Source organism: Papaver somniferum, chromosome 8 (assembly GCF_003573695.1).
Source record: "Papaver somniferum cultivar HN1 chromosome 8, ASM357369v1, whole genome shotgun sequence".
Classification (NCBI taxonomy): domain Eukaryota; kingdom Viridiplantae; phylum Streptophyta; class Magnoliopsida; order Ranunculales; family Papaveraceae; genus Papaver; species Papaver somniferum.
This window is the reverse complement of record NC_039365.1, coordinates 159,216,096-159,288,184: the sequence shown is the minus strand read 5'-3', so window position 1 is coordinate 159,288,184 and position 72,089 is coordinate 159,216,096. Positions and strand designations below refer to the sequence as shown.

Below are 72,089 nucleotides of genomic sequence, written 5' to 3'. Positions count from 1 at the left end.
TCAATCATCTTCGTACTATTATGATGATGAGGATAGTAGTGATGAAGAATCTGAAATATGTAGGCATAGTAATCAGGAATCTAGTAATCCAATTGAGCTTTATAGTGATTATATTATTTCTACTTCAAATCCAAATAATTTTTATGATTATTCACCTATTCAAAAGGACGAGGATTTGATTAGGGATACCACCGTTTTAGACAATGTAGTTTTTCCTTTTGATTACGAAGCCGATAGTGGTTTAGAGGAACGGGTTCATTTCGAAAATACTGTTTTAGAGTCTAGCGACTTAGAAACAATAGTATTGGAAGAAGAAGATAGACCCGTAGAGATGAGTAAAGATGAACTACCTGATAATAACTTAGAAGAATCTCTTGAATATTTTAAGGACTCTGAAGATACGGAAATTCAAGAAATAATTAGAGGTCTATCTAGAGAAACTGAAAACTCTAAGTTTGGGGGTGATTATCACTTCCCTAGTGCCTTACCTTTAACTCTCAGAAAGTCCCCACACTTAGGACTTGACATCAATGCCTCAACCATTTTACAAGATTACTTTCATACTCGTTTTCCTGAACCTAGTGATGTCCATAAGGAAGTTCAGTTGTTAGAAACCCATCCTCTGGTTGATGAGGTTAGACCAGGCTATGATACTAAGATCGACTTTGTTTTCCCACCAAATATTTTTCAAACAATTGTGGGAACGTATAAATTTCAAATGTGTCAATTATTAAGTTCTGAGACTAAACCTAATTACTTTAGGATATTAGAATCGACACATTTTCTTAAGAATGACCGCTACTCTCACTGTGGTCAATTATGTAAGTCAAACCTGATTGACTTAGAGGATCCTCAATTATTTAGGTTATTATTTTGTGCTTCTAAGTTCTTATTTAAGTATTTACAGACTCTAGGACCTAATAATTCGGATCTCAATTTTGAGGAGTTGCAGCCTAAAGAAATATATTTAGACCCTTTTATGGAACCTGAACCACAATTGGATATAGATATCTTAATCAGGAAACTAGGTAAGGGCATGCTAGTATTGTACATTTTCTTGGTTCACTGCAGTTTCCTTTTGTCAGCTCTTTTTGGTGTTAAAGACCTACAGTTATTCCGGCTACTGTTATACGGTTCGAGTTGACTAATACTTTTCTTAGTCTGGCTGAAGACTTTAAACTTAGCACTTCTTGGGAGGTAACCCAATCTCATGCAACCAGGTAATATCCTTCCGTAACTCTTTCACTTCAAATGGTAACAGTTTCTCCTTTTTCATGCTTTTAATTTCATCTTTAGAACATTGAGGACAATGTTAGGTTTAAGTTTGGGGGTATGGGAGAAACTTTTTAGTTGCAGTATGAATAAATAAACTCCAGAGCCTAGAAATTTATGCTTATTTAGGATGGCACTAACCAATCTAAGTGGATGGAAGCATTTTGATCGTAGGAGTTGAGGAACCAATCTGATTAGATGGAAACATCTAGAAGAGTCTATTCATAAAAGCACAGAGCTCAGGTGTTAGAAATAACATGATAGTTTCACCATATCTCGTTGAGTTCTTTTCACTTCTATTTTTATTTTATTTTGTTTTTAAATTATGTTTCTCTAAGTGATTAGGTGGGGCTCACGATTCAAGTTGTTACCAATGCTTGGGTGAATTAGAGTGATTGAGATACAAAAAAAAAAAAAAGTGAGAAAATATTGAGACCAGACCATTTGACCAAAAGGAATAAATTCAATAAAGTCGACCACTGGTACCCTTGTATATGCCAGTTGTGTTGACCTAGAGTTAGGTTATTGACCACTGGTTCCCTTGTATATGCCAGTGTGTTGATATTAGTCAGACTAATATCCCAATCCATTAGGATAGGTTCATTTTGGCGGAGGCCTTCAGACAGATATGGGAAACGCCGTTCACTTAGTAAACATTAAAACCATATATGTTTTTCTATATCCATCTCTTAATCTTTCCATGTGATTAGTTTGACTCCGAATATGATGTCCATAGTGCAACTATCTGAGTAGAGCTCTGTCACTTTATATGAATTTTAGTATGCTTGAGTGCAAACTCGTGTACAGCAATTGGAATTTCGCATCAGGGTACTTCTTCCTGTAGTCAATAAGTATGCCAACCAAGGAGATTCTTTAGTGCCTTCCAAGTTTCGTTGTAGATAGCTAGGGTCTGGAGTATAAAGGTTTTGTGGGTATATCTCTAATAATCCCTCCCGAGACTATAACTCGGCCACTAGGGCCACCTAGGGGTTTAAAGGCTTATTGCATACGCTAAATGCAATCGACGATGCCTGCGACAGTGAGTTAGGATTTTATTTTGTAGTTTTGATTTGCTCGAGGACTAGCAAATAATAAGTTTGGGGGTATTTAATAGACGCATTTATGTGTCTAATATATCTCAATTGTATATAGTGTTAGTGCTCGATTCTATACTTATTTGGTTATTTTATTTATTTGTAGGTGTTTTTAGAAGAATAAGGATTTGCGGTGAAATTGGATGAAAATGCGGCGTTTGGACCTCCGTTGATAGAGTGCCGGAAGCGCTCCAGAAGTGTACCGGAAGTACCCCAGAAATACCCCGGAGGAACCCCGAAAAAAGTGCGGAAAATGCCCCAGAGGACACTTGCTATACGGACCCTTGATTTTGGATAAGGGGTAACCTAATTACTAAGGGGCACCCCATTTCAAGGCACATGCTAAAGGGACTCCCAGTCTGGTTAAGGGGACACCACATTCAAAGTTCAAATAATGGAATTTGGCGGGAAAACTAAAGTTCACGTCTGATAACTTGCTGTTGGATTTCTGGGCAGTTTTGAGGGAGATTAAATCCCTGAAATCAATTGGGCTAGGCCTGTTAAGACTAAACAGACCGTATGCAAGTGATTTTATCGATCAACTTGGGCTGGAATGGCTGGGAGAAGCGATCAAAGTCCAAACAGGATACGTATTGTTCTGTCCAGTTTCAAGGATTTGTATGAAAGATTTTGTGAGAGTTTTACGCTGGATAGTTACGTACTAGGTCCTTTTCAAGTCTTGATAAGAGTTTGGTGGAAAGTTTATAGCTAACAGACGCGTACGAATAGCTTTGAGCAGTATTTTCCGAGACTTTGGAAGAAAGAAAAAATAGAGATTCTATCGGGATTTCTTTGAGATGTGAAGTATATAAGAGGTGGAGAGAAGTGAGAGAAGATTATCAAGAGTTAGGGTTCGATTGGGAGGCCAGCAGAGAGGCGCAGGAGGAGTTGCAGGAATTGTACCTGCTGCTGCTGCTGCCATTAACAAAGCTCGAAGAACACGAAGAACACACCTGCAAAGACAGTCGTTCTTTGAATAGTGGAAAGATTAGCGGCCGTGGGTCTTAAAAGAAGGCGTCAACAGCAGTCTTATTTTTGCAGCGTCAACAACAGTGGTATTTTATCGTTCTTTTCTGGACGCCGTCTGTGGGTCGCAGAATCACTGTTTTCATTCTTTTCACTCTTTTAATCAACTTTTTGAGCATCAAATATTTATTTTTAGAACATGATTATTATGAGTAGCTAAACCCCATTACTGGGATGATGGAGGAAACCATTCTTTATGCATGAGTAATTCTATTTAATTCTTTATGACTATTTGCACTATTATGAGTTGTTTTATGATTTTTCTTGATTATTTGTGATTTTATCTGATGATGTATGCTTAATCTAGGAACTCTTGATGCATCATGCTTATGATTTACATCTAATACTTTACAAAATCTAGTTTTGGCAAAGAAAAGAGTCGATATTTGTTATCATTATAAGCTATAATTGTCTAGAATTAATAGTTGATTCGCATGAGTATAAGAATTGGTGGAATCCTGAGTCCTAGTATCTCTTGATCCTGTGACAATTTTGTATATATTTTTGTTTTTAAATCTATTCAAGTCCGAGCAACGAATCCGTATTTACCGCAAATTTAAGACTACAACAGTTAACGACTTGAATACTTCATTGGGATTGTGAAGCCAGACCGATACTAGTTTCTCGTAGTTGTGTGATCTGATCTTGATGTTTTTATCGTATTGAGTACAATCGTAACGATTGGCTTGAGATTGATATCTCTGATAGGCAAGATATAAAAGTAATCACAAATATCTTCGTCTCATCGTTTGTGATTCCACAATATCTTCTTTCGCCACTTCGATTAATATTATTGGGAGGTGATTGATAATACTGAGATGTTCTTCAGGAATATAAGTCTGGTTTATGAATTAGTTCTTGTTCACCTTGATTTATCAAAAAACGGAACAAAACTCGTAGGTATTTTTGTGGGAGACAGATTTATCTATTACTGTAGACTTTTCTGGGTGATATAAATTTGTTTATTAAAGTGTTCGACTTTGGGTCATAGCAACTCTTAGTTATGGGTGAGGACATCTAAGGGAATCAAGTGCGTAGTATCCTGCTGGGGTCAGAGACGTAAGAGCGCAACTGTACCTTGGATCAGTGTGAGATGATTGGGGTTCAACTACAGTCCAGACCGAAGTTAGTTTGTAGTAGGCTAGTGTCGGTAGCGGCTTAATACAATGTGTGTTCAATCTGGACTAGGTCCCGGGTTTTTTCTGCATTTGCGGTTTCCTCGTTAACAAAACTTCTGGTGTCTGTGTTATTTCTTTTCCGCATTATATTTTGTTATATAATTGAAATATCATAGGTTGTGCGTTTGAATCAATCAATTAGAATATCCAAACTTTGGTTGTTGATTTACATTGATTGATACTTGAACATTGGTCTTTGGTACCGTTCAAGTGATTTCTCTTGTATTCAATTAGACTCGCAGATTTCTTTTTGATTGAGTAAGAATTGAATCGAGAAAGAGAGATATAACTCTTTGATATACTTTATTAAGATAGAGTCTAGTTGATTCTCTTGAAAGTATATTGGAGTTAGTCCATACAGATTGTTAATCGAAATGTTGGGTGTGGTTGTTGTACCCCCGCTTTTTCAGTCAAGATGAATAAGGTTGATATGAGAGTGATCATATGGCTAACCTCGGTTAACTATTATTGAACCAACATAATGTACACGTTTAGGTACGGTTACATAAACCTAAATGAGGGTACATTTCATTTGTGTGTAACAAGCTAAGTTCGATCTAACGGTTGAAAGATATTAGCTTGGTTGAATCAGGTTTTTCATCTAACGGTAAGTATTGAGTGATTTGTTACCAAGGTAACTTAGATTCCAAACCCTGATCTGAAAATTATATAAAAGAGAACTCTAGCAACTGGGAAACCTAATCCCCACACTTTTGTGTGCTACTAGTTGCATAGCTAGAGTCGGCTCTCCTTTAACCTTAGGTTTCTCTCGAGACCCTGTAGGTTAACGACTTGAAGACTTCATTGGGATTGTGAAGCCAGACCCAACTATTTTCTCTGTAGTTGCTTGATCTGATCTTATTGTTTCTATCGTGTTGAGTACAATTGAAATAATTGGATCGAGATTAATATCTCCGATAGGTAAGATAGAAAAGTAATCACAAACACCTTCGTCTCATCGTTTGTGATTCCACAATATCTTGTTTCGCTAGTCGATTAAGATTATTGTGAGGTGATTGATAATAGTAAGTTGTTCTTCGGGAATATAAGACCGGTTTATCAATTGGATCATGTTCACCTTGATTTATCAAAAGACGGAACAAAAACTCATAGGTATTTCTGTGGGAAACAGATTTATCTATTCCGATAGAATTTTTTGTGTGACAGATTTTTTTATCAAGTCTTCGACTTTGGGTCGTAGCAACTCTTGGTTGTGGGTGATATCATCTAAGGGAATCAAGTGTGTAGTATCATGTTGGGATCAGAGACGTAAGGAAAGTAATTGTACCTTGAATCAGTGTGAGATTGATTAGGGTTCAACTACAATCCGTTATGAAGTTCATTGGTAGTAGGCTAGTGTCTGTAGCGGCTTAATACAGTGTGGTGTTCAAAGATGGACTAGGTCCCGGGGTTTTTATGCATTTGCGGTGTTCCTCGATAACAAAATTCTGGTGTCTGTGTTATTTCTTTTCCGCATTATATTTTGTTATATAATTAAAATATCACAGGTTGTGCGTTGTATCGATCAATTAGGAAATCCAACCTTTTGTTGTTGATTGAAATTGATTGATCCTTGAACATTGGTCTTTGGTACCGTTCAAGTTACTACTCTTATATTCAATCGGGCTCGCAAATTTCTATTTGCTGATTGCAGATTGAATTGAGAGATAGAGATATAAATTCTTGTATATACTTTTCTCTAGATTGAGTCTGAGTGTCTAGTTGATTCTCTAGAAAGTATATTGGAGTAAGTCCTCTCAGATTGCCAAACGAATTGTTGGGTGTGGTTGTTATACTCTCACATTTTCAGTTTCCCTTCATGTCCGATCATTTCATTCAATTTTTTCCACAAGCAACCCAATATCACAATCCATTCATTGCATGTTCAACCATTTTCTGTAAATTTTCACTCTATAATTAACCATTTCCACAATCAACCCTACCTTACAACTGTTTCACTCTATAATCAAGATACCTGCACTAGGGGATTTGAGAAAACGAAGGAATGGGAGCATCTAGACATATCAAACGTTTTCCGCTGACGACTCCAAAGGTGCACCTCCGTGTGGGCTATGACTACTTGACAAGTCTGAAAGCCTTGACAAAACAGCCAAGGGTCTAATGTAAGCACCCTGATTACGTCAAAGACGAAGACACCAGAATGGGGGATTCGGGTGATGCCAAGGCGAAGCCACCATTGACGATGACGTGGCACATACGGGCTGCCCTTAGGAGGTGATTATCGATTGCCAAAATAAACCCCATTGTAATAATACAGTGTACGGCTAATAACAGAAGTCTTGCTAGAAAAGGTATTAGGGTACACGTGTATGGTACCTTCATATCAGGCTTTGCCTATAAAAGGTGAGCAATCCTCCAGAGAGAGAGATAGAGCTTTTTCAGAGAATTGTACTATATATTGGGATTAGTCTCCTCGTAACCTTATAATAATAATAGGGTGTTTACACAGTTCTTATCAGATTTTTGTTTACAGAGTGATACCTTTTGTTACATTGTGTTGTTCTGATATTTTAGTCTTATTAGTTAAGCAGGGAGTTCAATTCTAGTGTGCTAGTAAAAATCGATTTATGAGTCTGCTGGTATATTCAACGGATTTTGTACACTGCATAGTTTAAGTTTTAGCTTCATATTATCTTTCTTTTAATTTGGCAGTGAGTGCAATGAAATTATATGTTCTCATGTGTAGTTCTTCTCAGTCAGTTAGTTTGAGTGCTTGTTCATTGATGCAGGTGTTGTTGTCCGCATGTTATCTCCCTGAAATTGACTAGTCAATGTATCCTCCTCCAGCTATCCTGACTCCCAATGTAATTATACTAGGTAACTAGTTGATGCAAGTGAATTATATGACTGGGAAAGAAAACTTTAGTTTCTTTAACTGGATGCTACCTGAGATATTACCTCACAGTTTACCTCCAGCTGGGTTTTAGCAAGAGACATGTTTAATAGTTGTATGACTGCCGGTGGAAAACGGGCTCTAGAGTGGAATATTTCAAACGCTCGACAAGTAAACTAAAGATTTCCTGCTGATTTGGAGTGTGATTCTCTATTATGTAGTGTCTCCTTCCATTATCCCAGTGACACTGAAGTTACTAGGCATTGTGTAAATTGCTCTTAGCTCCTCCTAAAGTATTGAATTTATAAGTCCACATAATTGCATAATAATTTTGAACCATTCCCGCTTATGATATTTAGATACTGGTTGATTCTTATTCTGATATATGTAGTTGCAATTTGCAAACAGTATCCCAATTTACGTTACCCAGCCAAAATCATCTTCAATCTATGATTTATCAACACAAATTAATCCAAACCTATCCAAGAAAAAATAGACAAATAGTGCTAGTACAATATAACCTCTATATAAGAATATCCCAGTGACCACAAGAAATTATTCTTATATGGAGGTCTTCCTTGAAACGATCAATAGTTATATATATACCTAGGAGAATACATAATTACGCACAACAAACATCACAATGTATCTAGGAAATACATTAGTTAAATTTTGTTTAATTTCACATGTATGATACGTATGGTAAATTGCTATGCAACACAATGTACCTAAGCAATACGTAGGAAAACATAATTTTTGTTTAGTTTCACATGTAGTAGTTAAATACATGAAGTTTGCTATAGTAACACAATTCACACAAAAATTCAACAATCATATGTAAAATCGACAAACGAAATCATATGATCAAAGATATTTAAATGAATCGTGCAAAAAAATAATAATCATACACTGTAAAACTTTAAAAGATTTTTCAAATTGGTTACAAGAATCTCTTCTTCTTAAACTTCGATGTATGATATGACCTATATTTTATATATACTATTGTGAATTATTCTTATATGGAGGTAAGTTCCTTAAGACGAGACCAGAAAAAAAATGTGACTTATTTCAATATGGAATTTATTCTTAAATATAATCGGCCCAAATCGGGACCAGAAAATTTTATTCTTATACTGAGGTTATTCTTATACGGAGTATTTGATAAGCACGAAAGTGCGACGCATTTTCACCCATAAATACATTAGCTAGGACTCATTATTTCTCTAATAAATCTGTTTTAGTTGTTTTTGGAAGAATATCTTTTGTGGAGAATTGGCTCGAAAACATGTTATTTGCACCCGGAGGACACGTGTTATTCGGACTCTCAATGTTGGTTAAGGGGAACTCAATTACTAAGGGGCACCTCAATTACTATTTGCAACTCCAGGCGCCAACTGCTATTCGCACCCCTGTTCTGGATAAGGGGCACTTTCTTCTACCTTTCAAATTCAAGAATTGGCGGGAAAACGTGTCTTCACTGGCATAATTAGGGTTGAAGTTTTGGATGGGATTTACAGAGATTCAACCGCTGATTTTCAAGGGATAGGTCTGTTATGGATAAATAAAGATGATGTGGGTGTTTTATTGGTCCAGAATTGGCTAAATCATTGAGTTTAGGTAAACCGAGGTTCACGGAAAAAATATTATACGGGATCTTCTGGATTTGGTTTGGAGAGCTTCTGGTGAGATTCAATCGAAGTGTTAGCTTGATTTGGGTCTGTTAACCACAAACAGGACTGGTAATTTCCTCTGGTTCGAAAAAAGGAAGGATTTTCTCACGATAAGAAGAAACAGGGAAGCTTATATTATTCTCCGGATTTCTGGGTATGTTTGGGAAGATTTCATGTGACCTGAGCGTGTTTGATGCATGTTGGGATGTGTGGAAGAGTGTTTGGACATAGGATGACTACAACAGGTGCGTGCAGGAGAAGAAAAAGGAAAGAAAATGGCAGCTTTAATGAGGATTAGAATGGAGTTATTACGGTGATTTTCTTACTGCAGAGATGTATAAATAGTGAAGGGATATGCAAGGAAGAGACATCGAGTGTTTGGGGAGGCTACAAAGTAGAGAAAATTGCTGCAGAGAAATCTGCAGCAGCACCAAAAAAAATAGTGAAGAACACGAAGAACAGACAGACAAAGATAGTCGTTAAACTCTGTCGTTTATGCTAAGATATAAGACTGTCCAGTGCGGCAGTTTATCGTTATTCTTTGTGTCAGTGGGTTTGAAACGCTTATAAACGTTGTGATTCCCTGTTTTAATTGATTTTCTTTTTTTCTCTTCTTTGTAAACACCATTTGAGCAATGACATATTATTTTGTGAGTGTTTTCACCATGTGGAGCTAAACCCCTACACTGGGTCGACGGAGGAAACCAAAATTCGTCATGTGGTAAATTCATTTAATTATTTATATGACTATTTGCATTAAATTAAATTACAAAAAAAAAATTCTTAATTAATTGTCATTTCGTTTGATGGTTTATGCTTAGGATTAATTCTTTTGATATCCCATGCTTAAGATTTACAATTAGTATTTTAATAATCTACCTTAGGCAAAGAATTAGAGTCAAAATTCTTATTGAATGAGCTATAATGGTTTAGAATAAATAGGTGAATCACATGAATTTTAATATTTGGTGGAATCCTAGTCCCAGTAACTCTCGCCTTTGTTTATTATTTTATTTAAACCTTTAAATTTAATCTTCACAAGTCTTAGAGTTCGAATCTTATATTACTACAACAACGATTAAAAATCGCATCGGTATTCTTATATAAAGGTTCTACTATATTGTTTTTTTTTTTGACAAAAAAGTGATGAAAACTGCTAGTTCTGTCTCGCTGGGCCTGACTACTTGTTGGCGCTTCCAGTTTTCAGATGGTAAGCTACGGTTACACCAAACCTACAAATCAACATTAAAGCTTAAAGGATATTTCGGTCACTTCATCTAAAAAACTTAACTTCCCAAAACGAAAAGAATAATAAAATGGCGCGAAAATTAAAACCCCATAAACCTCGAAGAATCTCATTTTCTGTTCTCAAAATAATCTCTCCCTCTTTCCCTCTCTCTTAGGGTTTCAAAATGAATCGACAGAAATCAATTCTTTCATACATGCAAAAGAAACAAGAAGACCAGAAATCTACATTTCCTTCTAACGCTAAAAATATTCCTTGTCAGTCCCAAAAGCAAAATCAAACGAGATTTGAACAATTTGGTATGGGGAAGAATCATCTAGATGATGATATTTTAGTTGTGGGAACTGATACTCCGCCAGAGAAGTTGCCTCGTAAGATTCTCTTTTCAAGCTCTAAAGCTAATCATACTGATGCCGCCGGTGTTGCTGGATCTTCTTTGTTTTCATGTATATTGCACAAATTTTCAAGGGAAGATCATGAAAAACCGAATCAAAGGTATGATTTACACTTTTTTGTCTTTTCTTCATTTTTACTTGCGGATTTAGTGAATTTTAGGGTTTTCGTTAGTAATAGATTTGAGCTACGGATTTTAGGGTTTTAATAGGATAAATCTACATGTCATACTGATTTTGTGTATTTTGTAGGAACCAAGGTGATTGAGGAAGTAATAATAGTACCAATACTCAAGTACCATAACCATGCCAGATAAATCCTTTCCATTGGATGACCATTCATCAAGAAATTTATAGGTATTACCTAAGGAAGCTATACCCCAATCATATTCCCCAACTCTATCCAAATTATCCAACAATAGAACCCAACGTTTATCTACTTTTCCACTAGAACCCGCAAGAAGAAAATGACCAAAACACCAAAGAAAGAATGGTCTTGTCAATACATCTGCACATTCAACATTGTTGGTATTTTCTCTACTTTTAATGTAGCTTCTCAAGATAGACAGGGATATTGTATTTTTCTTACTATTCCAGTTATCTAATCCTTTGAAATCTTGAAAATACAAATCATTCAAACAAGCACATGTTAGCTCACCCAATGCCGGCATAACTACTTGATGTTTTGTAGGGTCACCAATGGAAATTCCTGTTAACATATACCAATCTACAGGAAGGATGCCAAGCTCAAACTCTCTAAAATGAAAGCTCTTGGTTTTTTTCCACCACCTCTCAGCTATGGCTTCAACTAAACCTCTATCCGCATTGGCAAAATTAAACTCAAATGTAGAAGAAAACCCACAATTATCACAGTATCGTCGTGCTATCAGATTATCTTTCACTACAATTTGGTATAACGTTTCAAATTATTACATACATGTCTATCTCCCTTTGCTGATACTATATCCAAAGCATCTATATTCTTCCATATTCATACTACAATCAATAACAAAAGAAGAAGAAAAAAACAACCACATTTTATCATTTTCATCATAATCATGTAAATTTGATACAAAATCATACAAATTTACCTACGAACGAATCATACAAATTATCATTCATCTTCATCAAAAATAATCAAAATTTCATTATTTTTTTCATCACAAATAATCAAATTAATCCCCAAAAACAAATTTCATCACAAAAATTCAAATTAAAGAATGCGCAATTGGAGGATACTATAACTAATTGGGGGATAGAGAAAAAAAACAAAAACATGATTTAAATAGTAAAGCAAGGTCACCTCCTATCCATATATTTTAACTAATTCCTAATCTGCCCCTCACTAATCATGTTTAATGGTTAATTATAATTAGTTAAGTTAATAGGTTCGTTTGATGATGATTAGTATAAATCATTAACGTTGAATTTGTTGATGCAACAACATTAAATCAAGATATTTATGATCATGAAGCTTTATGTGAAGAACCAACCCAGGAAAGTAAACAAGTTGAACATACAAGTACTCCAATTACCCATGTATAGGTATTAATATATTGAAATTTGATTTTTTTCATTGAATCCGCCGTTGTTACGCCTGAAAAACTCAGTGCCGGCATGGTAAAAGTATTATCGAGCATGTCGGTGGTGCTGCCGGCATGGTCGATTCCCAAATGAACCATGCCGGTTTGAGGACAAAAACATACAGAAATTTTTTTTCTGAAATAGCAAGTACCGGCATGGTATTCATCCTAAATAACCATGTCGGTACTGAGGAACCCAATATCGGCATGGTTTTCATCTTAAATAACCATGCCGGCACTCAGTACCGGCATGGTCTTCATCCTAAATAACCATGTCGGCACTCAGTACCGGCATGGTCTTCATCCCTACCAAATGTAAAAAAAAAAATCAAAGTGAGGAGCCGGCAGAGAAGGAGGAGGGAATTTGAAAGGGAGTGAGAAATGTTTCGAATTTAAAAGGGAGTAGGGTATTTTTTATGTTTAATTTAGCTTTTATTGTTTTAAAGGGTACTTTCGTATTTTCGCCCCCAAAAAACACCCTTAACAAACACTATTGGTTTGGGGAAGTGATTTATATCCCCAATTAGTTTTAGTATCCCCAATCGGGCGTTCAAATTAACTCATACAATACTGAACATATCATCTAAATCATCTAAATAACAAATACCAATCATCTAAACATATCAATTTCATCAAAAAATCATGATAATCGAAAAAAAAAACCTAAAATCTCAAAATCTTACCTAAATCGATATCATGGACGGATTCGCTCCAAACCAATCTCAAATGATTCTGATCGTGTTGACGTTCAAACCCGTGGTGCGATTTGAGAAGAAAATCTCTGGAACTCAACTTTGGGTGAGGATGAAAGAAAATGGGAAAGAAGGAAGAAGATCGAGCTTCTGTTAGTTTACATCGATTTATCTGACGATGAACGGTACAACGCCTGGCGATGAATGATTCAACGCTTTGACCAAGTTAGCTGGTCAAGCGCTGATTAGTGCAGCGTAAAGCTAGAACGATGAATTATTCAGTGCCTGGCGCTGTTATGTTCAGCGACTAGCATGTAGATTAGCAATCCCAGAAGACTTAGGTGGTTGAATTGCCAATCAAGTTACTAGATTAGCACACCATGAGACTTAGCATTACTAACCATCGTCATTGGACATTGGATTTGCCCCCGCTACTTTTTCATTTGTGGTGCACAGGAAGGACCAAACTGTAAATGAAAGTCAAGATCTGGGTGCTTCATATTTTAGTACTATCTTTTCAAGAAAAAAGCAAATTGCCCTAGATTTTCCAAAGAAGAAACTTATGTTGATGGGTTCTTCTTCTACTTCAGTGATTTCATGCCAAGAATTATCCAATGAAAGAATTGCTCAAAATAAGGATTTCACGGTGGATATTTGGTATGAAATTTTTCTTCATCTTCCAGTTAATTCAGTCTTTGCATTCAAGTGTGTTTCTATGACATGGTTTTCCATTCTTTCAAACCCAAATTTTATATACAAATGGAGTAAACTCAACAAGATTAACACATTTCTTCCATGGACACTATCATGCTGCTGATTTACCAGAAAACTATACATTCCAAAATGAACCATTTCGAAGAAGTTTTTCAATTGCATATCCTGTTTCGCATTCCAAATTCATGGCGAATAATCTCAATGGGTTTTCTTTTAGGTTCATAGAGCCAACTCAAAATTTTCCATATACAGGGACGAAACCCTGTTTATATCTGTTAGGTTCCAGTAATGGTTTAGTTCTCTGCACAACTAGCTTATTCAATCAGATGGTTTATGTCTGTAATCCACTTACCAAAAAATGGGTTTCACTACCTCCACCACCAAAAGTTAGTGAATATGTAATGGCTGGTTTCGAGTGTGATGGAAGTTCTTCATCATCACTCATTTCAACCAGTTATAAGGTTGTTCGTGTACCAAGATTTGAAACCAGGAGCAAATTTAAAGCTGAAATATTCAGTTCGGGTTTTGGTGAATGGAGTGTTTATGAAGTTTCATGTCCTCGAGATGTTGGTTGGATGAATTTCTTTCAAAAAAATGTTGTTATCCATAATGGTGTACTACATTGGATTGACCGAAACTCAGTTATAGCTTACAATCTAAACAATGGCGAAGCATGTGGAAATCAATGTAGATTAATCAACTTGCCTGGTGAGGAGTACCGCCTCTATGATTCTTCACAACCTTATATTGGAGTGCTGGAAGGGCTGATCTGTTATGCTTGTCTTAGGGTGGAAAGGATGCCTATGGGTGTTTTGAAGGTCTTTTTGTGTGTTTGGGTGATCGAGGAGGACTGGCATTTGTTGTATGATGATATCTTAGTTGATGATATGTTAGCAAAAATAATATCAAATTCAAACCTTATAAACCTATCCAGGTTTTAGGTTTCGATCTAGTTGACCGAAATGTTGTTTTGTTTGGTTGTCAAAATTATGTCTGGGTGTACAACATTTTCACAAGAAGATGGGAAGAGCTCTGTCATCCTTCTTTGTTTCATAACAATCGTCCATTTAAGGCAAAATGCATGCCCCTGGGGTTTGTGCTACAATCAAGGCCATCAGTACTTCCACCGCCATCCTGGAGGAACCCTTGACAATGTGGTCGACACGAGGAACCCACTTTCGTAATGTGAGTTCTTTTTGTTCCTTCTAATTAGCTTATATGCCACCAACTGCCTCTGCTGCCTCATCATGTGCAACGGCGGATTGCAACTATGCTTGAATTTCATAGTCATTTTCTTAGTACCAATGTTCATTTGATGACCCATTTCTACTATTAATGAAACCTTTAGGTATATCATGTGTAACACAGTCCTTAATTCTTATTCTGTACATTGTTTGCTAATCCTGAATATACTCAAGAAATTTAGTCGATTATGTTTGTTGTTGATGTCAGCTTCTTTTTTCGCATTAATGCTAAAACCTACAAAGAAATCAGAATTCATATATTGATTAAGTGAGAAGAGTAAGTTTGAATCTCTAACTTTCCAAAGAAATCACTTATTCAGAACAGATTCGAAGAACTTGTATGTATCCAGGGGGTTCAATGTTTGAAACTGGGTCTCTTTAATGAACTCAGAGGCTTCTCTGGATGAGGATACTCCGCCTATCTAGATGCTGAACCCAAAACCGTACTGGGTTTAATGTGTACATTAGAGGATCTTCAACATAAACTGTACGTTCATGCATTAATGGTACTTTTCTTTGAATCTAGATGTAATTTTGATGCGTCTTTCATGTTAAAAGTCTCGTTAGCACTATTTAAACTCAATGCCCATGGTTGTGTTTCTTTATCCTTGCTTCTCATTCACCCTTAGGAGTTTACGTATGTGTTTGGGTATGATGCATATTTTACTTATGACAATCTCTACTCTTCAATATGCTCATCTTCTTGTGAAGACATCAAACAATCTATTCCTGATGAAAAGCGATTCCGTCGACAAGAACGTGATTCTGTCGACAAATAGCATTAGGTATTTGAAAGGTCTGTGGAACTGTCTAAGCTTCTCAGTACTAAATTACACAAGGTTAGTAGCCGTGTTCTAATTATTTGAAATGGTGGGGCTTTTTCTGTATGGTGTCTTACTGTAAAGTCCGTTGTTGTCCTCTTTATTGTGCTGTAGATAACAACCCAAGCCTGGCCTACAAATATTAGCAGCTGAATTAGTATTTCAGTGTGTCAAAGGTGGAAACAGTTCTTCTAATCAGATATATGTTTGAAGAATGATACCTTTTGCTGCATCATGTTGTTCTGATATTTTAGTCTTATTAGTTAAGCAGGGAGTTCCATTTTGGTGTGTTAGTAAGAATGAATTTAGAGTCTGCGGGTATATTTGTAGGTTCCGTACTATGTAGAGTCTAGTTTTTGGCTTCATATTAACTTTCTTTTGTAACATCCTTCAGTAAGATTTCTCTGGGTAAGTATAAACTGATACCCTTTAATAAGATTTAAAGCATTTTGAGATTATAGATAACATGACACAGTACTAGAATCTTATTTAATTGACTGCGTGATATCTATGAATTACTCTTGTAGTCTACTGTTAATCGGTGTTGCTATGTTAATTTCGAAACTTGCTATTTACTTATAGTAAATTTTGATTGACAATGTGATGCTTACTTTGGTAGTCTTGTTTCGTGACCTGAGAAGTATACGCAGGAACAAACATGGAAAATGGAGTGCTTTCCTGATGGTCCTAGCCTTCCCAGACATCTATTTGGTTGTTATTTCGCAGTTTAATGTTATAGGACTGTTATTTCAAGATTTAGTAATGATTTGAAGTTTTTGTATTTGTCCAAATGAAGAGATATAGTGCTCCGGATAGTAAATAAGAATAACAGGAAACTCTGTCTTAGTTTGTCGGTGGTAAACTTCATAAGAATAGCGAACACTTTTACGCAGAACCTTGTCACAGTATATGAATTTGTTCAGTCGAAGAAAAACAGTGCTATAGATAAGAAGCAACATAAAATTGACTTCACTGAGTAATAAACTTTCCTCTCTTGGGTCTTATGAAAATTATCAAATGGAAGATAGAAACTGCAGTTAAAAGTTTTTGGGGGTTATCTGATTTTGCCACCTTAGAGTCAGTGGGGAGATTGCTGAGATAAAGTTTAATCTTACAGATGCTGAGCCATTTGCTCTTCTGAGAACGGTGCAGCTCTATGTTACTAGGGTACATCTCTATCATATGACTCTACAGTACTCAGCAGTGAATGTAGGACTTGTTTAGCAGAAGTAACCGCGGTTCGAAGGAATACGTCGACAGATACATACACACAGGCACATTGTTTTGTTATTTGATAATACAACACCTTTTTTAGCATTATTCACTAGTGAGTTAGTGGCTTATTAAGTGCTGATTGATCAATTTAATTTTAATTTAATACCCTTTTCTGTGTCACGTTATACCATTCAATCAGTAGGAGACTGTTGTGAGCAGTTTGATTTTGCTTCCAAGGAAAATGTGTCACACTTCATATGCAGGAAAAGCAAGATCTTTCTTCAATATTGTTAAAGAACCCAAGTAATTCATTCTGAGCATCATTTTGGACTGGCAGGGGAACCCATTTGCATTTGCTGTTGGTGTCTCCAGACCCATCTGATCTCCATCATTGTTCTTGAGTTGCAGGGGACAGAAGCAGGTGTTGGTTTTGCTAGGAGGTTGAATTACAGTAGCCACTAGCCAGTGCTTTCTAGTGAGTCTAAGTGGCTTTAACCTATCACTGTGATCTACAGCGTGCATTACCAGCTATTTTGGGTAACAGCATCAAGTTGTTGCTTAAATGTGAGAACTTGAATACTTATTTGGGGTTTATCGGAGTATCTGTCATTTAGACCAGATTGTTTGTTACAGAATAGTAATTGCCATTTGCACTGACTATTTATCAAAACTGTGATGTTCCTGCTTAGGTCAAATAAAACAGTCCGAGAATTTGTAAAAATTTAGTATAGAGTTCAAGTAAAAACTCGTCAAATTTATGGGATTTATCTGCACATTCGTATACGCTATTCTTTTCTTGCCGCGCCTAATATTAAATAAGTCGTAATTTCGGTATTGCCTGTGGACATTCTCCTAGACGCTGGTGTAACTGATATTACATAATGTGGCTCATGTCAAATTTTTAGAATCCTATTATTGGGGTTTAGAGAGTCAAGGTCTTTTGACCATTTAGGGGGCTTAAATGCTTTGGGGAGGCAAAAACTAGATGGGGGAGATTCAAGTGACTTAAAAGTCTGATTTACCCTCTCCTCTAAATAAAACCTAATCTTCATTTTAACCCTCTCCTCATTCATTTTCTCTATTCTCCTTCATCTTTTCAAAAATCAAAATCAAAAACTTTTTATTCTCCATTGATTCTCAAGATGGCAGCAAGACCAAGAGTGATAAGATCCGACCGATTGAACCCTGATTCTGAAACAGGACAAGTTATTGATGTTCCTTTTATTGGAGATGTGGTGAACCAATCTATCCAAACACTAAATCACTATGTGGTGAACCAATCTGTTCAAACACCTGCAAATCCTCCACAAATGACTCTTACAAGGTAAGAATCGAAAAACCCACAAGTTATTTTATCACTAGATTGAAAAAATAAGTTTGATTGATGATTTTAGAGTATTTCAAAATTCATTTCTGAAGGGTTTACGACTGGGATATCATATCGTCCTGGCCGTAATTGCAACCTAACGGTTGGGACATCATGAACTCCCAACCGTTAACCTCTTAAACGGTTAGGAAATTTTGATATCCCAACTGTTATATGTTTACACGGATTGGACTTTCCCTAGCAGATTTTTTTCATAGTTGAGTATTTTCGGCTGGATATTTCCTAACCGTAACCAGTAATTCTTGACCGTTATCCATGTTTCCTAGCCGATTTAGTAATTACGGTTAGGTAGGGGCACACTTCTCAGCCGTAATCTCGTAAACGGCTAGGTCGTGTACATTGTTTGTATCCGAGACTTTATTTACGGTTAGGATGTCCCAGTCATCTCAGCCGATAATATTTACCACAGATGGGTTTTTGTTAGTTCCTAACCGTAATTGTATAACTCTGATTTGCTTTTCACCATTTTTAGGAACCCTAAAAAAGGGAAAAGAAGCCCAGGAGCTTCCAATGTGTGACATTGCTACGATGATGGTTAAGCGTGCTAAGTGGATAGCCAGGGGACTGCAACGTAACATTGAGGAGGTCTTATATTTGGATTGCGACCAACAAAAAACACTGCTTCTCAGGCTTCATGAGTTACTTAATCCAATGAGGGATAATCTATATACTGACGACGAGGATGATTGGATGAGTGGTTCCCAAACTCCCCAAAGTTCTTCTTCATCATCTTCTGACGATGTTCCCAAGAATATTGGTCGTGGTGAATAAGTGGTTTATGCACTTGTTTAAGACTTTGTTTTAGTATGTTCATCTTCTTAGCTTTTATCATTCAAGACTTTGTTTTAGTATATTTGCGTGGATTTAGCGTGTTTTCAATAATTGGATATTAATGTACCTTTAATGAATGGATACTAATGTTTTAATTATATAGCAGAGAACACAATTTACTAACAATCCAGAGTAAAAAACGGCTGGGATAACCAACCGTGAATTGATGGTAATTCTAGCCGTATATTATTTTACGTCCAACAATATCAGCCGTAAACTTGACAGTGCCCAGAAATACGGGTGGGATTCCCAGCCGTAATTCTGCGGAAAATTAAATTACCAGTTCATTGGGAATTACGGGTTGAATACCCAGCCGTAATTCTGTGAACTGGTAATCACGGTTGGATTTTCAGACCGTTACTTTTTAAACGGTGGGGTTTTTCAGCCGTTGTTTAGTATACGGTCAGGTATTCTCAGTTGTTTCTTATGTTTCCACTCAAAGTTGTTTGCATAGTGAGCACTTGTGTCCTCGGAAACTTGCACCGGTGGCGGTTGGTCTTCTATAACCACCTCTTGGTCTTCTATAACCACCTCTTGGTCTTCCACAGGAATGTACGATACAATCTATAACAAAATTAAATATGTCACATCATTTGTTAAAAAAAAAATACACAGAAACGGCTGGGTCGATATTGAATACCCAGCCGTCAGTAAGTAAACGGCTAGGTGGAAAGGTAACGTTAGAGCCGTAATATTATTTACGTCTGGGCGACTAGGGATATTCTAGCCGTCAGGAATTAAACGGCTGGGTCGACCGCCCATGGTCCCATCCATAAAAAAGTTTACCTATAGGAGTTCTTGGCCGTTTATTTCCCTGTTTGTGGATGAGTCTGATTTCGGCTTAGAAATCCAGCCGTAAAACTATAAACGGTTGGGTAACCCAGCCGGTGGCGTCAGCATTGAATGGCATTTAATACTTTCGTCCAGGAAACCTAACCGTCGTCGACAGTATTAAATGCGTCCCATGCACGTAGAAAAAAACTGGTTGTAATTGACTAGTTACGGCCAGGAACTTTTCATTGTCTCATCCGTAAGGTTTCATAATGACTGGGAGTTCATGAACTGTGAGTCGTATAACATAATAACGTCCAGGAGTTCATCGTTTCCCAGTCGTGATTGTACCTGGCGGCTGGAAAACTAAGGTTTTCGGAAGGAAAAAATTGAAACTTCTAGCCACTCTGAGCTTAAGAACTGAAATTTGAGCTAGAATAGAGGTATACCTGGTAATCTTGAGCATTGGTTTCTTCGATTTCCTCTTCTTCTTGGGTTGGTCCTTCGAAATCATAGTAAGGTTCATAAGGGTTATTTTGAGTTTGAGAAAAAAATTCATGATTTTCTGAAAAATCAGCAAAGAACTGATCGTTGTTGATGGGTAATAATATGTTATCATATTTTGAAGATGAAGGGTCACCTACATCAAAAGTTTTGCTTGAATCACTCATTTGCAAAAAAAAATTCCAATTTTTTTTTCTCTTCTTCTTCTCTTCCCTATGATTTTCTTTTGCTTTGATTTTCAGTTTCATCACTTCACTTAAAGAGATGAATTAGTCTTAATTGATTTGTTAATCATGATTGATAATGTTAATCACGTTTTATTATATAAAATCATATGGGGTCATATTAATCTTTATATAAATATATTAATTGATATTTGGTGACCCTAGAAAGCCCCCAAAAAAACTTAACTTTCTAAGCCCCAATAATATGATTCAATTTTAATAAGACTGCAAGAAAATGTGCCCCTCTGTAATCCCAGCAAAGTGGTGGAGGGAAAGTTCTCCAACATCATCACTAAGTTGCTGGTCCAATAATGGAGCCAAGGCTGTTCTTTGGGGAATAATGGAGCCCAACATACTGATTTTCTTTTTAGGCATACTAATAGCGTGTTTGGATACAAATCTGCTTCTGCCTTCTGCTTCTCCAGAAGTAGGAGCAGAAGTCAGAAGCAAAAACATTTTGTTTCACAAAAAGCTGACTTTTCTGCTTCTAGAAGTCGTTCTGAAATATTATTTCCAACCTGTCTTATGGCTTTTTGACTTCCAGAAGTCGAAAAGTAACTTCTGTGTGTGCATCCAAACGCGCTAACTAGTAATGCCAAAATAGGGTCACTAGATAAAAAAAAAACATCATCGCCCCTTATCCATTATTTTTTGATAATGACATAACTACCCTTATTTAATTAGTTTCAATGATTATGATTAGATTTAGTGATTAATTTGTAATGTTAATGACTGATTAAAGTTAAGTTGTTAGTATTATATTAGTTGAAAAAATCTGATTTTTGTGTGGGAGAGTTGGGGTCTTTGAGAGAGGAAGAAGAAGTGAAAAAAAAAAATTAGGTTTTTGAAATTATTGTCTTCGTCTCGTAAACAAAATACAATACTTGGGTATGTTTAATGTCTTTTTTATAGGTTGAATTTCTCAAAAACCTGAATTTTCACATGCAAGTTCGGCGAACCAGAGGGAGGTTCGTCTTATAACTGATATGATACATAGATGAACAGTTCGGCTCAAAATCTAGCAGTGTCGCATCAGCCGAACATCATCGAATTCCAAAAATTCTTCAAATCAACAGTTTAGCTCAAAATCTAGCAGTGTGCAGAGCAGCTGAACATCATTGAGTTTCTGAACCTTTTCAAAAGTTAGGCTCAAAATCTAGCAAAGTCGCATCAGCCGAAAATAATGTTTCCCTAAATCATATACTAGGTTCGTCTCAAATTGATATTCCAAGATCAGCCGAATTTTCAATTTTAAACAGAACACTGGTTAATTTAACAGTTAGCAAATGAGATTGTAAAAAATCAATATAGCTTGAGATAGGATAGGTAATAAAAATATGCTGAGATCTTCTGAAAAATTAAAACGAATAACAAGGCTAGGTTTGTCTTATAATTTGGCGACTTTTTGAGCAGAACCTACCTCTGTAAACCCTAATTTCATTTTTGAAATCATATTCTATCGATCAAATTAAATTAATCAAAAACAAGATGAGTTCGTTACAAATAGCTTCTTATATACATCTGAGAGCAATCAGGATTTGGATTACTTGTTCGCTTGCTTCGTTTTGTGCTTCCTTTGCTTGTTTACTTGTTTGATTGCATTAGAGTCCAAAATGTTTAAGTTTAAAGGTTATTTTGATTTTTGATTTTAAGTTTTTAAGGTTAAGGATACTTTAGTAATTTAAATCATTTAAGGATATATAGGTAATTGCATTATCCTTTGGATACCCCTTATAAACCCACCCTAGATGGGATAATGAATTAGGATGCCTAAAAAAAAATTGAATATGCCTCAAAACAAGTTTCTTCTTTGGTGGGGTCAAATAAAAGTGCCCGTGGGTCATGCGTCCGAGCCTGTCGACCTAGAGTCAACTGCAGAGTTCAAACTTGGGGATTTTAATAAAGTGCCACACTTCCAATTTGCAGTTTAAGAAAATGCCACCGTTTTTTTCAGAGTTTATTTAATGCCACACGTTTGACCTTTTCCATCCAAAAAAATTGTTGCCATCAGTTAGTGCATAGGTGGCATTTATCCAGCTTAGTAAAAGACATATACACCCTCAAATCTGTCACCAACTCACCAAACCCATTCCTTATTTTGAACAGTGTAAGTCATTGCCGGTCTGAGTTGGCTGGTTGGATCGGTCATCGCGCTAACCAGAATAAGCCATCGTCGGTACCGAGTTGATTCAACATAACAAAGATTAGATCGAGTTTCAGCTGTTTTCTGCGCTTTTCTCAGGCAAATTTCAGCCATTTTCCCTGCAAATTCCTAACATTCATCTATACTTCCATCGCTGCTTCATTCTTTTCAGTTCTCTAACATCCAATAAACTTATCGTGTCCCTGCAATGATTCAATCTAACACAAACACATTCAATTTCTATCTTGAGCCCTAAATTCTTCTCTGCAACCCATAACTCAAACTCAAACACATTCACAGCACAATCATCTCACAACACTACTAGGACCATGCCTATGAATCACTACCTCAACTCAAAACCCCTCTTTCTCACAGACCCATTCATTCCATGGCAGTGAGCTTAATGTCCATTCGATCAGTCAACAACAACAGGAGCTTCAAATTTGTCTTTCCTTCTGTTAAATCTCAATTCCACCAGTGCTTCCATCTGCATAGACAACACCAACAACATACATTCAAACCCTAAATTCTAAACTGTAATCATGGCTTCATGTCATAACCACCATACTCATCTTATCCATCTCAATTCACTGTCTATAGATACGTCCATAAATTTAACAACAAAACTGCATAACTTAAACAAAATTCATAGAGAAGAACAATTACCTCAAACTCATTTACTCAAGCACCAGCCAGTTCATCCCAGATAACTTCATAATTCATCTGAGTTCCAAATACAAACTCTAACTATTGAACTTAAGCTAGTCTCCAACCGTGACTCTCAATTCAGATCAAACCCACCTCCAATTAATCATCTAAACCCTCAATTCAGTTCATCCATCAACATCAGTTCTTAACCAACCCTAATTCAATTCCCAAATATTCTATTCTCTCAATCAAACTCAATTCATCGATCAAAATCTTCCAATCTATTCAACCCATCCTTTAATTCCTTCTTATTCACCCTTAATTGAATCTCGAAATTCATTTCAGGAACCCTAATTTCTTCACAATTTCATTAACATCTCAATTCTTCTTCAAGACAATACTACAACTTCAATTTAGCAATAACCCTTTGATCTTCATCTGTTAACATCCCGTTTAGCTTATCAATTCCAAATAAACTCAACATCAAACTCTAACCTTCACAGAAACACTTCGCTTCAACTCAATCGTGGATTCTAACCAAACCCAACTATGAACTCATCAGCACCACACTCGGTTGATTGGTTTCACTAATTTTCTGCAAGGTTTTCTCAACAGAGATTTCATCTCTGGAACGCCGGAGAAAAAGAAGAAGGAGAAGGAAGAGAATTAAGGAAAGAGAAAGAGAATTCAAGTGTAGTTAGGTAATGTTGCTTCTTGTGACTGATTCAAATCGACCTAATAGTGTGAGTCATTGTCGAGTTTGGACCAACACGAATTCAAGGGTAGTTAGGTAATGTTGACACGTTGTATTGACTTTTTCAATGATTATAGACCGAGTTAGTGGGTCCTGACGGAATATCTAACGGTTGTGGCATTTAATAAACTTTGAAAAAAACGGTGGCATTTTCTTGAATCGGGATTTGCAAGTGTGGCAGTTTGTTAAAAATCCCTTCTTGCTTTTACTCTCTCGAATTCCGTTGTTGGGTGCATGATTAAGGTGTATCAAACGACTGAGATTTTATAACTAAATTATAGCTTTATAACCAAAATTACTAAAATAACAACAAAAAAGGCTCCACGTGTATCCCAACAATAAGTAAATCAAAGTAAATGTTTCGTTGTTTCCCATAATTTGGCTGGTCCAAGTTTACCGCTTATTTAAGGAAGAAATTTTTTTTTTGCCCCTAAACCTTTTTTCCCCTGAAAACTTAAAAAGCTGGTTTGGGTACCAGAAGCAAAAATCAATCCAAAAAATCAAAAGCGAAGATATTTTGAAGTTTTGCTTCATAAAAAGTTAACTTTTTTGCCTCAATAAGCATAAGCATCGAGTTATATTATCATATGAATAGTGGGTTTGAATCGTTTGATTGATCTTACTACATGTGGTCATGATTTTAATTGGTCACCATATGTTTCATACCATTTTACGAGGAACTACTTTCCTCTCTCCTCTCTCAACTCTTAACTCTCTGTACATAAGAAAGAATAAAAGACTCACTGGGAACACTATCTGCTCAGATTCGGTCCATTTTGGGCTGGATCTGAGCGGGATTTTCACCTCCTTTCATTACTTTCCATTAGATCTTTTTTATAGGTAAGTGAAGATGATGAAGAAAATAATGTAAAGATGATGAAGAAAACGAACATTGTATTATAATAATGGGAAAACAAAAATTCTAGCCCAAATAATCTTCTTTCTGTATTAAAAATCCACCATTTAGATTCTATTTATGTGTAATCCGTAATTAGTTAAAAGATGACTTAGATTATAAAAATAGCCTTTTATATAAATAAGGAATCCGTTTTTTTATTTCTTTCTATTTTGTTAATAAGTTAATAAATGATAATTCCTAAAAAGGCTCATCAAAATATCATTTGATTGACTAATAATAAACCCCAAAAATGTGCCCAAAAAAACTCCTGATTCCTTTGACAAATAATAGTACCTAAAAATGCGTCCTAAAATAACTCTTTTTCACCCGTGTCGTTTAACTGAAAAGAAAAACAAAAATTGAGCAATTTAGTGATAATCGTAACAATCATTAATTTGGTTTTGTAAAAAAACCAGTTCACCGAAAAATTGAATTTTCACGGGTCCATGATAATCACAATTTTAACATTCTGAGTTTAGTGATAATTGTAATTTTCATATTTGAGTTATTTGTAAAAATCGTAATTTTCACATGTTGGAATCATTTATTTGTAAAAACCTCAACGACTCAAACAGTAAAAAAACTCCCACAACCACACTAATGACCGATTTTTAATGAAACCATTTTTTTTTATAAATAATACATAAAGAATAAAGGTTAATTTAGTCTATATGAAAAGTGAAAATCTAAACTCAATCTAAAGCAGCAATTCTTAACCGTAAATCAATATGTTTTGGGCTACAAATATATGTCATCTAAATGATGGGTTTCTAAAAGAGAGAGGAACCAAACTTGGGTCCTCAAAAATTTCCACTATAATAACATAACAGTAACACACAAATTACATCGATGACAGATCTGAAATGTAAAGTACTTTGTGCATCACTTCTACGGATTCTAAACCTATAATCCTTCAAATTAACCTAGTACCACCACCAAACACTTTATTTATTATTATAAATAACATATGAAACATAAGTACTAGTGCCATGAAAAGCTTGGTGAACTTCATTGTACAAATTAGAAAATAAAAAGAAAAGAATTGAAGGGAAAAAACACTTAGTAGAAGATTTACTCAGAGGAATAAAGAGTTTGATGAAAGTTACAGAGGTGTAAGTTGAATGGAGAGATCAGCCCGACTTAATATAGCCATATGATCGATGTGAAGTTGTTGTGGCAGATAGATTTTAATTAAAGTTCTACCAATACTCATCGGATGATCACTAGATCATTCCTACTGAATCCTATATAAATAAGCATTTGACATTTGTTCTTTAAAAGCTTGTATCAGTTCAGGTAAGGATTCAGTCAGTCAGTTATTATTGTTACCTGCTCTTCCTATGCAATAAATCTCAATTCACATGGTTTCCTCCTCCCTTCTAACTCACATTATGTGTAGCATTACATGCTTCACTACTGCAGTGGAACCTCTATATAAGAATATCCTAGGGACCACAAGAAATTATTCTTATATGAAGGTCTACCTTGAAGCGAGCAATAAAAATTTGCTATATATGTACCTAGGAGAAAACATAATTATGCGTAACAAACATGACAATATATCTAGGCAATACTAATTAAAAAAATTTTAGTTTCACATGTATGATACGGAAGTTAAATATACGAAGTCTGCTATACAACACAATGGACCTATGCAATACCTAAGAAAACATAAATTTTGTATAGTTTCACATGTGAATTTTTTTTAGTTTCACATGTATTAATATACGAAGTTTGCTATGTAACACAATCCACACAATGATACATAAAATTGACAAATAAAATCATGCGATCAAAGATATTTGAATGAATCGTGCAAAAAAAAAACACCACACCTGTTAAAAGTAAAAGGAATTTCCAAATTAGTTAAAAGAATCTATTTGTCTTAAACTAATGTACGATATGACCTATATTATCTATATACTATTGTGAGTTATTCTTATATGGAGGTAAGTTTTTTAAGACGGGACCGGAAAAAAATGTGGCTTATTCCAATATGGAGTTTATTCTTAAATATAACTGGCCCAAATCGGGACCAGAGATTTTTATTCTTATATGGAGGTTATTCCCATAGATTTTTGTTAGAGGGAGAGCAAAAATGGATACAAGGAGGGCGAAAATCATGGTTGACTCGCTAACGCGGACCTAGTCGACACATTATTTTAAATTAGACCGCTCCACCCTTACTAAATCTCGGACCTAGTAGACACATCTATCACCATCTACTCCACCAGCAAGTATACAAATTACGGGCAGGGAGGGATATCCATGCTGTGAAGAACTTCATGGACAGGATTATCAGAACTTAGACCCTGACGATTTGCTCCAACGCAAAAGTTTGTTTTTGTTAAGAAACACTATTTGACATTAGGATTTGCATGATTGGTTGCACATATATGTCGTTTTACTCACAGTTGAGGTCTTTCCTTTTCTTGTTTGTTGTTTTTAATTAGGTTTAGGTACAAATTTAGGGGCTTGTTGGCTTTCTACTGATTTACTTGAATTTAAGATCTGTTAGCTAATACAATTAAACAGTTATGTGTTGTTCTTCGTTTTTTTTATTTGTTCTACGATGATAAAGCGAGTCTTTATGTATTCGTTTGTTCTTCCATTACTTTTTCAGGAAAGATACTTTTGCAGTGGTATGCTGTTTGTAAATGACGATTTTATTACAGTTGGTTTTGTCAATTAAATCCGAAGAACATATTACATGAGTTTTATTTTTTCTTTTCTGGAAGTCGATGGTGTAGTATAGTCGGTGGTGTTCTTTAAAAAAATGTGTGAATTTTGTGTGGTTGATAGGTATATAATATGGGTAGTTTGTTTTACGATGATAAAGCGAGTCTTTATGTATTCGTTTGTTCTTCCATTACTTTTTCAGGAAAGATACTTTTGCAGTGCTATGCTGTTTGTAAATGACGATTTTATTACAGTTGGTTTTGTCAATTAAACCCGAAGAAGGTATTATATGAGTTTTATTTTTTCTTTTTTGGTCGTCGATGGTGTAGTAGAGTCGGTGGTGTTCTTTAAAAAGATATGTGAATTTTGTGTGGTTGATAGGTATATAATACGGGTAGTTTGGTCTGTTTTGAAATAATGTATCAACTAGGTCCGAGTTAGCGAGTCGTCTACGATTTTCGCTCTCCTCGGATCCATTTTTGCTCTTCCTTTAACAAAAATCTTCCTATATGGAGTATTCTTATATAGAGGTTCTACTGTATTAGTGTTTCATTTCACCCACTAACTTTTGAATTCTTACCATAAAGGGTTTGAGATTTTTTTTACTGAATTTAACCTTGTTGCATTTAACATGGGAATTAAAATTTTAATACATATATAGTCGTATCAAATTAATTATCATTGACTGAGAGTAAAAATGTTAGGTGCAATAATCAAAAACAAGGAAAAATCAAATAAGTAAAAGTTATGGATACTTAGCTCCTTTATGGAAGTGATCGATTTGACGAAACGTACGAGCTCCCCAGATCTCTGCAACAACAATAAGGCAAAACTTTTAAAAACAGAGTGAGTCACCTGTTCAACGCGCTGTATGGAAGTAAGTTGATAGCTGCATTCTTATCCCGTGGTTATAAAGAGGAAGCAAGTGTCTTCCTGCATTTGATTGGTATCGTGACTTGTTTTGCCCAATTAGATTGATAGTGTTTGGTAGATGGAAACTTAGGTATCTTTATTAGTTCAGTTTGAAAGGGGTTAGTCTTTTACAACTTAAGTTATTCTTAACTTAATCAATTGGACTAAATTAGTTGCAAGTGTTTTTGGTGGGATTTTACACTGTTTCCCCCTGTTCCGCTCATACCTATTTTGAACTAGTGAAATGTTTGTAAGCTTAGGAGTGGGTTTTATAATTCACATCTTGGCTAGTCTAATTGGGTCTACGACTAGCTTCTTTTATTTTCTGAAAAGTTGGTATGAGTAGCACTCATATCATAGTATCATGACATGAACTAGCTTATAGCCATTTTATGTTGTGTTCTTAGATGTCTTGTTTTTCTTTGTAAGTTTATGATATGGTTATCTTAATTGCTTTGTTATAGAGTTATGCATATAGCTTATTCACATACACTAATTTCTTATGGTTATCTAATCAATATTTACTAGTGGTAGATTGTTAGGATCTTCACGGACAGCCGGACCCTACTTGTGGACCCGACCACATAGCACCGATATTGTCCCCACTTGACCACCTGTTGCAGCAGGTGTGGGGTTTTAATCTAAAAGGCCTCGGTGCTATGTAAGGAGATGCCCAAGCTTATTAGGCACCACAGGTACTTCCTCTTATTCTATGTGGGACTATCCTAGCTATACATATATGGTTTACATCGCGCCACATACTCCAACAATCTCCACCTTGGCGATATTAAACCACCTCACCAATCCAATCATACTCCACCATATGATCACCGTCCATATATGCTACCCATCGAACATGATTATTGTCACTACGCTCCCTGGAACCCTATTCCACCTTGAGTTAGTGGGAAGGATAACACTAACTCCACCTTGAGCACAACCTTGTCCACCTAGAACCCTGCTCCACCTGAGTTAACGGGTGCGTCACTAACTCCACCTTGAGCGCCAACTCTACTTTGGGCCTTGCCTGCTCCACCTTGAGTCTGACTCCACCTGCGCCCTAAACCGGGTGACATCCACAACCACTTCTTCGTCCGGAAAGTAGCCACAACCATAGGCTATGATACCAGTTGTCAGGATTTGCTTTTGGAATCATTGACAACCGCGGAATAACGGATCTTGAGATATTATGATGAATAATAAATAAACCAAGCACAAGCAAGTATAATAATACGAGAAAGATAAATCAACTCACAAGACATAAGATTTATAGTGGTTCAACCAATACATACAACTTGTATATATTGTCTACGTCCACTTTGAGCCGCACTAACTCAAATTCACTATGAAGAAAAACGATTACAACGTCGTGTAAATCCCAGCAAACCCTTGGTTACACCGCAACAATTACCCGAGACGATAATCTTGTCTCTTGTTCCTCACCAATATGCTCTCACAACGAAACCCTAGATTTAGCCCTAAAAGCTATACAAAAAATCTCTCACCGATCTCTTAATCGTTTTCTACACAATACAATTCTACAAGGACTAATTACCTACTTATATAGGTTACAAACTTGGCCACCAAGAATCCTAGACGGTTTAGGAAACCCCTTCCCTAAATAACCACGGCTAACTTTAGGAAATAATAATTAGTCTTCAATAACTAACAATCTCCCACTTTTAACACTCATTGATTTCTTCAATTCTTTTTTTCTTCAACTTTGGATTTGACGGTGCTAAAACATTTTCATGTCAGTGCGTCTCCCCTCCCAGATCCTCATTCTGAGAGACCAACTAAAGCCTTGCAGAGCTTTAGCTTTCCTGATGTAACTCCCTTGGTAAACATATCCGCTGGATTATTCGAACCAAGAATCTTCTCGAGCTTCAACTCTCCTTCTTCTAAGAGATCCCGAATGAAATGATAACGAATATCTATATGCTTCGTCCTAGCATGATAGACTGAGTTCTTGGCTAAATGTATAGCGCTTTGACTGTCGCTAAATAGAACACTATCTCGTTGTTCCTTTCCCAACTCATCTAATAAACCTCGTAACCAAATCATATCCTTGCTCGCTTCTGTTACTGCTACGTACTCGCTTCCGTAGTAGAAAATGTTATCAACTTCTGTAAACGTGAGTTCCAACTTACTGCAGCTGACCCCATAGTATAAACATAACCGGTCGTACTTCGTCTTTTATCTACATCACCTGCGAAGTTTGTATCCACATAACCCCTCAAGATAGAACCACCTTTTCCATAACACAATGGTACGTTTGTGTTACCTCTCAAATACCTGAGAATCCACTTCACAGCTTCCCAATATTGTTTTCCTGGGTTGCTTGTATATCTACTCACTACTCCCACTGCATGTGAAATATCCGGTCTCGTGCACACCATAGCATACATTAGACTCCCAATCTCCGAAGAATATGGTATGTTATCCATGTACTCCTTTTCTTCATTTGTCTTCGCACACTACATACTTGAAAGACGAATTTGACTCCCAAGTGGAGAACTAACTGGTTTAGCATTCTCCATATTGAACCTTTTCAACACTCGTTCAATATATTCAGCCTGACTAAGAATAAGTACACCCTTAGCTCTGTCTCTTATGATCCTCATACCAAGAATATGCTTTGCTTCACCAAGTTCTTTCATAACAAACTCACTTCCTGATTGTTTCTTCAAATTCTCAACTTCTTGTAGAGATGTTCCGGCAACCAACATATCATCCACATACAGTAATAATATGATGTAGTCAGAACCGCACCTTTTGAAGTAACAACAATGATCTGCATTACACCGTGAGTAACCACCTTTATGCATGAAGTTATCAAACTTCTTGTACCACTGTCTCGGGGGTTGTTTTAAACCATACAAACTCTTCTTTAGCTTGCACACCTTCTCTTCCTTGCCTTTTACTATGAATCCTTTTGGATGCTTCATGTAAATTTCTTCATAAGGTCACCATGAAGAAAAGTTATCTTTACATCCAACTGTTCAAGGTAGAGATCTTCAAAAACCACTAGATTTAACACTACTCGAATAGTAGTCATCTTCACAACTGGAGAAAATATCTCGTTGTAATCAACACCAGGTTTTTGCTGGAAACCTTTCACAACCAACCTCGCCTTATAGCGAATATCTCTATTTGCTTCAGATTTCATCCGATAAACCCACTTGTTATGCAACACCGTCTTACCTCTTGGTAATTTTGCTAACACCCATGTGCCATTCTCATCAAGTGAATTCATCTCATCCTCCATAGCAAGTTGCCACTTTCCTGAATTATCAGCCGCTAGTGCTTCTTTAATATCTTCAGGTTCACCTCCATCCGTAAGTAATAGATAATTCAGAGCATACCTTGGGTTTGGTTTTGGAGTTCTTGACGATCTTCGTACTTCTTGTGGGACTGTAGGAGTAACTCTCACTACAGCAGAAGTCCCTTCTTGTACTTCTCAGCCATCATCAACATCGTGCTCTTCTTGTACCACACTTTTTCCAGAAACATCATCAATATCGATATACAACTCCTTATCGACGTTGCTTGATCCGACATCTTCTACTTGTGTCTTATTCCTGTCCTTGTACAGTTCATTCTCATTAAAAGTGACATTTCTACTTCTATTAACTTTGTGACCCTCGTAGTCCCAAAGTTTATACCCAAAAGCGTCATTTCCGTAACCAAGAAATATACACTTGTTTGCTTGAGCACCTATCTTAGACCTCTCACCGGGACTAAGATGAACATAACTAACACAACCAAAAACTTTCAAATATGAAAGATTTACCTTTTTGCCAGTCCAAACCTCCTCTGGTATCTTCATATCTAATGGACTACTAGGTGTCCCATTGATTAGATAAGCATCCGTCTCTGTTGCATGTGCCTAGAAGGTCTCAGGCAAACCGTACTGCAACCTCATGCACCTAGCACGTGCATTCAACGTCCAATTCATACGTTCTGCTACTCCATTCTCCTGTGGCGTCCTTGGAACTGTCCTCTCCAAACGAATTCCATTTGTAGCACATAACTGTAAAAATTCTGTTTTGTCATACTCACCACTGTTGTCTGACCTTAGACACTTCAACTTCAGACCAATTTCTGTTTCAACCAAAGCTTTCCACTTCTTAAACACTTCATACACCTCGAACTTATTCTTCATGAAGTAAAGCCACACCTTCCTTGAGTGATCATCAATAAAGGTGACATAATATTGGAACCCGCTGTGAGATGCAACATCAATTGCTACCCATACATCCATGTGAGCCAAATCAAGTTTTGCACTTCTCAAGGCTTTGCCGCCTCTGCTGAAACTAACCCGTTTTTGCTTTTCAAGAACACAGTCTTCACAAAAACTCATATCAACAGACTTCACCTTAGGTAGATATCCTCCCAAACATAGAATCTTCTTGTTCTTCTCACTCATGTGCCCTAATCTTCTATTCCATAAGTTAGTGTCTTCACCACTACTAGCCACTGCTAAAGTAGTTCCATTTGAAGTCTGATATAGAGTACCGACTCTAACTCCACGAGCTAATACCATAGATCCTTTCTTCACTTTCCAATTGTGTTTCGTAAGCACAACTTCACAGTCATCATCACAAACTTGGCCCACAGACACCAAGTTCTTCTTCAAATTTGGAATGTTTCGTACATCCTTCAATTTCCATGTCGAACCGTTGAATTTCAAGATCACATCACCCAAACTAATGATGTCGCATGCTTCACCGTCACCTAAGAATACTTGGCCATAGTATCCTTCTTTATAAGAGATCATAATACTCTTATCACCCGTTGCATGAAAATAAGCTCCCGAGTCTATAATCCAAGACTCATCTTGCTTGTCCTCAGAGAGTAGTAGAAAACCTTCCGTAATCACCTTCTTGTTATCAACAAGGACCTTCACCGGTTCCGCAGCTGCAACTACGTTGACCTCTTCTTGACTACCTTTGTTTCCACCATTATTAACACCTTTGTTTTCCGGACAATCGCGCTTGAAGTGTCCTACTTTCTTACATGCCCAACACTCAACAACACCTCTAAGCCGGGATTGAGATCTCCTCCTAGATTTACCTCTAGACTTCCATCTGGATTTGCTGTTGTTGTTCCTATTTGAACTCCTGCCTCTATCTTCTTCTTGCATACTTAAGGCCGAGCTTGAAGTACTGAACCGTAACCTTGTTCTATTCTTCTCTCCTCTTCAGCAAGTAACCTTTGTTGCACATCATCAAGCTTCAACTTCTCGCTCCCTGCGGAATTGCTAATGGTTGTCCTTGCAGTCTCCCAACTCTTTGGTAATGACGAAAACAACCGTAAAGCTTGAACTTCATCATCAAAAGTAATACTAACTTTTGAAAGCTGAGAAATAATCGATTTAAACTTCCTAAGATGTGATGAAATCGCTTCTCCTTCTTGCATCTTCAGATTAAATAATTGTTCACACAATGTAATCTTCCCCGAGGCTGATGACTTTTGATACAACTTTTCAAGTTTATCCATAAGATCCTTCGTACTAGTTTCCTCTTGTACGTTATTGTAGACTTCCTCCGTTAGACATCTACGGATCACGGCTACACACTTGCGATCAAGAGTTGTCCATTCATCGTCTTTGCATGCTCCCTTTTTCGCAACTCCACCCAATGGATCAGCAAGGTCTTTCTCATATAGGTAGTCTTCCATCTGAGATTTCCAAAACGCAAAGTTCTTCCCTTTAAAAACTTTAACCCTAGCTACTTTACTTTCGTTATTATCACCCATAAGTCCCACTCCAATCGTACTATGAACCCTAAAGCTCTAACCCGATCTCTGATACCAGTTGTTAGGATCTTCACGGACTGCCGGACCCTACTTCTGGGCCCGACCACATAGCACCGATATTGTCCCTACTTGACCACCTGTTGCAGCAGATGTGGGAAATCTAAAAGGCCTCGGTGCTATGTAAGGAGATGACCAAGCTTATTAGGCACCACATGTACTTCCTTTTATTCCATGTGGGACTATCCTAGCTATACATATGTGGTTTACATCGCGCCACATACTCCAACATAGATGTCATGCTTGTCTGCATCCAAGAGCCATGAACTAGAGAGAGAATACACATAAAATGGGTTGGGATTAGGAATGTATTTGTTGATATATAAGATGATAACACTCTTTGGGATACAACATACTTTTTTTTTCAATCTCTCTTTATGTATGGAAATATGTAGGTATTGCTTGGCACTGGGGAGGTCACTTGTCTTAAAGTAATTTTTTTCATCAAGTGCTGTAATGTTCGGTTGCCCATTCAAAACTGAAATGAGTTCTCTGATAATTCGTGTCTTTACTATGTCGCGGTAAATTGTTGATGACGAAATTTTTCATTAAGGAAAAATTTTATCACCTTGCCTTAGCAGCTTAACTTGTTTGTAAGAAGAGTCAATTCACGCGGTAACAGTTGTTGTTACACTGCTTTTCCAAAATGCAGGTGTTTTTGTTGAATGATCCACATGACAGAGAAACTAGTTGTTTATCTGCCTCTAGTTTCATTACTGCCATTGCAGATGCTTTAAATTGAACTTACGGTGATCCTCAAAATTGTTTGAAGAACCTTGTGAGTGGACGTTTTTTTTTTTAATTTTAGCATTTTCTCCCATATACATTTTTTGCTGTTGCTGAATTCGTTTTATTAACGTAGATTTTTTTTTAATATATGAGAAAATAAAGAAAGATTATTGTTGATATAATATTGGAGGGAAGAAGAAAATCTCCATACTAGGGCTTAGGTCTTCAAATTACTAGCTTAATTCATATTGATGCCTCCTTTAACGAAACAAGATCCAACATGGATAGTTAGATACTTGACATCTCCATAATTCCAGTTGTCAAATGGCTTTCTTTTTAATCAAATGTTTTTGATTGTCGCATTCACAAAATTTGCAAGCGTTTAACATGCACAACCTAGAAACTCTGGAAGTTTCATGATATATTGTACTGCTAAGTGATGCCTTAATTGAGATTGTGTATATGTGATGTAATTCATGCATCGAGGACATAAGTGTTACCTTCTTAAGAAGTTTCCTTCCTCTTGTTTGAATATCGTTCACTTCAAATGGTAGTGGGTAATATCTTTAGTTTGAATATCGTTCCTTCAGGTTGATTATCCATTGCATGGAGTACAAGCACGATCTATCAACTAAGATATCACAACATTAATCTAAATAAAGATGCCAAAATGAAATTTACGGTTGGTATATAACAAATCAATCTAATCATGAGCTATCGAACCTAGTCGTAAACTATGAGTCTCCGCCGTAACTTTTAATTCCCAACTATAGAAACTAAAATCGACATACAAGATTATTTGCGGTTGGTAATATAACAAACCAACATAACCGCAAGTAGACCTATTTTTTTTTTTTTGGAATGCCCCACCATAATTAGTGCAATAAATAACATTAATGGTTGAATTAGAAATACCAAAAACCCAATCGTTCCCAATTTTAATCACTTACGGTTAGGAGTCCATCGTCGCCTAGTCATAAATTTGGGTTACCGCTGGTTACGAAAGGAAAAGGCCAACTGTACACCAAACTAAAAAGCTAACAAATTCAATCTTTTTACATATTTTAGCCAATTTCAAGAGCTAAGTTAAAGGTACAACTGACTATTTTCAACAATTATTTGTTTCTTCGTTAAGTTGAGATTGACCTTCACTTTGGGTTAACAACTCTTTACCAACTAAGATATCAACTAGGCCCGCACATTGGTCGGTCGGCCCGGTTTTTAGCCAAAACCGTCCACCGAGCCGACCAACCTTCGGTTCGGTTTTAAACCGGTCGACTCAGCTTGGTCGGTTAAGGTTTTTCCATCGGTTTTTACCGATTCAATCCAAACTAATAATTTTACAGGAATATCATTCAGATTCTTTTCAAAAGAACAATAACAGTATGTTTTCACAAACAAAATTAGCTTCAGCCATTCATAATAGTCATCAAGAACATTAGTTTAGGAGCAGTTACTGTCAAAATCAATAGATTAAGCAAAAAAAATCTAGAGTTTCAGATGTGAAAAAAATAATAATTAGTAATTACATGAGTTCAGAATAGCGTTACAAACTTGCAATTGAGATATATAAGAGATTAACCTCTTTGAAGCCAATTTAAGAAACCCAATTTTTTTAGGAACCCTAAAATTCTAATGGTCTCCAAACGAATCAAACCCTGTAAAACATGATTAATCTTCAACCTTTCACCCGTCCAAAGGTGGTGGTAATGGTTGTTTAGCAGGTGGTACTGATGGTGTAGCATATGGAAGTGATGATGGTGCTTATGATTTACATGTACCGTCGGTGATTTGGTATAGGTTGAATAGGGAGAGAAATAAGAAGAAGTAACAGCAAAGAAACAAAATACAAGGAAGAAGAAGAAGAAAGGTGGTGGTGTTGAATATGTTGATTGTGGTGTTGGTGGCGGCTGTGTTTGCATAGACTGGAGAAGGAAGGGAACAAGGAAGGGTCGAGTAAGAGCAACTGCAGTGGACGACTAAACCCAAATTTGGTGTCGAGTGGGCTGGCGTAGTGGGACGGACCATAGATCAAAATTTGATCAAAGAGTAAAACTCGGACCAAATTTGGTCGGTGATTAAGACCAAATCCAAATATAGTCGGGCGTTTATATAATGTCCGCCTACCCGACGGGCGTTGGTATAATGTCCGCCTGTAGCCGCGCGTTCGTAAAGTTAACGCCTAATGCAGGGCGTTGGTATAATGTCCGCCTGGATGGGGCGTTGGTATAATGTCCGCCTGAATGGGGTGTTGGTATAATCAACGCTTGGCATGGGGCGTTGGTATAATGTCCGCCTGGATGGGGCGTACGTAAAGTTAACGCCGGACACCCAGGCGTTGATATAGTCATGATCCCAAATTTGAAAAGTTTTGAAAACTTTCCTTGGGGCGTTGTCTTTATCAACGCCCCATTTTTTTTTTTTTTTTTTTTTGAACCCGGGCGAACGTATAATCTCCGTCTCACACACCAGGCGTTGCTATAGTTCACGCCCCATACAGGCGTTATCTTTATCAACGCCCCATACCAGGCGTTATCTTTATCAACGCCCCATGCCAGGCGTTATCTTTATCTACGCTGGACGATGAAGCGGACTTTATATCAACGTGCGACCAAATTTACTCGTCACCCGCTACGCCACAGGACGGACTAAACCCAAATTTGATCTTTTTTTTTAGTCTTTGGTATTTAGTTATGCTCGCACCACTGTGGACGCTCTAAAGAGGGAAAATGAGAGTCTGATAGAATAACTTATTAGGGTTAGGTTTATATATCTTGAGTGGACGGCTAGGATTAGGAAGATTACATCTATGGTTGATAGTCTCGGTTTTTTTGGCTCGGCTCGGCCGGCCTTTTTACGGCTACCGTGCACCGTGCCAAATATCTAACGGTTATGATTCCCAATACCGTTACCGGCCGTTGGATGTTCGGTATGAGTCGGTTCGGCTTCGATTCAGGCGGTTTCGGCCCGGCTACTCGGTCCGTCCGGTTTCCTGTGCAAGCCTAAGATCAACCATCCTCGGATCTCTATCATGAGGTATGTAAATATTAGTTTCAATATAATATAAAGGATTCATTCACCTCAAATTTCTCTATAGAATCATTTATTTTGGTCGGGTGAATGGACTTGGAGTGCATCTATGTGCACCCAGAGTGGCTGGAGTTAACGGGGATATACACTGTTAACAGATAGTAAATGAAAATATTCTCAAAATGAAAAAAGAAAAAGTATGTGAAATACACAGTTTTCGGAACTTCATTATTTCCTTTTTTTTATCGTCTTCAATGCATACCAACACAACCAGTTTATACGGCATTTTCACAAATAGTTGAAATCATTAAAAATTGTAAACTAAGAGAAGTATCCAGAATCATTCATCTGCTCATTCAAATCTCTCATCAAAACTAGGCTGTTCTTGTTCATCATCGTGTAGAATTAAAAAAAATTGGGTGATCAATTTGATCGTATTGATGGGGAAGGTGTTTGTTGTTGATGTTCATCATCGTGAACCTCATAGTTAAGCTTTTCTTTTCTGTTTCTTCATCACTCGTTCATAATAATACTCGTTCCTTTTAATCTCATAAACTTTCTTTATTAACAATGATGATGATGATCACACAATTTCGTCAAAATTGAAATTTAATCAAAAATGGAGAAAAACATAAAAACAAAATCAAACTAACCAATGAAAACAATATCAATACAAAAACATAATTAGTTTCCGGTTGTAATGAATTGATTGTACTGATGATGATAAGAACGGGCACTGTATTGAACGTTTTCATACAAACTAAAGAACCCTTAAATTAGTATATCAAATTAAACAGAAAATCATATCTTGTCCCATGTTGCAGTTTCTTCTTCTTTTTCCTTTTATTTATCTTAAGACCCATTACATGATTATAGGAAGCAAACTAAGGGGAAAGTAAGGATTAATCGTCCAAAGCCAGAACTAACACTAAAAGGAAAAAGGAAACGGTAGTTCTTCCGAGAGAAAGAAGAAAACTCTAGGTTTTGCAAACCTTGTGCTTAATTCTGTAAATCAGTTTTTAAAGACTTGATGATAGAGAGAAGAAATAACTTCGGAACTCGTGCTTAATTCTGTAAATCAATTTTAAAGCCCTTTTAAAAGTTAAATAATTTCTTTGAAATTTACGACACCCGTGTTTTGTATCCACGAATACGGAGGGGGAATGTACACCCCGGTTATCTAGGGGGTGCACATAGATGCACTCCTAGGCTTGGTTCCACTAACTTCAAATTCTAGGACTGTCTTCTCAGAAAAGCAAATGCCCTAGATTTTACAATGAAGAAAATTATGTTGATGGGTTCTACTTCTACTTCAGTCATTTCATGCCAAGAATTATCGGATCAAAGCATTGCTCAAAATAAGGATTTGACGGTGGATATTTGGTATGAAATTTTTCTTCATCTTCCAGTTAATTCAATCTTTGCATTCAAGTGTGTTTCTAAGACATGGTTTTCCATTCTTTCAAACCCAAATTTTGTACACAAATGGAGTAAACTCAACAAGATTAACACATTTCTTCCATGGACACTATATCATGCTGCTGATTTACCAGAAAACTATACATTCCGAAATGAACCATTTCGAAGAAGGTTTTCAATTGCATATCCTGTTTCGCATTCCAAATTCATGACGAATAATCTCAATGGGTTTTCTTTTAGGTTCATAGAGCCAGCTCCAAAATCTCCAGATACTGGGACGAAAACCTGTTTATATCTGTTAGGTTCTAGCTATGGTTTGGTTCTCTTCACAACTAGCTTATTTAATCAGATGATTTATTATGTCTGTAATCCACTTACCAAAAAATGGGTTTCACTACCTCCACCACCAAAAGTTAGTGAATATGTAATGGCTGGTTTCGAGTGTGATGGGAGTTCATCATCACTCATCTCTACTAGTTATAAGGTCGTTCGTATACCGAAATTTGAAACTAGGCGCAATTTTGAAGTTGAAATATTCACTTCGGATTCAGGTGAATGGAATGTCTATGAACTTTCATGTCCTCGAAATGTTAGTTGGATGAATTTCTTTCAAAAAAATGTTGTTCTCCATAATGGTGTACTACATTGGATAGACCAAAAATCAATTGTAGCTTACAATCTAAACAATGGTGAAACATCTGGAAATCAATGTAGATTGATTAACTTGCCTTATGAGGAGTCATACCTTTATAATCATTCACAACCTTATATTGGAGTGCTGGAAGGGCTGATCTGTTATGCCTGTCTTAGGGCGGTGAGGAAGTCTATGGGTTCGAAGGTCTTTTTGTGTGTTTGGGTGATCGAGGAGGACTGGCATAGGTTGTATGACAACGTCTTACTTGAAGATATGTTAGCAAATCTAGATATCAAACCTTATAAACCAATCCAGGTTTTAGGTTTCGATCCAGTCGACCGAAATGTTGTTGTGTTTGGCTGTGAAAATTATGTTTGGGTGTACAGCGTTTTCTCAAGAAGATGGGAAGAGCTCTTTCATCCTTTTTTGCTTCATAATAATCGTCCATTTAATGCTAAATTCATGTCCCTGGCCTTTGTGCTACAACCAAGGCCATCAGTACTTCCACCACCATCCTGGAGAAACCCTTGATGCAATGTGGTCGGTACAAGGAACCTACTTTCATAAGGTGAGCTCTTTTTGCACTTCCTAATTAGCGTATATGCCACCAATTGCCTCTACTGCCTCATCATGTGAAATGTGAAACTGTGCGAATGCAACTATGCTTGAATTTCATTTGATGATCCACTTCTACTATTATACATGTGTAACAGTCCTTACTCCTTATTCTGTACATGTTTGTTAATCCTGAATATACTCAAGAAACTTAGACGTTTATGTTTATTGTTGATGTCAGCTGCTTTTTTGCATTAATGCTAAAACCTCTAAAGGAATCAGAATTTACTATTGTCATTAAGTGAGAAAAGTAAGTTTGAATCTCTTACTTTCCAAAAAAATCACTTATCCAGAACATTTTCCAAGAACTTGTATATATATAGGGATCCAATGTTTGAAACTGGATCTCTTTAGTTAACTCAAAGGTTTCTTTGGATGAGGATATTCTGCCTTTTCTAGATGAACCCAAACTCGTACTGTGTTTAATGTGTCCTCTCGTTAGAGGATATTAACATAAAGTGTATTGTTCATGCAGTATAGGTACTTTTCTTTGGGTCAAGATGTAGTTCAGTAGCATATTTCATGTGAAAATTCTCTTTAGCACTATTTAGACTTCCCAGTGTCTACTCTTCAATATGCTATTTGTTTATCCTTGCTTCTCACTCACCGTCAGGAGTTTTCGTATATGTTTCGGTGTGATGCATATTTTACTTATGACGATGTCTACTCTTCGGTAGGCTGTTCTTGCTTGTGAAGCCACTAAACAACTTATTTCTGATGAAACACGATTCTGTTGATAAGAACAAGGTTAGTAGCCGTGTTCTAATTCTCTGGAATGGTGCAGCTTTCTCTGTATGGTGTATTTCTGTAAAGCCCGTGGTTGTCCTCTTTATTGTGCTGTAAATAACAACCCAAGCCTGACCTATAAATACCAGCAGCTGAATTAGTATTTCGGTGCCTCAAAGGTGGAAGCAGTTCTTCTAATCAGATATTTGTTTGAAGAATGATACTTTTGCTGCACCATGTTGTTCTGATATTTTAGTCTTGTTAGTTAAGCAGGGAGTTCAATTTTGGTGTGCTGGTAAGAATGAATTTAGAGTCTGCTGGTATATCCGTAGGTTCCGTACTATGTAGAATCTTGTTTTTAGCTTCATATTAACTTTCTTTTAATTTGGCAGTGAGTGCATTGAAAATTTTATGTTCTCTTCACGTGCCATTTCTTCTCAGTCAACTAATATTCGATTACATTGATGCAGGTGATATTGGTCGGCATTACTACACCCTTCTACACGTGGATGGCGTCATCTCTCTTAACTTGACTCAGTGTATCTTCCTCATCAGTTATCCTGATTCCCAATGTAAATCTACTAGGAAACTAGTTGATGCGAGTGAATCTTATGAGGGGGAAAGCAAAACTGTAGTTTCTTTGACTGGATGCTACTTGAGATATTGCATCACAACTTTACCTTCAGCTGGATTTTAGCAAGAAAACATGTTGAACAGTGTGGTATGACTGCCGGTGGAAAACAGGCTCTAGAGTTGAATATTCCGCTTGTATGCATTGACAAAGGGTATTATGTAATTTTAATCTGGAGGCAAAACCTCTCCCGTAGACGCAGTTGTTAGTGCCGAATCACGTTACGCCGGGCGTCTGTCGTGTTATATTTCTCTTAATCATCCTTGTGATCTCTTTCAGATCATTTTTGTGGTTACTGGACCATTATTTGTGTATGTGAGTACCACTATTTATCTCTTAATAGATCTTTGTAAAACTAAATTTCCACCTGCAGAACACAATCACGCCGTTGCAGCCGTCGCGGTTCGACCATGTTCTTCAATCCATTGACCCCAAATCAGTGGGCCTGGGCCTGGGCCTGGCTACATGTTGGCGCTTCCGATTTTCAGCTGATAAGCTAAGGTGTCGGTCATCCCAAACTGAACAGACATTAATGCGCAAGGGATGTTACAGTCATTTCATCCAAAAACTCGAATTCCAACGAAAAGAATAAATAAAATGGCGCGAAAGTTAAAAACCCCTTAAACCTCAAAAAATCTCATTTTCTGTTCTCAAAATAATCTCTCCCTCCCTCTCTCATCTCTCTCTCTCTCTTAGGGTTTCAAAATGAATCGACAGAAATCAATTCTTTCATACATGCAAAAGAAACAAGAAGACCAGAAATCTACGATTCCTTCTAATGCTAACAATTTTCCTTGTCAGTCTCAAAAGCAAAATCAAACGAGATTTGAACAATTTGGTATGGGGAAAAATAATCTAGAAGATGATTTTGTAGTGGTAGGAACTGATACTCCACCAGAGAAGTTGCCTCGTAAGATTCTCCCTTCAAACTTTAAAGCTAATCATCCTGATGCCGCCGGTGCTGCTGGATCTTCTTTGTTTTCAAGTATATTGCACAAATTTTCAAGGGAAGGTCATGAAAAACCGAATCAAAGGTATGATTTACAGATTTTTTTTTTTTTTTTTTTTTTTTTTTTTTTTTTTTTTTCATTTTACTTGCGGATCTAGTGAATTTTAGGGTTTTTGTTGGTAATCGATTTGAGCTACGGATTTTAGGGTTTTAATAGGAGAAATCTACATGTCTCACTAATTTTGTGTATTTTGCAGGAACCAAGGTGATTGTGGTTTATTTAATAGTTCATCGAAAATTAGCAAAAATGATGATGGATTATTTAAACAACAAACACCTGTGAAAAACTCACAAACAACTAGTATTGAAGCCAAGCTCAGTGATAATAATTTTGGTTTAGGGGATCTTTCAGATTGTGGAATTTTGGATGATTTTTTTGGCCTGGAAACACCAGCTAATACACGACCTCTTGTTCCTCGTTTCAAAAGAGTTCAACAAGATTTTATGGGTTTCAATGCTGATGATGATAAGAATGTTTCGGACTTCGCGAATATGAAAAGTAAAAGAGTGAAGTTAATTGAAGAAGAACCAGTTAATGAGAGCAAGAAATCCACAATGAATAAGTTTGAATGGCTTAATGATAAGAATGTATCGGACTTTTCGGATTTAAGATCTAAAGGAGTTAATTTATTTGAAGAAGAACCAGTTATTGAGAGCAGGAAATCCCCGACAAAAACATTTGAAGCTAATAAGAGTAATTTTGAATGGCTTAATGATAAGAATGTTTCTCCATTTCCGGATTTGAAAAGTAAGAGAGTGAAGTTCCTTGAGGAAGAACGAGCTAATGAAAGCAAGAAATCCACAACAAAAACATTTGAAGCTAATATGAGTAAGTTTGAATGGCTTAATTCTTCTTCGATTAGAGATGCCAGTGGGAGACGACCTAGGGACCCTCTGTATGACAAGAGGACACTTTATATACCACCTGATGATATGAAAAAGATGTCTGCATCACAAAAACAGTATTGGAGTGTTAAGTGTCAATATATGGATGTTCTGCTCTTCTATAAAGTGGTCAGTATTCCAACTTAGCATATTGCTGGTTTATTGCTGTTGCGAAAATGTTAAGTTATGCGCATCTTTATTAGTTTATGACCATAAGGCTTGCTTTAGAAACTTTAGATGTCTTTAATCTAATACAACCTGCACTCTTTTTCCTCTGGGTAACTTCAATATGTAGATTGTGCATTATAAATAATTCTAAGCATTGCATATGTATGTCGTATGCTAAATAACTTTAGATCACGGGGATTAAATCTTCGATGGAGAAATTGAAGGAAATGGGTAGTCCTCTAGTGGATGATAATACTGATCTAAGTCGTATGTGCTTCATATAATTGAAAAGGGAATCAGAATAGAGCGATGATTTCTTTTTTTGTTTTTTGTCTGCTCTTGCTACCATTCATTTATTGCATCCAACTGTTGTTGCAATTGGCTAATACGCTTAACAGACGTGTTTGTGTATGTCTGCTGCTTCCCTTTTTTGCTTATCATATACTAACTTGTTAAAGATATATAATGAATATTACCAGTAGATGTACTGTATGATTTAAATTAGAGTTTTCAGTTTAAAATAGTTTTTAACTCTATTGATTTTATTTGGCAAAACAAATAGGGTCAGTTTTATGAGCTATATGAATTAGACGCCGAAATTGCCCATAAGGAGCTTGACTGGAAGCTTACATTTAGTGGTGTCGGGAAATGCAGACAGGTAATGTAAAGTTGAGGCTGTTGAGCATGTGATTCTTCTGGATAGATAAATGTTATTTTGATTAGTTCTGCACTGATTTATATGTCGTATCTAAGATTTAAAAGTACCTGGATCTTATAGCAGCTCTTTCTGGTTTTATAGGTTGGTATATCTGAGGCTGGAATTGATAAGGCTGTTCGTACGCTGATTGGTCGTGGGTAAGAGGGGGAATATTCCTGCTGTTATTTGAGTTTAACTAGGTGTAGATGTGTTATATCTTGTAACATAATGCTTCTATACCTTTGAAATGACTTAGGCTACCACCTGTGTCTGAGCCTCCCTCGGCCCTTGAAGCACCCTTGCTTTTGTGGTCGGTTTAGTATTTCCAACAGCAACATGGCAGCATATAAAATCCATATCCAGACTGATCTCATCTTATATAATTATGTATGCTCAAACAACTTTGCTAGATACTGTATTAGCTGGTGGCGCTGGTACTTCTATGTGGTGGTGATGGCTTCAGAGCCCTGTATCTTGATTTTTTCTCCTATACTTATTGTGGTTAAATGGCATCTTTTTTTTCTTAAGGTTCAAGGTTGGACGAGTAGAAAAGACAGAGACATCAGAGCAAGCCAAAACTAGAGGAAGAACTGCGGTAAGTATGCTATGAAGTCATGAGAAATGGAAGGCTAATTTTTTTGATATTGATTGATGATCTAGTAAGAAATCAGTTGGCAGTTCTGCGACATTCTTTTTTTATTGTTAGGTTATTTTATGTCGACTCTGTAGCGGTTGTTACGTCTGTTGTTTTTTTCTTTACTTGTGTTGTGCTTCTCTACTTGCATACTAATGGTGCTTGGTCTGACTTTATCGTTGGGTTTCAGATTATTCAAAGGAAACTAGTTCAAGTTGTCACACCAGCAACTACAATAGATGGTAACATTGGGCCCGATGCTGTCTATTTACTTGCGTTAAAAGAGGTTTGCACCAGGAATTAGTTTTTTTTTTCTTGCATTGATATTGATTATCATATCTGTCTTGTTCATAACCAATTTTTTTAAAGCTTAAATCTGTATCAGTTGCTTGCTTCAGTTATCTGTTCAGTTGCTTTCTTAAGTTCTTCTAATCTGGATTTAAGAACTTGCACATGCAAATTCAATATAAGGATCAATTACTTAAGGAATGATAGCTCACATAAAAACTATTGTCAAGTGATGAAAATAGCTTCATATATAGCACTTTCAATCAATGTGAGGGGTTAAAGTCATTTTAGTAATTTGTCAGTGTGCTGGGTACTACCCGAAGAAAGTCTTATAGCAAATAATTATCTATAGCATGCAAGTTAACTGATAGGAAAAACTCGTATGCAATGCAACCACTACTTAACCAATCAAGCCTCATTTTCAGATCTCAGAAATCAGAATAAGCCAGTTGATGTATCGACTCTTGTGGTAAATAAGAGTAAGAGGTTCTTCAGGTTCCAGAAGAATCCAACTGAAACATCTTTGTAGTAGTAGTTAGTTTAGCTCTACCAGATAAGAGACACCTCGTTCACATCACAGATATCACAAAATAAAAGAAAAAGAATATCACAAAATAAAAGAAAAAATAAATGTTGCGATTCACATCACAAAATAAGCAGTGTACACCATATCTCAAGAGAGTTGATAGACAAGTAAAACTGAACTGCTACTTATTGTTAAACTTCTATCGTGTGTGCGTTTTATGTTTCTGCATATTCAGTTAGATGATTGTTCCGCATATTCGGAACTCTGAATTAATTTTCCATCATGCTATTTCATGAGACTCATTTCTACTGGGTACATAAGCCAAAAATCTTCTTGGTATCTGTGCCTACTAAGGTGCACTATGACAATATTCACTGCTAATATGTTATTTCTATGCATTCTTACGCTGCAGGAGCAATGCGACACTGAAAATGGTTTGATTGTATACGGATTCGCTTTTGTTGACTGTGCCTCGTTAAAGTTTTGGGTTGGTTCCATAACAGACGATGCTTCCTGTGCAGCTTTGGGGGCTTTGTTGATGCAAGTAAGCTGTTATGACGCCTCTCTCTCTTTCAGATCTTCCTTATTAATTCCTTTAAACAAAGCAATCGACTTTCTTCTGTTACTTTTAAGTAAGCCGTTCTGCATCTGATTCTCTTCTCCAGGTGGCACCTAAGGAGGTTATATATCAAAGCACTGGTAGGTTTCAGGGTAGAGGTGTTTTTGGTAATTGTCAATGTTTTTGAGCTGTATCTGGAAGTGACCTTGAACTCTGGATCCATGTTGTGCAATTGTTTCAGGGATGTCTAAAGAAGCTCAAAAAGCGCTCAATAAGTATTCATCCGCAGGTAATAAATCAAGTGCTTCTGATCCAGATATTTTGTAGCTGAAATGTAGGTTACCTTGCTGTTTATCATAAACACATACTTTATATTTTGAAGCCTTCAAGGTCGCTATTCCCAGGACCTAGTTAACAATGTGATATCTGGAGCACTAGCTGCAGACTTACTTGTAGATTCTCATTGTCTCGTCTAGCCGCTAGCAAACAAGTCTAATTCTCTCAGCAAATACCATAGCATGAGCACAATTTCTGCCGAAATGGGCCCTTTGTAGTTAAATGCAATAATTTAACAGGTCCTAGGTACATGGATTTTTCATTCTGCTCAATACTCATCATAGTTGACGTATTGTTAAAGAATGCTACATGCGTACTTCGAGTTGTGCTCTCTTTTTATTGCTTTGAAATGGAACAGGAAGTAGTTTTTTTGTTTAGAAAGTTGTGTATTACCAAAATGGATAGAGATTGTTAAGGATAAGAAGCTGTGTTACAAGGACACGCCTAAAAAAAAGTCAGCCGTGTCAATATGTATTTACATGGACACGCGTATTAATACCCCTGATACTTCAAGATACAACTCAGTTAGAAAACTTTGACTAAATTATTAGGGATTATACTAGGAAACTTAGATATTTTACTAGATTCTATGAGAAGTTTTAACTTTAGCAACAAAATATTAGTTCCAAATCTGCCCACTGATCTTGCTCTAGACTTTCTCCCTTCTTATCCCGACATCTTCTGTCTAGTAAAGTTTATGTAATGCCTTTTGGATTATCATGCATATTATACGCATGTATCTTGTAAATTCACTGCCTTACATATATATATATATATACACGCTAAACTACCAAATGCAGTGATATTTATATTGCGTGTGCTGTGTCGACATATTTTAGTTTTTGGATACAAGACACCAACATTGTGTCCGTGTCGTTGTAACACAGATAAGTAATGTGGTAAAATTCAGTTTACCATTAACTTTTCTAGTGGATAATGAGCGTCGGGAGTCTTGGGACTTACTTACCAGAGCATAGTGGGAGTTTATCTTACTTACTATCGAGTAAAGAATTCTATCAGCACCAGACACTAGCTTTGATCACGATGAATCTGCTTCTGCTTCTGCTCCGCATTATTATTGCCATTGAAGGATTAAGTGGAATGTTTTCCTTTCGTCTTTTGATATTGTGTGACCTGATTACCTACTCGTAATTTTTTTATTGAATTGCAGGTTCTGCTAAGTTGCAACTGACTCCTTCACCATCAGACTCAGATTTTACTGATGCTTCCAAGGTCAGGCAGATGATACATTTCAAGGGGTACTTTAGAGGGTCTCTTAATTCCTGGGGTTCTGCACTTGATGGTGTTATTCACCGTGATATAACCATCTCTGCGCTTGGGGGACTTGTTTGCCACTTATCCAGGTTAATGGTAAGTTTATTCATATGCTTTTCTTTCCATGCTCCGGTATTTTGTTCCTTTTGGTGACTGACCTTTTGGATGCGAAACAGCTTCATGATGTTTTGTCCAATGGAGAAGTTTTACCGTACCAAGTCTACAAGGGTTGCCTCAGGATGGATGGGCAGACCCTGGTAAACCTTGAGATTTTCACTAATAATGTCGATGGGGGCTCCACAGGCAAGTTGTAGCATGTCCGCTTTAGACCAGATAATTATTCATGGATGAATTAAGTTAATTTCAGAAAAGTAAATACTACACTGATATTAATTCAGTAAAGGCGTTGGTTGATTTTCAGGTACTCTATATAAATATCTTGATAACTGTGTGACATCATCTGGTAAACGACTTCTACGGAGCTGGATTTGTCATCCATTAAAGGACGCGGGGGAGATCAATAACAGACTTAATGTAGTTGAGGAACTAATGAAACATTCAGATATAACACTTGTTGTCACTCAATGTTTGCGCAAGCTTCCTGACCTAGAGAGATTACTTGGCCGCGTGAAGGCTATTGTTCGGTCATCGGCTTCTCTTCTTCTACCCTTACTTGGAACCAAATTACTAAAACAACGAGTATGTTATCCTTTCTTCACCTAAACCAGTTATGTGTTTTTCCAATTGACTTGATCTTGAATGTTCTTTGTACACTGAACTGCGAAGTTGTGATCTCGTACTATTATAGTGATGAAATGTGCAATCTTTTTGCATGATACAGATCAAAGCATTTGGCTCACTTGTGAAAGGGCTGCGGGTTGGACTGGACCTTTTAATGATCCTACAGCAAAAAGAACGTGATATTTCAGCATTGTTAAATTATCTGGTTGTACCGCCGTTATGCGGTAGCAATGGGCTTGACGAACACCTTACCCAATTTGAAGCAGCAGTTGACAGCGACTTTCCCAAATTCCAGGTATGCTTATGAGAGACACGGCACCTTGTCAGCTTCTAATTCATGGATAAAATATCAGATTGCTTTGATTACTTGTATCAAGGATTCCTCTTTCTCTTAGATTGGGAGCTCCTTGTAGGCAGTTGTGCATTATCAAGCAACATAAGAAATGGGTCTTTAATTCACGCATCTTGAACTCTATGAAGTTGGCGCTGTTTATTTCTCGAAGTTTTTAACTATGTTCTTCGGTCACAAAAGAATTACTATATCTTTTGTATATTTATTCTCCTTGTATCCACACTGGAAACCATACGCAGATTGAGAACTATTCTAATTCTGTCTTTCAAATTCTTATGCAGTAAATCAGAATTATCTTCTGTTTGTCCTCGTTATTGGAGCCTTTAGAAGTCCCAGATAAACCTTTTATGCATCTCTTGAAATTCGTTTTGGGTTGGTTAAATAAGTAACTTTTGTGCACTATGCCTGTCACAGGATCATCATGTTTCAGACTGCGATGCTGAGACTCTCGCTGTTCTAATTGAATTATTTGTTGAAAAAGCTATTTTATGGTCTCAAGTAATTGATGCTCTCAGCTGCATTGATGTGCTAAGATCTTTCGCAGCGACTGCAAACTCTTCATGTGGGTCTATGTGCAGACCTGTTCTGCTGCCCGTCACTTCTGGGCCCATGGTCTCATGCCAAGAGAGAGGACCTACACTTTCAATCAAAGGGCTCTGGCATCCATATGCTTTCGGAGAAACAGTGGGTGAAGTAATTCCAAATGACTTGCATCTAGGGGAGGACGCAGACAGATCTTGCCCTCGTACGTTGCTGTTGACAGGTCCAAACATGGGTGGAAAATCAACCCTGCTCCGATCTACATGTTTAGCAGTGATCGTAGCCCAGGTTAGTTTCGGGATCCTGATGAAACCCTTTTTTTCTTATGAATTTGTAGTAGTCCCCCACTTCTGTTTAAACCCACACCCGGCTTGAAGTTAAGTTCATATGCCATGCTCTTAAAGAACTAAAAAGCATAGGGTGGATACTTTCCAAGTCGGATGAACACATTATACAAAAAGAAACTGGGATATTTAAGTAAATCATTTCTGACATTGATGATGGATAATTAACTTCTTAAGTTGAGTGTTCTGATTTATTCTTCTCTTGTCTTTTTGTAATCCTTTCTCCTTTCCACTGCAGCTAGGCTGCTTTGTGCCTGGTGAGACATGCATGTTATCACCTGTGGATACTATCTTCACACGGCTTGGTGCAACTGATCGAATCATGACTGGCGAGAGTGAGTTCTTCTAAGCTATTATTCAAAAAAAAAATTCTAAATTGGTTGTAGCTCTACTTTTTATCTGTTGCATTGTCTTATTTATTTTTGGCTATGGAAATCTTTATCTTGTAGGTACCTTTTTTATTGAGTGTATGGAGACAGCTTCTGTTCTTCGAAATGCCACTGATGATTCCCTTGTTATTCTCGATGAACTCGGTCGGGGAACAAGCACCTTCGATGGATATGCTATAGCATATGCTGTGAGTATCAAGTCTTCTTACCTTATACATTTTGTTTCTTTTGTAGATCCTGTCTTCTTATTTCACTTCATATAGATGCTAATAGTGACATTTTAATGAGTTTATTTATTGGTCACCATTCTGATGAAACCTTATTTTAACATTTTATTGGTAGGTGTTTCGCCACCTTGTTGAAAAGGTCCACTGTCGATTACTCTTTGCAACTCACTACCATTCTCTCACCAAGGAATTTTCTTCCCATCCTCATGTATCACTCCAACACATGGCCTGCTCCTTTAAACCCAGTACCAGCAAAAGCTTGTTTAAAGGCGATCAGGAGTTAGTTTTCCTTTATCGTCTCACTTCTGGAGCATGTCCAGAAAGTTATGGATTACAAGTGGCTCTAATGGCAGGGATACCAGAAAAACTAGTCAGAGCTGCATCAAGAGCTGGTCAAGTGATGAAAGCATCTGTTGCAGAAAACTTCAAGTCGAGTGAGCAAAGGGCTTCCTTTTCGACGCTTCATGAACAGTGGTTGAAGACTGTATTGGCTTTAGCAAAAGGCTCAGAAGAAGAATGCAGTTCGGATGAAGATTCGTGGGATACATTACTTTGTTTGTGGCTTGAGATGAAGAGCTTATACAAAGACTGAAAGGAAACATGAACAGACTGGCCTATGTATGAGCCTTTACATTCAAGGAAATTCAAGAAGACTAGTGTTTGTGATCAATTTTGTAAAGAAATGGAAAGTTTATGTTTGTTTCAGAGTTGGTAAATTAGTTTCGTCATATCCCTATGTAATTGCGTTACTCACCTCTGTAAAGTGTAAAGTCATGTTGCTATTGTCTACAAGATGGACTTCCATGTGATGCGGGTCTCTTTAGCTGGTTTTGGTATGTTGATAGGCAACAACATTTTATTTACTTTGCTTGTACTGACTCTTCCAATTTAGTGAGTAATTATTTTGTGTGGTAATCGACATCAAAGACTCCTTTCTTTGCACCCTGCCCTCATTTCGAAGTTTGTTTTCTTGGTGCACCGTTTAAAACGTGATAACCATTGCAGCAGCCTGACATAGTAAGTACCATATACAGAAAGACAGCCAAAGAAGGACATTTTATTTCTACCTTATTTGGTTCAGCATCAACTACCCAGTACCCACCTACATTTTACCAAGAGTCCAAGATCAGTATGTAATTCCCATCAAAATGCAATTCCGTATTCAATTCTTTAAATGTGGCTACTGTGTAAGCACATGGGACTAGTCTAATAGAGCTACACATCTAGCAAACACTCAACATCACCGTACTGCACGTAGTCAGTGGTATTGGGCCTATTGGTTTCCTGTCTCTTCTACTTTTGTTTGTGCCCCAAACCGGAATAGTATTTTATGCATTATATATATCTTGGGCAGCTTGTTAGATAGGATGATTTGCATTTTGCACCAAGAAAAAAGATAAAAAGAAAAGAAGAGAAGATAAATTGGAATACTGGAGAGAATGAGAACCAAGCAATGCACCTTTAGTAATTCATGGTGCATAGTAAAAGAAAGCAACGAAACGAACATAATTCAATGTATATTATTGACTTTCCAGAGCCATCTTGATTTCAGACACAATTTGGAGCGAGGCAGTGAGCAATCCAATCATAAAAGAGAAACGTAAGGTTAAAAATTTAATCGTTGTTCAGAGTGGGGTTCTAAAATGTTACTGTGAATAGACCGACAGTTTGCACACTTGCAAGTTTGCAAAACACGACGGCCCACATCAAGCCAATCTTTTGTTCGGGTAACCATGCAATGAAAGACTTGGGGATAAATACAACAAGCCATGCCAAGAATGCCTTTTTATCATGTGTCTGATATGGAAGGCACGTAACATCACAGAAATCGTGATTGGTTATGACCCAGATATGAGATTGCTGAATTATCTTGAAATATGATCGTTATATCGATCTCGTGGCTGGCACTTAAAGAAATTATCTCAATGAAAAAGAAAAGACCTTTCTTGTTAGAGATAACAAGTATATATCATGATTCATGACATAGCATAGATCGGCTTCAGATATAAACCCCGTACACGAAAGGAGGGACCATGTGATTCAGACGATGATCCGAGTGGCAGAGAACACAAGAGGTATGTCCTTGGAGGTGGAATCAGAGCTAAATAATCTGTTCATATTTCGAATGAGATAAGTTTAGCCACTTCGCCCATTTTACTGCAAATGGTTTAGAAACTTCACAAAAAAATTGGTAAAAATGTGTATTCTTACAGCAAAATCAAATTCTTCAGGTTGGGTTGTTTGTTTTCTACCCATCCGTATCCAAGTTATAACATACCTGCAAACGAGTTAGGTACAAAATGATACCCGACTCTTAAACATATAAGAGTTGCTCAGTATGTCAAACATCAGAAAATGAAAAAACAAACACATCCAAAAAAACAAGGTGTAAATGTGCTTGTAAGATAGATATTGGACAAGACAACCGGAAATGGAAAGACAAGAAGGTTCCTCACCAAAACACATTTCAGCAGCTGACCCCTTGGAAGCATTGTTGTGTCGCTAACTGCAAGCACACTGACCCTCTCTGCCCACTAAATCTCGTCCAACTCAGTTCTATCTTCTCCTCCACGATCTCTGCCCCATATATTGTAAGTAAACAAAAAGACCAATTTTATCATCCACATGATCAAGAACTATATATATAGCTGTTTATCATCAACATTTTATCATCAACAACCATGTCTAACACAAGATATCCTGATCACCATTATAGTGCAGTCCACAAGATACCTAACCACCATTACCACCACCACTACAACCTCAACCAAAGAAATGATTCTGATGATGAAATCGATGTCTTTGAAGCTACTAAGTATTTTGCAGCAGGAGCCAGTAGTATTCATCAAAAATCAATGCTGAACAACAATAAGAATAATATCAGGAACCAAGATGATCAACCAGTAGGAAGGAGATCAAGAATTAGTTTAGACTCTAGTCCTTTTAGAAGTAACCAAAGCTTTTCATCATCACAGTCTCACCGTCAAAAACAGACCAAAGATCAGAAGGCTTATTTAAATAAAAATAAAAATAAACAACCCGTTTCTCCAGGTGGGAAATTAGTAAGTTTTTTAAATTCTCTTTTCAACCAAGCTTCTTCGTCGAAGAAGAAGAAACCCACGACATCAAGTATCAAAGACGAAGACCAAGAAAGTCATCGTGAATTAGGTTATGGCAGAAGGAAAAGAAGAAGTAGTATAAGCCATTTTCCAAGCTTCAATAATAACAGCAACAAAATAACTACTTCTACAGCTGCTTCTATTTCTGATATGAAATCATCACCATTACTATTATATTCTTCTTCCCTCACTAGTGGTTTTAGAACACCTCCTCCATTCAGTACCAAAACAAAGATGTATCAGAATTCATCATCAACATCAGATCTAGTTACAACCTCAAACCAAGATTTTTTGTTTTCTAATAACTTATCAAAGCATAGTGGAAGAGGTAGTTCTATATCATTACAAGATCAGAAGATGATTAATAGAGATATGGAAACACTTGATGTGCTTTATGAAAAATATAAGAAAATAAACTCCTTATCAGAAAAACAACATAGTAAAGATAAAGATGGGAATATGGTGATGAGGATAAGGAGGAAGAAGGATAACGATAAACAACACGATCTTGATATGGATGATGATAATGGTGGAGAAAGTGATTCAAGTTCAGATTTATTTGAATTACAAAATTATGATTTGTGTAGTGAATATTGTTCGGTAAGCGGTGTAATTACCAGTTTATGAAACTATAATACTTAAGACTTCAGTAGTAGGATCCCAATAATCATTGTTACCCTCTTGTTGATTGTTTTTATCAGATTAAGTAAACAAGCTAGTGAAATTCACATGGGTTATGTCAAGGGACGGAACCAAGAATTATGGTTGGGTAGGGCTAAACTAATGCAATTTTTTTCTTTATTTCTTTCTTCTTGGTTCCATGAGATGTTGAAAGTTTGTACAAAAGAAGCTCTAAAGTAATACCTTTTTCTTGATGTGCAAATATGTCATATGCCGCTTGGCGGTTGTCCCACAGCCAAATCCTAAGCTTTGCAGCAATTGGTGGACTATATCACCTGCAACATGAATCACCAGAAACCTTGCAAAATTCCAAGTGGTTAGCTCCATAAGATTAAACAGCAACCTTAGTCTCTATGACTGGAGTCTGGACGACTGAAGTTATTAGTAAGACCATTTCGAGTACAATGTTATTAGAGGGGTCTTTGTTTTTTGGTCCAGACGTGTTATTCACACCTAATGCAAAGAAAGTCTGAGTACATTCTTAAAACCAACTCTCGCAACTTCCCTAGAGGTTCTGATATATATGAGGCTTTCAAGTTACTAGGCCAAGCTATCTTTACTGTGATGCCGATTTATGGAAAAAGATGGCTACCACAGTTTTTGCAGCAAAAGATTTTAGAATCACAGTTTGAATGTGGATAACTAAGAGAGCAATTAAAGATTCAATAGAGATTGAAGCATTTCTCATCGAGATACAATAAAGGCTTCATAATCGGTTTACAAGATGTGTTCTTGAGACATGCTTTTGATATCACACTTGGTATCGTTGTCGGTATAAATCCTGCAACCCTTTTTTCATAGCAGTTAGGCCCCGGGATCTTGTTGATCGCCTTCGAAAACTTAACAATTCACTTGATTTACATAATCTTTAAAGGTATGTAATATCTAAAATATGGTGGTAAATTTTGCGCTGGATGAATTTGGGTTCGGAGAAGAGAATCTCGAATACAAAGAAAATTTTGGATCATTGTGTATAGCACATTTCATGGCATTAAAGCGAGAAAAATATCATCATTCCACAAGTGAGGATAGTATGTACATGAAGATTGTAAGCAGTAGTAGTAGTTCAGATGAAAGTGAAGATGGGCAGAATGAGAAATCTATTATGCAACAATGAGTTATGCCTTAGGATAGTTTGTTTTTTTCCGTCAATAAAATAAAAAACAACTCTGCAATAAAACTTAAATTGGAGAAAACTACCTAAAAGAAAACATACCATTCTGCTGATGTCAAATTCAACAACTTCTTCTCCTTCAGGAATGAAGTTTATTCAGCGAAATGATGTTTTCCACTTGTGCATGCAGCTGATAATCAATAAGGGGACAAACACATTCAGAATCATCAACATCCTCCTCGTCATAATCAGGGTCTGGATTGATCTCTTTCATCTTATCCTTAAAAATACTACGAGTTTGCTTATCATCGGAGTGGAAGCCTTCTACCACGTTATGATGTTCCAAATGGTAGAATATAAGACATCCCCCATCAAACCAATACAGTATCATTTGATCAGAGAAACTGAAGATACGTGTAGGACAGGCATCAATGTGGCTAAAGTACTGAAGGAAAGGATTCCGATAATCTTCGCCGGGCTCAAAACTGTCGTCCTTCAATCTAACATCGAAACTCTCCTGGTTTTCCCATTCTTGGTTGACCTTGTCCTTCAATATATAAAAAAGAATCTCAAAACGATAATGACAAAATTTATTGGAATCTGTCCTATTTATCAATCGCTTTGCAGAACGTGCAACACAAGGATATCCTTTGAACTCTAGAAGATGATGACCGATTTCTAGATAATAATCCCTTTTTAACGTCGATTGCAGAGAATTGCATTCTTCAGGAAGTCCAATGAACTGAATTTTTTCATTATGAATGTCAAACGAAAGCAACATTTCAATCTTATTACCATCAAGACTACCAGTATGAGTTATTCTCCATAAAAGATCACCTCCACAAATAGCGGCTGATCTATGATCCTTTTTCCACATTGTTGTCACCATTTGACTTGGAAAAGGAGAGTATCCTGGTGGTGGCAACATATCACAAGTACTAGTAACTACCTTCCTCCAAGATCTTACTCCCAATGTGAGAACCATGCAAATGAAACCCCGATCACCTTCGCTTGTTGAAGTTGTATAAATAAGTACAACCTTATACTCTTGTGACAATAAATCAAAACCAAAACCATGACACAGATATTTTAATGAACCCCCTCCTCCACCAATCTTAGGAATCAAACAGATGAGATTAAGTGTTTCACGCCTAAACGGATTCACAATAATGATTTCTTCAGAACCAGGTGAAATACCCATACGTTGAAAACAAGATAACCCATTGCAGTTACCTACTGGTTCAATTGAGCGACCTTGTGATTCATGTTTGTGTAATAGCTTAAAATTATACTCATCAGAACCATCCTTTTCTAAATTGAAAAAGTAATTTCTCACCTCATCTTTACCTATTTTTAACACATTATGAAGATTAAACCATAATTTTCTCCTAGTCTGGTGATGAGAGAAATGAGACATGGCAAATTTTGTATCATTAACGATCGAATTGTACCATAACTTACTTACCAATTTGAATCGTGATAGAACACGAACTGGTAATCTGGTAATGATGTTCCCGAGAACCAAATCCTGTGGAAGATATGGAGAAGGAGATGGAGAAGGATCATCAATTGGGGTTTGCTGCTTTCTTCTTTTCTTATTCTTTCCATCAACAATCTTTCCCTTCTTCATCTGACAGTAATAAATCTAGACCCGGAGATTTTTTTAAGAAATTGTAGAGAGTTTTTTATTTATTTTTTTGTTTTGAAGCAAAATTATAGAGATTTAGCAGTAGGAATCGGAGTTTATGGAAGACTATTAGGGCTTACTGTACACCTAATAAACCGCTTACTAAAAAAAAGAGAGAGTATTTTGGGCGTTTAAGGAAAATAATTTGGAAAAATCTGGATTAAGGGATGTTTGTTTTAGTGTTGTCATTTTTTTCCCCTTTTTGGTGGTTTTCTATGGCAAAACTTGTACCCGCGGGAATATTATTAGTCAACTAGTCTACTTACTACAAAAATGATTTTCCCCAAATTTTAATGCATTTGTTAGCTTGTAACGGTTTTGTCTCAGTATCAGTTGGGATACTCCTTCTAGTTATATGAAACTTAATACTGATGGTGCTTCGGATGATCATGGTTTTGCAGGAGCAGGTGGGATCATCAGGGACGAAGATGGCAGATTCAGAACGGCTTATGCTACCTACTTGTTCAGAAATGGTAACAACATGGCCGAGCTCTTCGCCATCAGAGATGGTCTTAAGCTAGCTCGTAGTCTTAATATCCCTAACCTTGTTGTAGAAAGTGATTCTATGTATATATAGATGTATATAACAGACTTGTGGATGTTTCTTGGTTTTTTGAGACTGTGGTCCAGGACATCCATTTGTTAGCTAGAATTTTTCATAATGTTCTTTTTTGCCATCAGTATAGAGAAGCTAACAATGTGGCAGACTATCTCTTTAAGAAGGCTGCTAAGGAGAAGTGTCGCGAAGTCTGGGTCTGAGTGTCCATCTTTTTTGAATTTTTTGTTATACGGTGGCACTACGGGGAAGACTCTCCTCCATTTTGTGAGGCCCAGCTGGTTTTCTGTTAATAAAGTCTTGTTACAAAAAAAAAAAAAAGAAAAAAAAAACTTGTAACAGTTTTTTTTTTGTTGGTAAAAACTTAAGTTACAATAATTTAGAAGAATCGAGATCGGACCCATTACATTACTGACATACTAATATTAGTGATTAAAGGAAAAACAACAAAGATAAAATTACTCCACTAAATCAAAAGATCAGTTTGAGTTTACATCCAAATCAGAAACCTGTAAACAGTAAACAAGTTTAGATGGCATTGTTTGGATTATTTTAAACAAAACCAAATCTGATAACAAACTGTCAATTCAGTAATGTAGGATTATAAAATGGTCCAACCATCTCTCAAGGGTTTTATTAATAAAGTAGCAGAAGTAACAAAGCTATTCTGGAACGGAGTGAATCGCTCGGAATCTGTCAACGGTGTCGGAGTCTCGGGTTTGAAGATGTTCTTTGTTGCTGTTGATGAAAAATATATTGCTAGTGTTGTTGGCGTTGGTACCGGAGTCGATGTTTTGGTTGATGTTGACGTTGTTGTTGTTGTCGATTTAGTTATGGATGCTACGTTGTTTTTGCAGAAGAGATTCTTTTGAAGAGAATCAGACCACAAAACACCTTCTTCATCAAATGATATAGCAAAGAAAGAAGCAAAAGCACGAGATAATCACAATCGAAAAAATCCCCAAATTAAACCTAATACTACAAATACTAAAACTGAGAAGATAAAAGAAAGTATATCTACGAGATAAAGCAAAACCTAAGAGACTACTAAGGATTAAAGAGATCAAAGGTGGTTTTTCCTGCTCAGATATGCTCCAAATGAGCAAATCTGAGCGTGAGAACTCAAGCGGTGCTAGGTTTTTCAGTTCATTTATGAAAGATAAAGAGCATTTCCTTCTCTATTGCTATAGTGAGTGGTTTGTAATGGGTTAAGATTATTTAAAAAAAAATATAGACATTGGACTTTAAAAAAAATTGTTAGATTTTTTTTATTTTTTTGTAAATTGGTAATATACTAAACGAACTAACTTAGGGAGTTAGAAACCCTGATTACAGACGAATTAGAGCAATCTATTGTGGTAGGATTGAAAACCTTCCTAGCATTAGATTTATTAACTACAGACGAAGTAGAGCTATCTATTGTGGTAGGATTGAGAACCTTCTTAGCATTAAATTTATTAACTACAAGAGCATTGTTAATGCAAGAGGGTGGAGTAAGTTCCCAATTTATATTACAACTGAAATGTTTAGCTTCCTTTGCTAAGAGGTCTATTACTCTATTTTCCAATCTAAGTATGAAAGAAAAACCTTGAAAAGTTGGACAATCACTAATTTCCTGTTGAACTTCTTGCATGATAGCTTGGTTTTTCTAAGAGACAGGTGAGTGTTTCCCGTTGAAGTAGTCAAAAATTTCTCCAGTCTCCTTATATGCTGAAATTGGTGAGTTGTATCCCTCTTGCCCATTGCGCTGTCTGAAGCATCTTTACTACCTCTGCTTCTTCCAGAGATGCTGTTTTGGTTGGTCCTTCTCTGCTATGTTCAATTTCACTTGCATCATCTCTAAGGATTAAGGAAAACCTTGAAGGTTTATTAGAAGAAATCCAAGATGCATCCACATTTATTTTACATTGGTATACATGAAATTTTTAGACTTCTTTATGGTTCTATGGAAGGTTTTTCTTTGTCGATTTATATGCTCTATTCTTATAACCATTCTGCCAAAATTGACCATCTCTTTGAATGTCTAAAGCTAACTGATTTGTTGATCTATGTTTATCATGGAAGGTTTTATTGCATCTTTCCTTCCATAAGAACCGGATTTTAGTCAGAATTCTAGGTTTATAAATCTGCTGGGTTTTTGTATCCAAGTTTTACAAATATATAGAAAGGTGACATCATTATTAAAAGAGAATTGAATTGGATTAGGTGCTAAAGCCCAGACATGTTCTAAAGTATCATCTTCGTCACAACCAAAAGTACATTTTGGGGAGACATTTTTAAGGATCTTAGCCAGTTTAAAGTTTGTAGAAACTACATTTTGTAAACTTTTCTAGGTGAGGATTTTGATTTTGGGAGACATTTAGATTCCATAAGTATTTCCAAAACTTATCACTCATGTTTAGATTGTTGGAATTGATTATGTTCTCAATTAGTTTTGCGTACGTAAAATTCACAGTAAACTCCTCTGAAGTATTCAGAAGCCATATCAGTCTATCAGCTTTAGAATTATTTACCTCACTCTATGAGATCCTAACTTTAAATATTTTTGCAGCAATATTGGTGTCAAACATAGAGGTAATCAAAGTAATATTCCACTTTTTGGTGATTGGATCAATAAGACCAATCACAAGTGTTAAATGGTTATTGGTACTGTTTTTGTATTGGAGCAAAGTTGCTTATATTAGATATCCAATTATCCTCCCAAATACTTATGTTGTTACCAACTCCTACCTCTCATATGTTATTCTGTTCGAAGAGAGCTATTCCTTAGCTAATACCGTGAGCTGGTTTGAGACTTTTTAACCCTAAAAACATATTTCTTCCTGAAGTATTTAGATTTTAATTGAGAAGACCCGAGGGAATCATGTTCAATTAAGAGTCGCCAAGCTAATTTAGCTACCATATATAGATTCATGTTGTATACATTTCAATCCACCCTTATGACGGAATATAAAAACTCAAGATGGTGAGCAAATCCTTCTAGCGCCAAACAGTGACTACTAATTTTCCCATAGTCTACCTAATGTAAACAACTCAGAGGATCAGATACTATGTAGTAATGATACCTCTGTTGAATTGATGATACTAAGTAATAAATGATATCTAATATCACGATAATAACAAAGAATAATAAGGTAACGTAAATACTTCTAAGTTATCATGAGACACAAGATATTACGTGGTTCAACTTTCGTCTACGCCCACGGGGTAATGAGTGATTTGTTTTTATTAAGTTGTGGTGGTTACAAAGATATTAAATGCTTCCCAAAGTAATAGAGAAAACTCAAGTCGAAGTAAATACTTAAGTTTTAAACATTAAAGAGGTATAAGCTTACGACTAGATCTCCTTCTCCTAGATATTGAATGCCCCTAGTTTGTTGGTGAGGCTTGGTACTTATAGCTCCTATACTTCAGGTATATCTTTGATATGTACCTTCGTTCGCCGCGTGCTTTCTCCAGTCGAACTCTGCCACCTCAGCCGACCCACGTTCCTTCGGGAACTTCCCAGCCTCAGTATAGATTATACCTTCGTTCACCGCTAATCTTTGCCAGTCAGATTCCGCCACGTCATTCCTATTCACATTCTTTGGTTATGCGTGTAGATAAGAGATTTGTGCATTTAATGCTGATTAGATGCGTCATCTAACTCTGTCCCTTCGCCAGCTGCCCCCCTAGACTAGGCTTTACTTTTTCCATCTTAACCGTCGAGGTATCCCTTCTTGGGATGAGATAAAGTAGATCTGCAAAGGTATCTTCTGCTACTCAGGTTTCTATGTATAGCAAGGGATACACAGTTATCGTGTATGCGACCACTAAGATCGTGACACGTGTTCCGTGGAATATTGCCATTCACAGTTTGCCCATTTTCTTTCATATTCTACCATTTGGTAGGATTGGAAGAAAAACTCCCGTAACGCCACCATTTTTGCACGTACCGATTGGGTGGTCCCCACATGTCCTTTCATGCAATAACTTCCCCTTGAATTTTGGGACGTCCAAATTTTTGGATTCTTCAGCCGCCTATAATAAGAGAATAAAGAGGAGGAATTTTCATTAACTCCTTTTCTTTCCCTCGAACTGTCGCTCTCTGTCTCTTTTACAAAGATTTTTTTCTGCTGTTAACTGTTGATCTTCTTTTTGATTCTCCAAGGCTCCGGTTCAACACTCGATCATCATATTCAAGTAAGTGATAGTTTGCTTCTTCCCTGCCTGTTCGGATTTTCGTCTTGGATTCTCCTTGCTTTGGATTTGGTTAATTGTCATTGATCGCCATTGATGTTCTTGGGTGTCTGCATGCGTTATTTGAAGCTTTTGATGTACTCTCCACGTTGTATGAGAGTTTGGGTTTGTTTCCATTTCGTATTTTGATATTGATTCTGCCATGATTGTTCTTCATCTGCAATTTTATTCATGGTGATGAATAACCTTTGATTTCATCTTATGATGGGTTTAAACTGCTTCCATTGGAATTGGTTTAGTTAAACCCATGCCCAAAGTATGCTTGTTTTTGCCCCCAATTTGCTTTTGAGTTGACTGTGATTTTGAGTCCACCATTTTTGATGGGATGTTCTTCTTGCTGGTGTTAGGAATCATGAGACTTCCAAAGAAGCCTACGCGGAAGGGACAGAGAACCTCTTCGTCTACTGATCCACCTCCGCGGATGGACCATCCTGATGCTACGCCATCTCCTCCTCCTGAGGATACTGAGATGGCTGTGGTCCCTGAGACTGATGTGAAACCCGAGGTACAAGAGGTTGTTTTTGAGGATATTCCACCTCCTCCTCCTCACTATGAGCTTCATAGGCTTCAGCTTCGTGACAAGGATAGCTACGCTCACTTATCTTTAGCTGAGATCATTAAGTCTTTTCGCCTGCATAAGTTTGAGATTTCCTTTGTCGATGGCCCTGATGTTATCACTGAGTCCCTGATCCGGAGTTTTGATCCTTATGATGAGAACCACCTTCTGATTAGTGTTGGTCAGCTGGCCGCAGGTATGCTCCTCCCTTTGTTTAGTAGAAAGGATCCCTTTGACTATGACATTTTTCTACCTGGGATGACCCTGTGAACAAGACTCAGGTCCGAGGAGTTATGCAGTATACCGGTAATTACTGGTATGCCCTTCATGAGATCTGGTACCGTAGTAAGGAAAGACTACTTCGAAGTCTTATGAACCCTTTGCTGATGGGAGGTCTAAGCAAGAGGATTATATCCCTGCCAACTTCAATACTACGTATGCTGATGTTATTCAGAAGAGTAATGTTCTTCCTTGGAGTGTTTGCCCTCGTCGTATCCATGTTACTGCTAGGAAAATCAGGGAAGGTAACATCCTTCGTCTGCTGGAGGAGATTGATAAGACCGGTTTGACTATTATCCCTTATTCTGATAGCCTACCTTTGCCGAAGCCTGACCGCATCCGTCTTGATAATGATGATCGCTGGGCTCGTACTCCCCTTCGTGTGGTGGGTCCTTGGGCCTTTGGTTTTACTACCGCAGATCCCAACGTCCTCGTACCGCTCTTTACTTGCCTGAAAAGTATGATGAATATCAGCCTTGGGTTTTCAACCCTGCTGCTTCTCATGAGATAACCTTCGTTTTCCTTTGAGTTTTTTCATTTTGAGCCTTTTTTGCAGCTTTTGTTTAATATTCCGATGACTTTTTTCTGTAGCCTGCCCCTGCTTATTATGCTTGAACTGCTCCTGGTTCTGATGCTAGGACTGCTTCGGGTTCTGCTGGTAATTCCGTAGCCACTAGGACTGGAAAAGAAAGGCTTCGGCTGAAACAGCTACGCCAACACCTGTGGAGGTAAATGATCATAACCCTACCTTTGTTTTCGTAGGTTCCTTAGTACTTTTCCCATGATCTTTAGCTGGCGCATGTGTTTTATCACAGTCTTCCAAGAGAAAGGGAAAGTTGAAGGCTGTTATTGATCTTGAAGAATCCGATGAGGATCCCAAGGATGGCGAGGAGGTGTCGGATGGCGAAGATATGGAGGACATTGAGGATATTGGCCTCAACCCTCATTTGGACGATATTGAGAAAGATTTTTCCAAGGATAACCCCAGTCCCATTCGTGCTGGCTCTGTTGAGGTTGAGAACCTCCCAGTTGGTGGTGATGTATCACTGGTGAGCCCTGTTAGTGTCCAAGATCTAGCTCTTCCAAAGGTACCCTATTTTTCTGCTCCTAGCGGTGCATTTCCTGTTGTCTCGGCTACTGGGGCTGCTGTTGTAGCTTCCAAGAGCCTTTCTTCGTCTCATGCTACTTCGTTTAAATCGAGTGGCTCGTTTGCCAAGGGTGTTGCCCCTGTGGTGAAGGTTAGTAGATCGGGATATCAGTAGAAGAAAAGGGTTGTGCTTTCACTGCCCAGTTTCTCTTTCAATGTTACGCCCACCTCATTGGGGAGCGCTCAGTCTGTTTCTACTACTCCTATTAGTAAGGTTGTTGGACCTCCGTCTTCGTCACCAGATTGGTCCGTACTGGATAATCTTCCTTCTGCTGGTGATATGGATTTAGATGGTGCTCAAGCTCTTTCTTCGGTCCCTAGCTCATCCACCATGTCGTCTCTCCGCCGTGGTGAGGGCTCAGTACTCGTGCCCCATGCTCGCTCCCATGTGATTGGTGGAAGCATTGTTGAATCTGAGAAGAATAAGTTACCTGAGAATTTGAGCCTTGAGAGTCCTGACGATGATATTCTCGAATCCATCCCGCGGGATTCAAAGGGTCCCTTTTCTGCTAGGTTGATCGTCACCATCTGGCTGGTTCTTTGGAGATAGCTTCGCAGCTGGACGTCCTGTCTGCTCAGTATCGTGTGGCTAAGGATCTTTCCTTTGACCCGGACTTCCTTCGCTCTAGTCAGAGCCTTTGTGAAATCCGCATAGGTAGTATCCAAGTGATGGAGGCTTTTATGGACACCTATGCTGATTTCCTTCCTCGTCTTTCGCTGTTCTCAATAAGTGATTTCTTACTTGACTTTTTCATGCTTTGATTTGAACCTTCGTTTGTTATTATGCTTCGTTATTTGCATCTTTGTAAACAAATAGATGTGGGATGTACCTTGTTCAAGTTTTATAGGGCTAAATGTACTCACTTGAATGCTATATTGGATCGCGCTCATCAAGAATGTGCCCTTGTTAGCACACAACAACCTTCGTCTGGTGATACTGCTTTTGTTTCTAAGGTATCTTTGTTTGGAGGAAGATCTGAGAAAGACTCAGAGATCCTTGGAGGCTTGTTTTATGGCCCTTGAGAGAGCTAACAATGATGCTAAAGTTGCCGAGGGTGGGCGTAAAGCTGCTGATTCTGCTGTGGTTGATGGGTCCTTCAGAGCCATAGGTTCGTTTCTTCTTTCCCTTATCTTTGTTTTTATTTCTGTTTGGTTGCATAGTCCTGAGACATCCTGCGCCTGTCAGCTGGTATCCCTAGTGATCTTAGACATCTCCGGTAACAGGTATCCAAGTTGACCTCAAATGTTTGGTATTATTATAAGAAAAATGATAGGTTAATGAAGGTGAATGTTCATCATGAGGCCAACTTTCTCACGAGTCTTCACATAACGCGGATCTCGTGAAGCAAATGGCTTTGCTCCGTAAGGAATGTGACGAAGCCCTTAAGTGGAAAGAGGGTATCATTTTAAAGCAAAAGGAGGATATTTCCTTAGTTGAGAGATGCCTATCAACCCAAGAAATCATCTGTAGGAAATACCATGCATATTTTGAAGATGCTTGTGCTTCGTTGGCTAAGGTTACTGCAGAGCGTAACGTTTTGTCTTCTGAGGTCTGCTCTTTTAAGAGTAGACTTGTTGAGGCTGGCTCCGCATCGTCTTCCATGTCCCATGCATCCTTGGTTAAGAGATTGGAAGAACGTTGAATATTTACCAAGCTTTATCCTCTGAGAATGCTTCGCTCCAGATTGATGTTGATGATCTTTGGACTGAACAAGATACCCTTGTAGAAGATCTCGAAGCCGCTGATGTGGACCTTGCTGAGGCCCAACATAGTTTAGAAGAATCTCTTAGCCATGCAGGAGGTAGCTTAGGGTTCTTTCTATTCTGGCAGCATTCTTTGTTTCCTTTGTTTCCTTTGCTTATTACTTACTCTTTTGTATTCGCAGGTCTCCAGGAGCATCTGGTGGGTGAAAACGCCAAGATTAGTCGTCTTGAAGGCCAAATATCTTCACTGGAGATATATTGTCAGTTTGAAGCTGCTGCTAAGTGATGAGTGCTAAAAAGTGCATATTTCTATATATTTTTCTTGGCATTTAACTCATTTTTTGTGCATTAATTCTACATTTTATCCCATATTCTGTGTTTTCGTTGTTTTCAAGAATAAATACTTTTCTTAATTAATTTTGCATTTTTAGGTACTAAATAAAGCCTGGTTATCTCACGGAGCGAAAAGAGCAAAGGAACGGCAAAGACTCCCGCTAGGAGGAAGCGAAGAATGATGTTTGCAAGAGCCGGATCAACTAGAAGTGGGCTTGAAGAGTAAGAATTGTTCTTAAAGAAGATATGGGCTTGGCATACCCAAGGCCCAAAACCCTTACCCAAATCCATTTCCATTATCCATACCCATTTCCATGAGAGCCTTCAGATTGGATCCATCTTGTCATCCAACGGTCGCCTCATCATTGTACATCAAAATCCGAAGCTCCTGTCAAACACTATAGTACCTAACTCCATCTGAAGCCGTCAGTTTTGTTGTATCTCATCATCCAACGGTCGTTCCTATCGTGCCGTTGGATCATTCCATCACATTTTCATCCTACGCTTTCGCTTTGCTGAGCATCAACCTTTGATACACCCGCCTCACACCCTAGCATCATAAACCTACACCCTAAACCAAACGAACCCTAATCCCATTTCCATCGATCTCTTCCCCTCTCTTCTTCCCAAATTATCTGCAAAACTCTCTTCTCGTCTGCAACACCACCTCCTCCTCTGTCTCCTCTGCCGCAACCATTTCTATCACTGCCACCACCTCCATCAGCTCAGTCCTTCCCCCAAAACCTATCCCTCTACTAGCCTAGACATTTTACAAAACTCGCACCTCTTTCTCTGAACCCTAGGGTGTGGGATTTGTAAAACATCTCGAGCTAGTATTTCAGAGACGACAAGAAGCGCAGGAGATGAAGCAAAAGACAAGAAGAAAACCTGGGTCAGAGACAAAATCAGATCAAAATCAGTGGGTAATTTTCAATTCAAAAATTTAGGGATTTTCAAATTAGGGTTTGTAGAAATTTAGGGTTTTGTAAAAACTATAAATTGATGTTATGGGTGTTGTAGAAACCATGCCTGGGCTAGCCAGAGCTTCACTCAAGAGGAATGGACTAGCCAGTTCCTCAACTGTGTTATCTTCAGTTCATGTTTTGTTTGAATGCAATGTTGTTTCAAGTGTAATTTCCATGTTCTAAGCTCATAGCTAGGGTGATGAGGAAACCCTTTGAGCCATTGCTAAGTTTCATTCAGTTATAAACATAATTCTTGTTGTGCTTGAAATGTTTAGGATAGTCTTAATCAAAGGACTTTACATTTTGCTCTCACAGTGCATATCATGTATGCATTGTAGTTAGAACACCACCATGTGATTGTGCTACAACTCATGCTTAATTGTCTGTTATGAATCCTCTGACTAGTTGTACTCTAAATCAGACAATTAGTACTTAGGATGAATACTTCAGTTGTGATTAGAACATCCTTTAGGTTGTTAAAACACCTAAGTGGCTTCTCTGTGGGTAGTTGCAGTGTGAGAGCCCCAACTACTACTAGGATTAGAATTATCTTAGTGACTTTAGCTTCCTTTCTAACCCAACCCTTTGATGAGCAGCAGGCATAGAACCTCCACTGCCATCTAGTTAGTCAGTTGAGCCAAGAAGCTCACTGATAACTATACAAGGGACAAGATTTATGTGGAACTAGGATAACTTAGTCTAGGTGAAATGGTGGAATCTAATGCCTAGTCTTCACCCAAAATCCCTCTTTCCTTTACTGTTTCTTGTTTTTATTTGATTCCCTTTACTTCTTTGCTGTCACTTCACTGCCTTAGGCTCATTGCCTTTGTTTCATTAGCTCACTGCCACTGCTACACTTAGAGATCTAGCTTAGCTAGGAAACCTTCAATCACACACACCTAGTCTCTGTGGTTCGACCCTGACTTGCACACATCTACTACAACAGACCCTGTGCACTTGCAGGTATAACAAGTAGGCTTCTTTCTGGCTCTTATTTTACACTCTTAAAAGCCTACCAAGTTTTTGGCGCCGCCGCCGGGGACTGGTGCTGTGTTGAAGTTGTTTTCTTGCTTACATTCCTGCATCATAACTTTCATATTCATCTTTGCATTGCATTCCTGCATGAGCATTTAGTGTAACTTAACTGTTTTGTATTGCATCAGCATATTGCATCTTAGTGTAACTTGCATCATCATCTTGCATATTGCATCTTGGTTTGCATATCATTGCTGTTATCCCTCATTATTTCTTTGCTCCACCCATTTGCTTCAAAGAGACTGATCATCTCTTTTTGAGCCAACAGGTGTTGCTGCTGCTGCTGCTGCTTCCTGTTGCTGCTGCCAGCCTCTGCTGCTGCCAAGACTGCTGCTGTTGCTGCTCCCTGCTGCTGCTGCTGAGTCCCTGCTGCTGCTGCCCTTCTGCTGTTGTTGAGTTGCTGGTCTGAGCTTGTTGCTGAGAACCAAGCCCAACTGGGCTGTGCAACCAAAATCAGAGCAGTTGGGCTGTGCTTAAATAGTAAGCCTAAACCCATTAAGAGAACCCAAATTGTGGGCTTCCATTTTCTATTGGGTTTGTAATTTGAACTGAACTGTGGACTTGACCCAACAACATTTGTAAAACATTTTCCAAAGCCCAAGTGGGCCTTGTCCTTCAACAAACTGAGAGCCCAACAACCAAACACCCAGTTGGGCCTCGCACTTCAGTCACTGGAAGCCCAGAACCCAGCTGAACTCAGCTGGGCTTCGTTAGTTTCTGGGCTTGCTGAAGTCGTTAGTGGGCCGTGTATCCAAACTCTAGGCCGAAAGTTGGGCTCTGTTTCACAACAATTTTTCCAAAACCCAACAGTGGGCTTGGCCTTTTATCCCATAAAACCAAAGTTTTCAAAACCCAATAAACCAAAGTGTTTTCTTTTCCCATTAAGTCCAAATTTTCTAAAACCCATTAAAAACCAAATTTATTTTTCAAACCCGACAAAACCAAATGTTACCCATAAAAACCAATTTTTTCCCAAAAATCCAAACCCATTAAAAACCAAATTTTGGGCTTTGTAACATAGTTACTTAGGTTTTGAGCCCAATCATGTCTAGATCTTGGTCTACAGTTGGGGAATACAACAAATCCCTTAGAGAACTTGCGTATGGACATACTCCACGTTATGAACCTCCCATAAACCATGATGTCAATAGTCATAGGAATTATAATGGACATTTTCAGATTCCCGAGCCTCAATACATGAACCCTAATGACTATTCACACATGCATCATTCATCACAACGTGAAAATGAACATTTTGCTAATGCCTCACTCACACAATCATCTCTTGTGGATCAATTAGAAGCTCGAATCGCAGCTTTAGAAATGCAATCACATGAGGAATCTGTCACATCTAATTTTCTTAGGCAACCTGAAATCTATGCATGTCCCGCATGTGGTAGTTTAGACCACCCTGTTGAGAATTGTCATATTTTTCATAATTTTAGGCAATCTAGAGAAAATCCAAGGTATGAAATGCCCATAAATTGTGAGGCTGGTAGTCATTGGGACCATAATCAAACCTTTGAGGGTTGCGATCAATCTTTTATAAACCCTAATGACCATGCACACATGTACCAATCACCACAATTTGAACATGAAGAATTTTGTACTCCCATGAATTTAGACTCCACCATAGAAGCTCTCAGTGAGCTAAACTTTGATAGATCTACATCACGAATTCAGGCGAAGTTAGATCAGATTTTGCTTCACCTACAAAAGGAGGAAATTCATGAGGAAATGTATGTTGTCCCTAATGAAGTGTCTAGTCCCATTCATGTAAATGATGTTGAATATGAACCTAATTTAGAGGAACATGAATCGACTAATGACACCACCACTGTTAATGAGGACCAATATGCATGCTACCATGATGATGATTATGATGATTATGATGTTATGTTAGAAGAACATGTCTATACTGAAAATGTTATGGAACCTTTGGGTTCAAATACATTAGGCTTTTCTGCCCCGACCTTCATGAATGATGTTTCTTCTAGTATTCCATATATATGTGATGTTGATACTGATTTTGAGCATGTGCATCTCTCCTATGAAAATGACTTAGATAATATAGAATCGTCTGTTGACACTAATATGCATGAAAATATAATTGATGTGTCTGATTCTCCACCTAGGTCACATTGTGATATTTCTCCTGATTTGCCGATGCATGAGAATAAATCTGTTGATGATGTTGATTCTGATTGTGGGCTTGCTAATTTATTTGATGAATGTGAGCATGTTGTGACACTTGTAGAAGACTTAGGAGATATTGATTTGATTAATAATGATGTGCCTATCGTCCTGCCTGAGTCACAATCTAATGGCCTTCTACCCAACCTAGATTTGGTTTGTACCGATATTGTCAAACCAACTTTTCTGAAAATTCCCAACCTAGGTTTGGAACTGTGTGCTTCCCAAGTCCTTTTGGACTATTTTGCATCTAAGTATAATATCTTTGAGGAGCCACAGTTGGAATTAGCATGTTTGCCCGTCCCTAGCAAAGTTCATTTCGAGCTAGACCTTGTGCATGATGAACCCCCAAAACTGCGAGATTTTATATCCAAAATTTTATCTGTTGAAAAATCCAGGTTTGGGGGTAGCTCATTTTGTTTCACAGCTTCACTTGCATGCCTATCATATTATTATTGTGTGAATCTGTTGAAATGTCTACACTTCGTCTTTTGGGTTGATCCTCAACTCTTTAGATTGTTAGTGTATGGTGAATTTTTTGTATATAATCCAGTAGATAAAAATTATAAAAACCCTTTTGTTCCTTTTGTATATATTTTGCTAATCCAATATGATCTAGGCTGAAATATGTTGGATTTTTGCCTTGAATAACGGAGTTCTAATCTTGCTTTCGCCGACATCCGGGTATTCTCTTTCCTTTTTCTCTGCTCAGCATGGTCCTATTCGTATGTTGTATTATAATTTTATTCATCTTTTGAAACATTGAGGACAATGTTTAGTTTAGGTTTGGGGGTATAGAGTAGATATTCCGATAACATGCTATATTGAAAAAATTGAACTCTTCCTTTTTGAAAAAAATGAAAAAAAATCAAAATAAAAAATTGAAAAATTGAAAAAAAAAACATAAAAATGGAGCTCATTTACCTTGAAATGTTGACTCTTGTGCAAATATGTATTTTTATTAGGATTCTTAGTCTAGATATTTAGGCACCCCTGATTCTAGCACAATTCACATAGTGATAAGAAACTTGCACGCGCACGATCTACCAATACATGTATAGCCTCATCCTCGAGGTGTTCTATCGGAAGTTTTAGTTGCCAATCACTTTGGAATACTGAACGAAACTTGACTAGCTTGTTCTTTGGTTGGTTGGGATA

At 37.3% G+C, this 72,089-nt stretch overlaps 5 protein-coding genes across 10 annotated transcripts; 4 read left to right on the top strand and 1 right to left on the bottom strand.

Annotated features, from left to right (window-relative positions):
* The first annotated feature begins 13,535 nt into the window (after positions 1-13,535).
* On the top strand, positions 13,536-15,455 carry LOC113303787. Its single transcript, XM_026552871.1, has 2 exons — positions 13,536-14,906; positions 15,291-15,455. Exon 1 carries the CDS (start codon positions 13,907-13,909, stop codon positions 14,660-14,662), a length of 756 nt encoding a protein of 251 aa, XP_026408656.1. The 5' UTR covers positions 13,536-13,906; the 3' UTR covers positions 14,663-14,906; positions 15,291-15,455.
* Positions 15,456-39,505: 24,050 nt separating this feature from the next.
* LOC113306535 (putative F-box protein At3g23950) lies at positions 39,506-42,413 on the top strand. Its single transcript, XM_026555463.1, has 2 exons — positions 39,506-40,949; positions 42,193-42,413. Exon 1 carries the CDS (start codon positions 39,605-39,607, stop codon positions 40,910-40,912), a length of 1,308 nt encoding a protein of 435 aa, XP_026411248.1. The 5' UTR covers positions 39,506-39,604; the 3' UTR covers positions 40,913-40,949; positions 42,193-42,413.
* Positions 42,414-43,012: 599 nt separating this feature from the next.
* On the top strand, positions 43,013-52,235 carry LOC113303707 (DNA mismatch repair protein MSH7-like). Its single transcript, XM_026552770.1, has 17 exons — positions 43,013-43,387; positions 43,560-44,376; positions 44,978-45,073; positions 45,215-45,270; positions 45,641-45,707; positions 45,937-46,032; positions 46,973-47,104; positions 47,226-47,259; positions 47,361-47,408; positions 48,627-48,826; positions 48,907-49,033; positions 49,152-49,429; positions 49,572-49,766; positions 50,238-50,651; positions 50,946-51,042; positions 51,157-51,284; positions 51,439-52,235. The coding sequence occupies exons 1-17, from the start codon at positions 43,059-43,061 to the stop codon at positions 51,913-51,915; spliced, it is 3,591 nt and encodes a 1,196-aa protein (XP_026408555.1). The 5' UTR covers positions 43,013-43,058; the 3' UTR covers positions 51,916-52,235.
* Positions 52,236-52,881: 646 nt separating this feature from the next.
* On the bottom strand, positions 52,882-58,052 carry LOC113303705 (F-box protein At1g30790-like). Of its 6 annotated transcripts, none has more exons than XM_026552765.1 (5): positions 55,307-58,052; positions 54,032-54,181; positions 53,780-53,900; positions 53,535-53,636; positions 52,882-53,433 (listed from the first exon to the last, which is right to left on the bottom strand). In XM_026552765.1, the coding sequence occupies exon 1, from the start codon at positions 57,865-57,867 to the stop codon at positions 56,377-56,379; it is 1,491 nt and encodes a 496-aa protein (XP_026408550.1). In that variant the 5' UTR covers positions 57,868-58,052; the 3' UTR covers positions 52,882-53,433; positions 53,535-53,636; positions 53,780-53,900; positions 54,032-54,181; positions 55,307-56,376. The 6 variants fall into 6 exon arrangements, with proteins under 6 accessions (XP_026408550.1, XP_026408549.1, XP_026408548.1 ...); XM_026552764.1 differs by having other exon boundaries at positions 53,780-54,181; positions 55,307-55,421; positions 56,340-58,052; XM_026552763.1 differs by having other exon boundaries at positions 53,780-54,181.
* LOC113306304 (protein BIG GRAIN 1-like E) lies at positions 54,005-55,307 on the top strand. Its single transcript, XM_026555257.1, has one exon. It carries the CDS (start codon positions 54,005-54,007, stop codon positions 55,067-55,069), a length of 1,065 nt encoding a protein of 354 aa, XP_026411042.1. The 3' UTR covers positions 55,070-55,307.
* Positions 58,053-72,089: the final 14,037 nt, after the last annotated feature.

What these genes read in the sequence shown, in the direction of transcription:
- LOC113303787 (XM_026552871.1), top strand. Translation starts at nt 13,907, where the DNA reads ATGGCGAATAATCTCAATGGGTTTTCTTTTAGGTTCATAGAGCCAACT.
- LOC113306535 (XM_026555463.1), top strand. Translation starts at nt 39,605, where the DNA reads ATGAAGAAAATTATGTTGATGGGTTCTACTTCTACTTCAGTCATTTCA.
- LOC113303707 (XM_026552770.1), top strand. Translation starts at nt 43,059, where the DNA reads ATGAATCGACAGAAATCAATTCTTTCATACATGCAAAAGAAACAAGAA. An exon ending in GTGTCGGGAAATGCAGACAG is followed by an intron (nt 45,074 to 45,214) that starts GTAATGTAAAGT and finishes CTGGTTTTATAG; the next exon opens with GTTGGTATATCTGAGGCTGG. An exon ending in CAATAAGTATTCATCCGCAG is followed by an intron (nt 47,409 to 48,626) that starts GTAATAAATCAA and finishes ATTGAATTGCAG; the next exon opens with GTTCTGCTAAGTTGCAACTG.
- LOC113306304 (XM_026555257.1), top strand. Translation starts at nt 54,005, where the DNA reads ATGTCTAACACAAGATATCCTGATCACCATTATAGTGCAGTCCACAAG.
- LOC113303705 (XM_026552763.1), bottom strand. Translation starts at nt 57,867, where the DNA reads ATGAAGAAGGGAAAGATTGTTGATGGAAAGAATAAGAAAAGAAGAAAG.